Here is a 72089-nt window from a genome sequence, read left to right as displayed (position 1 = left end):
ACAGATAGGAGTTTTCAAATTGTAAGTGTTGAAAAAGAAGACAGATCATTTTTGGGAAAGGAGATTTAGACATAGAGCGGTTCACTGAATGATCCCATGGTTATCAGGATGGATATAGCATACTTCATGGTTCACAAAGTTCTAGTTGATAATGGGAGCACCATATATATCCTGTTTATCGATGTGTTGAGAAAGATGGAGATTGGGGTAGCTAGCTTGTAACCTGTAAATATCCTGTTACTAGGATTTGGAGGTAGCGAAGTAATACATTTAGGGACGATTGGTTTACCGGTTTCGATGGGAATGGAGCCTAAGAGAAAAACAATGGTGGTGACGTTCTTGGTGGTAGACACACCTTTTGTATAAAATGTAATTCTGGGACGCCCAGGTCTAAACTTTTTTAAAGCAGTAGTATCAACATTTCATGTAAAAATGAAATTCCCAACAACACATGGAATTGGCGAAGTAAAATGCAATAGATAGGAGGCCAGGAGATGCTGCAATATTTTGATATAGAAGCAAACTGAAAGTAAAGGGGACATTCATAAGAAACCTTGTATAATGCAGTAGAACAGGCAGAAGGAAAATAAAAATATGAGAATCGAATGCATAAAACTAGCAGAAGAACACAAGAAATAGATTTATTCCCAGGGAAGCCGAGTAAAACAACAAGAATAGGGTCACGTATGAGATCGTAGATAGAGACCATGACTACTGATTTGCTCAAAAAGAATATAGATATGTTCGCGTGGAGCCTCTCGGATTTCAAAGGAATAGACCTAGAGGTAATTGTACACAGGTTGAATGTAGACCCACAAGCTAAAACTGTGAAACAAAAGAAGATGTTTGGAGTTGAGAGCAATAAAATAATTGAGGAGGAAGTAAATAAGTTATTGGAAGTAGGCTATGTGTCCAAATTACAATATAAAGAATGGTTATTTAATGTTCTGGTGGTGCCAAAGGTAGCATGAAAATGGCAGATCTGCACGAATTTTACAAACTTAAACAAAGCATGCCCAATAGATCCTTACTCGCTACGTCAGATTATCTTATAAGTACACTCTACTGCTATTTGTGCTCTGTTCTGCATAATGGATGCATACCAGGGATATCACCCAATCTTCATGGTTGAAGAGGATAGAGATAAGACCTCTTTTATTATTGAAAAAAAATATATAGCGTTATAATGTAATGTCATATTGTTTAGAAAATGCAGGTGTCACATATTAAAGATTAGTCAACAGGATGTTTAAAGACCTCATTGAAAAATCCATGAAAGTGTATGTAGATGACATGCTCATAAAGAGCAAGAGGGAGGAGGAGCTCTTGTCGCACTTGCAAGCAGCATTGAGATCATGAGGAGATATGGCATGAAGTTAAACCAACTAAATGCACCTTCGGAGTCAGAGGAGGAAAATTTATTAGGTATATGGTCAGTGAAAAAGGAATCGAAGCCAATCTGGAAAAGATAAAAGCTATAATGCAATTGAACTCTCCAAAAACAATCAAGGGTATGAAGAAATTGCGAGGTGATGTCACATCTTTAGCTTGTTTCATATCCAAGTCGGCTGATACAAATCTACATTTCTCCAAAACACCAAGGTAACAGACTTCCAGTGGACAATAGAGTGTGAGCAAGCCCTCAGCAATCTGAAGCACCCACAACTGCTGGCAAATCCCAAGGTAGGGGATACTTTATATTTATACTTAACAGTATCTAATGGTGCAGTGTGTTCTGTCCTAGTGAGAGAAGAAGCGGGGCAGTAGAGCACAATTTATTACATTAGTAGGATGCTGCAGGGAGCTGAAAAGAAGTATATCCAAATTGAGAAGTTGGCCCTGGCATTAGTAACAAAAATAAGGAAACTTCGACCTTACTTCTAGTGGCATAAAATCGTGGTGTTGGCCAACCATCCGCTAATAAACAAATAAAATGAAATTTCTTATTCAGCCAATTAAATTATCACTAACTTATTGTCTAACCAAACTACCATTTCATACTTCACACACTAATGCATGTGAAAAGACTCCTTTATAAGTATAATTTTATTAGAAAATAATAATTCAAACTGGAATAATAAATTAATTGATATCATTTAATTATTTTTTTGCTAATATTGACAATTTCGTTCAATTTTTATTAATGAAGAAACTTATTACTATTAGATATCATTTCTCAAATCACATCAGAATTACATATACATTTTTACCAAAATTTAGGAGGATCATCCCTTATAAGATCATTTGAGTCATAGTAATACTTCCTTTAACCACAAATTATAATAAATAAACTTAAAAAATATTTTTTAAAAAATTATAATTATTTGTATTTAATTTGAAGTGATAGCAATAGCATAAAGCAATTTTTAAATATATTTTGTAAATTACATTTGAGATAAATTTATCACTTTTCAAAAATATTTTACATCAAATAAAATCAATTTTCTTAAACAAAACATCAGGAACTTTATTTATATATAAATAATATATTAAGTTCTAGGTTCTAGATTACTTATGTATTTCTAAACTACCCTCCCCAAGATTTGGTGTGATCAACCCCGATGGTTTGAAAAATTATATTTTCATCTAATAAATCCAGAGGTAAAATTCGTATTTACCCCAATTCACTTATTACTGATTTATTGCGAATCAAATAGATCAAACTACCCTTACTTTTCGCACGATATTAGATGGCACGGGTTATTGGTTAGAATAAACATTTGACCTACAACGAGTTAGTAATAAATCAATTAAGGTCATTTATTTATTTATTTACTAATATCAACAACTTCAATAAATTTTCATTAATAGAGAGATTCATTAGATAAAAACAAATGCAAAAGCCCTAAGCATAATTTTACTAAATGTTATTTTTTAAATCATAAGAGATCTACGTGTAATTAAACCAAATTTCAAGAAAGGAAATATTAATCAATTATTTAGATAAAGTTTCAGCCCATTAATTGAGAAAACAGTAGTATACATCCAAAATCAATTATTTTAACAATTTGTGGAACCATATAGTTATAAATAAATTAGTAACTAACCACACAATAATTATGAGTAACAAAATAAATCAATAAATATAATATAGTAGAGTAATAGTAATGTTCACACCTAAAGAGACCAAACTAGAGAGGTAAGAGGACCTAGGGTAGTCCAGCCCTTAACTCTGAATATACCCCTCAGCAGCCCAACGAATGTAATAGGCCAAGGAGGAGAGTGGCGGTCTAGAGCACACCAAGTTCAACCTATGGTCATGGCTCAACAAGGACATCAACCCGAAAGGTCCATAAACCTGACCTCCCTTTCCCAATTTGCATATGACTGGTCTACTAGTCAGCTGCCACCTCAAGCCACGTCAACCTTAAAATGACTGTCTGGGCAAGGAAGGTCCTCTAGGAGGCTAGCGTTCCTGGTTAAAGATTCCCAGCAAGCGAAGGGTCTCTCCAGATAAAAGGAGACTCCCGTTGAAGGCATCTAACTATAGATAAGTATAATTTACTACTAATCAAGCTACCCCAACCCATCTCCATGAAAATTGGGGAAGAGGAATAGAACCCTAGCTGGCAGGGGGACTCTCTCATATATATAGGTTTGGTCCCCTGAACGGGGACGACTCTCGAACTCTCTAAGCATATTTTCAAGCATTCCATCACGAACTATCGTGTTTTTCTTCCGATTAAACCGACATATTTAGATTCCTTATTGCATTTATTTTCTTTGTTATTTTATTTCAATTCAAATCCAATACTAATTTGGACGTTAGAGTGCTAACTGCTATTTATAGGTCCTTTTTCTTTAGGTTCATAAATGCTCTGGTCCAAGTCTTGAAAAACAGTCCAAATCCGTTGGATTCGTCCGATTTTTGCACTCATCAAATAGTAAATCGCTTAAATAATTAATTATAAGAAAATGAATATATGAAGTAATCATTACACATATATACGGAAAAATAGGGAATGATAATAATTTACAAAATCAATTAATAACGGCACTATAAATAAAATAATCTGATATGATTAATAAAAGATAAATAAGTAATTATGACAACTAATATTTTATAACAAATCAAATCTAATTTTTAAATAAAAATTAGACAAATTTTATTTTTATAAATAATGAATTATTTTTTTAAGTTATAACTTTAATTAGGGATAACTACATCGTGCAAAAAACGAGAATGATAATTTTAATTACAAGACATCCATATGTAATTTTCATAAATTTTGACCATAAATTATCATAAATAGTATTAATTACTTAAATACCATAGAATATCATCCATATGCAATTTTAATAAATTTTGACCATAAATTATCATAAATAGTGTTAATTATATAAATACCATAGAAAATCACTATTAAAATATAGAGAGAAACGGAGAGAGAGAGAGAGATTATAAAACTTGTGAGTGCTTTCAACCACTCACAGATGGTAAGTCACTAATGGTCATATAAATTAAAATGATATTATAAAATATCAATAATTTTAAACAATTTGTAGTACAATATAAGTTGGATTAATTATTAATAAAAAGGATAACTATAATATACATTGGCATAATACTAAAAGAAAATAGTTAAATGATCATTAAACCAATTAAATAATTAAGAATATAATTATAAGTGGCAAAATGAGGAACAACTAAAAGAAAATATATTTTCCACGTCTAAATAGTATAAGTTTATTTCAATCAAACCATACATTTAATAAATGCAGATGTATAGATAGCAAAATTTTTTATTTCTATTTGAAATTAACTATAAATAAATTTTCCTAATAGACCCGAATCCAACCTCTAATATTTTTTTTGATCCAAAATAAGACTTGTCACCCAACACGTTAATAGATTTAAAAGATTACATACAGATCAAAGCAAATTACTAGGAATAAAGAACATTTTTTTTGCTTTTGGTGTAAAATTATAAGCATGTATTAAGCTTCACAATTGTTCCTATCATCTAAATTAAATGCACACCTAATGCCAATCCACAACCTCATCCTAGTTAGATTAACATTTACTCACAACTTATCCCCTTAAGTTAAGTATGATATCCATAATTTAGTTTCTTAAGTAGATATGAAAATAAATGTTCAAGTACAACCTTATTCGCTTGAAATAGGCTTGTTGATGGGGAAATTGGACCAAGACAAGTCTTGTGCCGTCTAAACAAATGGAAGGACTATTAAAATTTGAACTGCGGGGAACATAGTATATTCATGGCAATAAATTAAAGAATGGATAAAATGAAAAACTATACTTTATTCATCTAAAACTCAAGTACTGAAGTTACAGAGATGTGAAGCTATATATGAAGAATATAGTTCTAGCTAAAGAAGAAAACTAACTCACTTTGAACTCTAGTTGGCAACAGACTCAACAAAAATTAAATAGTGGAAAAAAACAAACACTGAAAACAAAAGGATAAGTACGAGCAGAAGTTTCTACAAGGACTTCCTTGAGTTCGAAAAAATCCAAATTATTGTCATTCCCTAGAGTTTATTATATAGTGTTGTATCACATAGAATTTCGTCCAGCAAACTTAACAAATACCTTTCTTTCATCCCTTTAACTCATATGATTTTCGTAGTTGTCCGACTACCAGAGCATTTATATCCTCGATTGCAATTTTCTTAGTGAGAATGACACCTTGAAAGAAAATTTTGTGAAAAGTGGTACCTGCCAAAACAAGAGAAAAATTATCAAATTAGAATGTTCCAAGTAATATATGTATTTAATTTTAGTGGAAAACATTTTGAAACTTTTGGATGCTTGCAAAAGGGGGTAACATTACCCCCGATTTTTGACAAAATGATAGAACCTCATTGCTTTCCTAAAAAAAATCTAAATTGAAAAAGGTAAACACAAAAATGAGCAAACTGCCACAACAAGTACCTTGCGTGTATCATAATAGTTGCTTTCTTCTCTTTTTTTACCAGGAGCAAACATTTGATCTCCATACTCCTGTCGAAGTAGTGGATATTGATATTTTTTTTTTGCGGATCTTGCTTTTTTTATTGTTGTTTTTCTTTCTTTCTTATTTTTATATAATGCTTCTTTTTTTTTTTGTAGATCTCTCTTCTTTTGCTGTTGCTTTTCTTTTTCTTTTTTTTCCTGTGGATCTTGCTTTTTTTAATTTCTTCCTATTCATTTAAACTTGTCTCCCAACGCATTTTCAGAAATTCATTCTTGTAATCTAAAAAAATAGAAAAGAAGTCACCCGTGTAAGAAAACGTACTATTTATAAAATGGTTGCTGCAGGAAACAGAATTAGTAGGAAGAAGAATTTCTCATAATTTTAATGCAATAAGGCAATTCGACTGCACATTTTAGTGCTCATTCAGCTACTGAAAATTGAATTTCATTAGCAAAAGGAATCAATTTTGGAGTAAAACTAATTCAAACATCACGCATTCAAAACACAAAGATGTGATTTCCATGAATGCGAAAAAATTTCACTTGCTATAGCAGATTTTTTATATATGCAACAACAGAGAATGTTGACAAGCAACACAATGCAAACCAAAATGCAATTCAGTGAAAAATTTCAATAACACATATCACAAATACAAGAGAAAGTTAAGATTTACAAGATGCCTACTTAAATAAAACTTTTTCAAGGGGAATTCTTAATGCCTTCGCTAGCGCAATTAATGAAAATTTGGTCTCCTATGCTAACCCATTTATCTCACGGTCCATATACCACCTCTTTCTTAATTAGAAGACTAACAACCCACTGAATTAGTCGACTTCATTATATGATATCATGTTAGTCTATAGACAATGAGTTTCATAGAGAATCTAAGGAGTAAGGAAAATAAAACAAACATTTCCAATATATTCATTGCCTTTTGTCCTTAACTAACTTAATTTCTCTTACGCGAGTAGTGTTGTTCCCTCTTTCCAACCTCTTAACAAGTTTCCTGCACCCACGTGATGAAAATGTTCATTAAATTCTCCATGTACAAGAAACAATAGATATTGCACACACATAGAAAAATGTTCAAACAACTTTTTGATGACCAAATACTCCTTTAAGTTCAATATGCAGAGAGCGCTCATATACTTAGAGAACATCAATTCTGATGATTGAAGTATAGGTTGATTGAGGCAGGATCAACAACATTATACAACATATGTCTGTCAGATGCATAAAATATATTCTACATTACTGATATACGAAAAAGAATGCATGTCACATGATGTTGTGATAGTAGACATAACATGTGCATAACGATTATTAAAAACATGTACAAAGAAACATCAAATAATATTCAGTTTTATTTATATTGATTAAATAAAACTTGTTTTCTTACTTGAGAGAAGCTACTAGGAAAAACTTATATATATGAGTTTGGTTAAAAAACCAATATATTGTTTAATAAGAATTATGAAGAATTTCAAAAGCAATTAAACATGGAATTGGCATGGGTCTTTACAATTAGTCTTAGTAAACGCACACCTAATGCCTATCCCCAACCTCATCCTACTAAGATAAAAACAAAAGTTAATCTTTACTCATAGGCGCCAAATCTTTCTATGCATTGCTTCTTTCGCCTCTTTCGCCGTCAAAGTGCCTATGGTACCAGTTCATATTTGGTTACCTGGCCGTTCCTTATGCCATTTCCAAGTGCTTTTGATCTTTTTGCATCCTTTAGTCAGTACATTCACCTTCCGACAACCGGATTTTGGGTGCCACATGGATTCTAAACATTGTTGCAAATGCTCCAACTAATCTTTGGCATCAACCTCTTTTATGAGAATCCCCCTTTATCCTTCTTTATGTTCTTGCAACCAAAAGAAGTGATGTTGTTAGAATGAAGCTATCTTGTTATCGAGCATTATGTTGCTTATGAGGCTTATCCCAGAAACTGGAACCGTTCTAAAACTTTCTAGTGCATGGACAAGTAGAAGCAGAAGATTTTAGGGACAAGAAAAGGAGGAATGACCTGCGAAAACCAAAGATAGGTTGACCTCATCCTCATAGTTGTACGGAAGAATAAGCCCAACTTGCTGCTCCGTGCGCCAAAAGGGTTTTGTTCATGTGATCTGCCACATCGTTCTGTTCTTAAGTTAAGCATGGCATCCATAATTTAGTTCCTTAAGTAGATATGAAAATAAATGTTCATCTATAACCTTATTCTCTTAAGACAAGCCTATTCATTGAAAATTCGATTAGGACAAGTCCTGTGTCATCCCAACAAATGGAAAGACTTCTTTGAGTTCGTCAAAATTCGAATTATTGTCATTCTAGGAGTCTATTTCATTGTGTTGTATTATATAGAATTTCGTCCCATATAGAATTTCTTCCAAAAAAATTAGGAAATACCTTTGTTTCATCCTTTTGACTCTTATGATTTTCATAGTTGTGTGATGACCAAAGCATTTATATCCTCAAATTGTAATTTTCTTAGTAAGAACGACACCCTGAAAGGGAATTCTGTAATAAGTGCTACCTGCTGCAACAAGAGGAAAATTATCAGATTAGAAGGTTGCATGTAATGTATGTAACTAATTAAGTCCAAAAAACATATCAACAAGTAGAAGTAACAACAAGAGTGGATATTAAACAGAGTTGTCCCAACAATAAGAAACTTCAATAACCGCAGCTATAAAGTGTGAAGAGACAAGTTGCAGAATTTTTGAATTTGGCGCACCAGATTGTTGATGATGGAGATGCTATTTCTCTTGAGGTGCTGGAAACTCTAAAACAGAAGTGGGAAGCGTGGCTTGGCCCTCTCCATCCACTTTGTGTCTTCCCAACTAAAGAGAGTCCGCCGGTGCGAGTTTTTCGACGGGCGCGATGGAATTCCACCGTCTTCGAGAATTAGGCGGATTTGGGTTCTGAAATTTCGCCTGAACCCATTCTCGTGATTGCTGCACCGAAAGAGATGCCCTGGACGACTACTGCTGCTGTTGTTGGCTCGTCACCGACGAATATGGTTACAACAGCGAATATCGATCAGACGAGGAAGGCGGTGCCACCAGTACAAACCCTAGATGCGCAGCAATTTTTGGGCACGTCTGTTGCTGTATCAGCGCCACGATGATGGAGGCTGGGGTATTGGGGATGTCTCAACCGTCTAGAAAGTCGCCGGCTTTCCAGAAGGAGATGGAACACGCGACGTCGGTGATCTTGCTGGCGATGAACAGTGCTGCGATTTTTGCACAGCGTCGCAGTCGCAGCAAATTGACAAGTTTGGGCTGCCTCAAACATCTGGAAAATGGCCGGCTATGGAGGAGGGGATGGGTCATGTGCACACGGCGATAATGTCTTACTGGCCGTCGATGAACGGCGCTGGAATTTCTGCTGCAGAATCTCTGTTTCTGCAACCTGCCAGGCCGTCAACTATTTCTGCTCCGGTGACAGTTCCAGCTCCAGCGATTGAAATTGATGGGACTTTGGCTGTACATGTGCACAATCCGATAGTGGCTAATATCTCGTCCGGTAATACGGGTTTGTTTGTTGGAAATATTTCCCTACATACTACTTTTGAAATCCCAATATACGATGATAAAATTGCTTTTGCATTCAATAATACCTCCCAGAAAACTTTGTCATATGTTGCACCGATAATGCAAAATGGTGAAGTCATAGTACGGCCGACGTTGGAATCGATTCATGATGGGTCTCGTCGGTGGAAGGCAACACCAGTGGGGTATTTTTTGGGCAAATGCCCGTACTTCCATCACCTAAAAGAGTATGTGACTTCTATTTGGCCTTCATTGAGGGAGGTAACTGCCACAATGAATGGGTTCTTTTTCTTCCAGTTGAAAACGGTTATGGATATGGAAGATGTAATAGAAGGCGGGCCTGGCTATACTAGGAGCAACCGATCATGCTCTACAATGCAACCGGGAACGGTAATGCGTAAGCTCAAACACACACAAGTCCCAGTGTGGATCAAATTGAGACACCTATCGGTTGAGCTTTGGACAATGGAGGGATTAAGCACATTGGCTAGTGGAGTAGGGAAGCCACTGTATCACATGCTATTACGATTGCATGCACGTGACTAGATTCCGCTCATGTATGTGTTATGCTCGATATGAGTTCGAAATTCCCTAAACACATCATCATTAAGACAAAAGACGAGGATGGGGGGGAATCGACATGCAAAGTGGACATGGAGTATGAATGGCTCCCCCTAGATGTAATAGTTGTATGAGCTTGGGGCATTCGTCTAAGGAATGCTTGTTGAACAAAAGTGCAAAGTCATTAAAACCCCCTATAGCGGTCTATGTTCCTAAAGTCAGTGCCTCAATCCCCCAGGTTGATAAGGAGGTTAGCATTACACAAACGCCTCCGTAAGTTCAGATCCAATAATGGGTCCTTCTAGCACCCAACCCATTGGGGAACCGGTTGATGCTTCCTTGCAGCCGCCAGTTGCTCGTGAGCCTCTCTGCAAGCAAATCAGCGCGGAGGGAAGAAATAAGGGTAAGGAAGTAGTCATATTCAATTCCTTTGACACATTAAACTTCATTGATGATGCAGAAACATCAATGAGGGGTCTTAATATCAGCATCACCAATTAGGGTTACCCATGTTGAATGCTGCATTCTGGAATGTTTGTGGCCTGAACAAAAGGGACCACCAGCTAGCTTTGAAGGACCTAGTCGCTGAGTTCAAGTTGCATTTTGTTGGCCTCTTGAAAACCCGGATACATGCGAATAATGTATCTCGTATACAAGCTGTTATTTTTACCTCAGTGGAAATGGTTTGTTGACAATGGGACTACTGGAAATCGTATATGGATAGCATGGCATGATGATATCATTGATGCTAATGTGTTTGATCTGGGATCCCAGTTTATTTTTTTTCTTGTGATTATACGTGCATGCAATGAATCGATGCTTATTACAGTTATTTATGGTGCTAATGAAGTCATTGATCGACGTCAGTTATGAGAATCTTTAAATATGTTGGGTAATCAGTCGATGGATGAGCCATGGTTAGTGGGGGGTGACTTTAATGTGGTACGTGATCTCAGTAAGGTCTGTGGCACCTTCGGAGACATAAGGAAGCCATGGAGGAATTTAATGTATGTTTTCAGCAACTGCTTTGCATTCACCCGCCATGCAGGGTAAATGTTATACATGGCATAATTGCAGTACGACTTCGCAGAGTCTATGGAAGCGACTAGACCGGATGCTTATTATTGATACATGGCTCACACGATTCCCCATATCGTGCTACACTAGTCTGTTGCCCTGGACTTCGGACCACTCGCCGCTTCTATTGAATGGGGATAGACAGATGCAGCTTGGAGGTATGTTTAGATTTGATAACTACCTTACTCTCTCACTGGATTTTATCCCTAGTGTGCAGAATGTGTGGCAACATGCTATTGTAGGTGTGCCTATGTATGTTGTTGCACGGAAGCTTAAGGCTTTAAAGCCTGTCTTCAGGCAGCAGAGGAGAAATAAGGGTGACCATTCGCACAATGATCAGCTAGCAAAAGGTTTTCTTGAGATAGCCCAAACATTACTGAGTATGGATGGACAAGATGATCTATTACTCTTACTGGAACACTATTGTCGGATGGTATATGCCAAGGTAGTGAAGCTCGAGCAAATCATGCTACAACAACGGGCAAAGATGCAATGGATGAAGGGAGGAGACCAATGCTCAAAAGTGTTCTTTCGCAAAATAGCCTAAAGAATAACTACTCGGAGGATCTTCCAGATCAATGACGAGCAAGGGAACACCTATACAAAGCCAGGAGCGGTTATTCATAAGAATCTCCTTTTACCAGGCTCTATTAGGAGGGGTACGAAGACAACAGGCAATCAATATTGGGTACTTGAGACCATGGACGAGACATATGCTGACTGAGGAGGACACCCAACTTCTCCTCAAACCAGTTACGGCCGATGAAGTTAAGCAGGCCGTTGTAAAGGATATGGGTTTAATGCAGTCAAAGATCAAGAACACACCTCTCCCCATTGGTGTTAAACTTAGCTCACAGGACAGTGATCCATTGCCTGATCCATCTAGATATCGTAGGCTGGTTGGGATATTATTGTATTTGAATCTTACTAGGCCAGACCTATCATATAGTGTGCAACAACTGCCAATATCTGCAGACACCTTGCCAAATTCATAGGGAAGCAGCTGTGCACTTGGTGAAATACTTAAGGGGTTGTGCAGACACAGGTTTGTTCTTCCCACTTCATAATAAATTGAATAAGATAGCTTTTTTCTGATGCAGATTGGGGAGGGTGCCTACAAACAGGAAATCACTCACTAGTTTTTGTGTGTTTTTGGGAGAAACTCCAATTTCGTGGAAAACGAAGAAACAAGTGACTGTTTCCAGATCCACTACTGAAGCTGAATACCGCAGCCTTGCGTGTACTGTTTGTGAGCTGATGTGGATCAGTTACCTGTTACAAGAGTTCGAGATTGAAGCAAGACTGCCAATTCCTTTGTTTTGCGATAACAAAGAAGCTATACATATTACAGCCAACCCTATCTTCCACGATAGAACGAAACATTTTGACATAGATTGCCACATTGTGAGGGAGAAATTCAAACAAGGACTGATATTGCCCACACATGTTAAAGCAACTGATCAAGTTGCTGACATATTCACTAAGTCATTACCTGCGCCAGCTTTTCAAGTCATGAAGTCCAAACTGAACCTGATGTCTTTACCATCACCTCCAGCTTGAGGGGGGAAGTATTTATCACTTTGAAGGCTTGCTGTGGAGCTACAGTGAAGAGCTGCATCAAGAACTCTATTTGGAATTATTTTATGGTAGTTGGAAAGTTGTGTTTTAGATGGTGTGATAGATGTTTAGTATACATATTGTTGAATGTCATGAATGCTTAGAATTATTTAGATTTGTGTTGGGAACTAGTTTTAATTGGCTAGTGGTGTCACTCTAAGCTTTTAATGATTTAAAAATATAAATATAATTATGTAAAGATGTTTATAAAAATACAATATATGGAATGTATATATGTGTTGTACTATTGATTAGAAGTTTTTATAATATTTTTGAGGAAGAGGTTCTGAAAGGTGGAAAATGTTTGAAAAAATATAGGAAATGTTTGGTTTTATTTTGATTATTTCCAAAACCAATTAAAAATGAAAGTGTCTAGCTTGCAATTCCATAGAAATGATCTTTGGAGAAGTGCTCACATGTAGTCCACCGTAGAAATGATTTTTGCATATTATCCTATCATGTAAAGATTTTTATTGCATGAACATAATTGAAAATTGTTTTGGTCTTGGATTTTTGGTGAGAAAACTAATAATTTCCATTTACTTTCAAAACTAAGTTATGACGTAACAGATTTTTCTCCTACAAGATGTCATCATGGTCATGTTTTACTACTTTTCTCCAGTTTTCTTGTGGGACAACCTCGAACTCCTATTTAGCATGCTATTACAAGTGCAAAATAGTATTCAATTAAAAGTTTTGTCTAACATGTCAATTGTAACAACTTAGCGTCAGACATCTCCCTGTATGATTTTGACATTTTACTAGGTTGCCTCCTTGGTTTTAACATTGAATACTTATTGAGTGTGTTTCAACCTTGTCAAGTTTATGAAACAATTATATGCCATTATAATGGATTTAGTGTAAAAGGATTACTTGATGAAAAGGGTTTTGTTGGTTTTTCAAAATGAAGAAATTGATTTGAGTTTTATGAGTATAAATACGAAATGAAGAAAATATTGTCTGAATGAGAAATCCTTCCATTAGGCCATAAATTTGTGAGCGTTCAGCAAATTTAATACAAAATTATCAGATTAGAAGTCCTTGTTGGATTTTTAATGCAAAGTAATAAAGTAGAAACTGCTTTAAATCCTAATATTGTAAATATGAAGTTGCTTAAGTTGACGAACCTAGATGTGGCAAAAGGGTTACGAATAGGTTGGTTGTTATACACAAAATAAGTTGTCTTAATAGTTGAAGTAAGACCATTATCCTTCTTCATGATAAATTTAAGTTCTAGTTCGACTGGTTCCTACTAATAATTGTTCACTAAAGGATATTCTTACATGACTTATATTAAGGTTGATAGCATAACAAACAATTAGACACATGTTTTGTTAGATTCAGTTTTGAGAATCTACTGCACTCAACAATCACCTCGCCTATTAATTTGGTGTATCATACCTTTCTTTTAAATGCTGTATACGCATAAGGAAGAATTCCAAACGCAAAGATGAATGTGAATTCAGGAAATATTGTGCTACCAGTTATAGCCAGTGTAGGGCTGCAGATATGTTAGATGCTAAACGCTTAACAAGGAAATAAAGGTTGAAGCCCATTCTCTCCATCTGTCAATGGCATTTCTTTTAACGAATTGAGCATTAGTTGCATAATATTTATACGATTAGTGTTATATTTCATTGCTTGAACAGGTATGCAAACATCTTAATCGTGGCTTTCCACTATACTGGAAGGAGTATGATGAAAACTTCTTGCATAAAGAATCTCCCTCTAGTGGAGTTAAACTTCTTAAGAAGAGCAAGAAAGCCAAATTTTTACGTGATCCATTGCCCCAAAAATTTGATAGTGAAATTAGTGACTCTGTAGAGAATATAAATACGACCTGCATTGCCTCTAATCTTCTTCAAAAGGAATCTTATTCTGCTGGATGCATTGTTGAAGATCATATAGCTAGTGACATACCTCTGACTTGTGTGAAAAATACCATGCAATCAGTGACAGGCTCATTTTCCTGACAAAATGTTAAAATTTCAGCTGTTATAATAAGAATGATGATTCCCAATGTCCTGATAATGGAGAAATCATGTCTGGATGTCATTTTTACAATAGGAGCAGTAGCAAACCGACTGATAATCTGAAGGTGCACAGAAAAGACTCCACAAATGCCAATTTTGGCAAACGTATGAGCTTACCAGAGGAAATTCCAACTCATACTAAGGATAGAGTAACAACACCTTCAATAAGCAATTTGAAAATGAAAGAGAAGAATAATAAAGAATCAACTAGAATATCTGGAGATGAGAAGTTCAGTTTAAATTCTGTTTCATCCATGGGTTCTGAAAAAGTAGATCTAGCGTCTGGATATTGTGAACCAGGAGGCAGAAGTAGCTGTTATTCTGAGGTTAGTGGTTTCGAGGGGCATACAGATAAAGAAATTGGGTACGTTAGATGCTGGTTCTATGAAAGATGTGCTCGAGCAAATCTCTGAGACTTCAAGCTAAGATAAGGACCTGAGAGAGATTAAATCTAAAGGTAAGATACAGAAGGTAAAAAAGAAAGCAACAACTTCAGCGAGAATGCTTACTGCAGCAGATATCCAGAAGGATAATATACTCACTGAAAATAATCGTTTATCTGCAATGACCAACTCGTCAGGGATAAGGACCAGAAGAAAATTGGTATGGTAATCTTTTCATCAGTGCTATCTATTTTGTAACATCCCCTTTAATTACAGTGCTGACTATGTTCTAATTATTTATTCTGATTAATGACTTTTAGTCTATTCTATGCTTGAGTTTCCACCTACATTGAAATGGACACAAAGCGAATTATTGAAGAAAGAAAAGATGGTTTGATGTAGAGCCGCCACATTCTGTAGGAAACAATATTGGGGAGACCTATATAGTTATTCACATAGTACTTGATGGCATTGGGAAACCGTTTGTAATGTATGTAAAAACCAAACCACTATTCAGATACCACATCGCGGTGTCGCTTTCTGCCAATGTGGAGCTGTATTGGCCAAAAATCATTTAAGTAGTATATGAATCATTTGAATTCAACTTACAGTTAATTCAAATGATGCTAATCACTTTGTTCACCGACCAAGAGGGATGGGAGGAAAACATTATTTCAGGAACAAGTTCATATAATACTGATTTCAAGCTTCCACAGTTTTGCTGTTTTAAGTGGAAATGAGTTAGATTGTCATAATGACTGGAAATGTGTGGAGTCATAGGTTTCAGGTTTTAGAAATAGGGATAGTGGATATCATAATAAGGTGAAATTTAAGAAATAAGGTAGTGAAGTTTAAAATGATGAAAGAAATTTAGGCCTTGTGAAATCAAAAAATATCTTGAGTAATTCACTAGACAACATTGGTTCTATTGTTTCGTTGTCCAAATGGCTTGTACATGCATGAATCGTAACCCTTCTATTTTTGGATTTCCTATGAAAATAATAGAACTTAGTTCATCTTATGCTGCTGTAAAATCACTGTGTTCCTCTCTGTCTGATATAGAGAACTCCTGATAAAGAAAAGGAGAAGTTCCCAGTGCCTCTCCTCAATCTTTGAGTTGTAATAGATCTAGAAGTCATCACTTGCCTCTAGTTGTTTCCCCAATATCTTACCCTTTCTTTTTATCAATTTCTTTATAATACTTTGTTCGTGCTATCTCTAAGCACTCTAAAAACGTTGTTCAATCAACTAAAGGAACTCAATGGAATTCATAACATTCTTCAGTCTCTTTTTGCTGAAAATTTTTCAGGAAGATTGCTGATGCCTACCTCGACATTTTGGTGCAATGAAAGGGCAATCTGTGATGCGGTTTATCTTAAACTTGTAATATTATGCTAATTTACCCTCTTTTACAATAAAGTGGTTAAATTGATTGTTCATGCAAACATATTTAATATTTTTCTTATGCATCAGCTCTCAGATATCTAAGCAAAACGTTATTTCTGTATGTTTGTAGAAAGGGTAGTCTTAAAATATTATAATAGAGGCTTCCTAGCACAAATTGAATTTTGATTTTTTTCCCAAACTTTCAGGTATGCAGAGCAATTGGATGTTTAGGAAATTTACATGAATGATTCAAGTGTACCCAAACGACTATGATTACTTCAAATAAACAAAAGTTTGCATTACATTTTGTGAACAATTTTTTCATTATAGTAAATTTTTACATTGATGAACTTGGAAAACTTCGGACAACCAACATAGAACTGATAACTTTGCATCATCTTAACATTCAGCTCCTTTTTCTTTCTTCTTTCCCCCATTTGCTATTGTGCAATAGCTGTTTTGTGTTCTGCAAAGAATCATGTTGGTAGTTAGGATGTAGATATTGATATACCAGAGTTTCTTTCTTCTGCGGGCTTTATACAAAACACAACTTTGAAAGTGATAATTTAAAGTCATATATATTTCAGGATCAAACAATTACTCGAATTGTGGATGGCATAAACCTGGAGCAGCCAAGAAAAGGTATGTTAGGCAAAATCCATCTCATATTTATATTTTGATTACGTGTATTACGGGCATTTTGAGAAATAATATTACACTCGACTATTCAAATTGAATATACACTTTACTTCTTTGGACATAGTTCTACAAATACTTTTCATCCTTACATTCATATGACTTGAGAAACAAGTGTTGTGGTATCTCAAATTAACTTCTTTTCTCCAGATACATAATTAAAATGTGATTAGTTCTCTGCCACTACTATGTTTAAGTCCTCGAACCTGAGACAACTAATGGAATAGGACTCTGCCACTATTTTGTCGAAGTTTCACAGTCGGTGCATTTTGTGGAGTATCTGCTAAATGTCTAAGTTTAATTTGCAGTCTCATTCAGCAACAATTATATCTATTTCAGCTCTTGATTTGAACTTTTGATAGGAAGTAGATCTACGCCCAGACAGAGAAGGCAACCGCTTTGAATGGTTTACAACGATTTGCGGCCAAGCAGCAGTCATATGGTATGCAAAGTGCATGAACAGCTGTGAAAGGAACTCAGGATTGCCATTCCTTTAGAGTTTGGAAGTTAGAATATTTCTTGATGGCAGAAAGTTTTCGAGTAAAACCTGATACATCTTGGAAAAGAATAGTTAGTCATCTACTTTTGGAGATATTTTGACGTTCTCAGGCAATCTGCTCCAATGGGAATGCTTTTGTGGATACCATCTATAGTTTCTTACTGAATCCTAGTACTTTTGATTACCTAAAAAGCATCACATGCATCATATTCAATGCTAAATATATCACTTATGAGCTATAAAAATTGTTGTGTAGGTAATTTTATTATAAAATCTTTGGATCATTATTTTCTATAATTATATTTTTGAAAAGATTTATAAGAATTGATGAGGAAATAGTTGGATTTTGTCATTGTAATTCACTTCTTAGTTTAGTTGATACCATTTTCATTCCCAAATGTAATCCTTAAAATTGAAGTTTTACATATGTAAAAACACTAATGTGCAAAGTTTCTAGTTTTAACATAAATTTGATTAGTCAAGTTCTTAATTTTTCAAAAAACTAGGTGCATTAGTTGGCCTAATACTGATCAAAACAATAAGATTTTTTGGTAGTGTAATGTATGTATCATAATGTGAATGAATGTATTGTGGTTCACAAAACCCCTTTCTTCCATGACTATAAGCTTATTTCTAGCGTGACCAATTGCCCTTCAAGCCTCACATAACTAATCTGGTCCCTCGATAGCCTACTGCGGAATATTCGTCCATAGAGCTTAGTGAGAGCCCACACCACCCTTGTGAAAGTGTAGGTAAATAGCATATGCAAAGCATCCTGTTGTTCTCAACTAATGTCTCTTATAATCCTTCTGTGATGTAAATTTACCCCTATTAGCAGTGCTCTTTAGGCGCATTCTATGCAAACATCCTTATTTTAGGAAGCAGTCTACATTTCCATAAGAACGTTCAATTGTCCCCTTCCCTTGACCAAGAAGCTGTTACCGCTTGGCTAATAGCCAAGTCATACGCGCTATGAACCCTGAGTGACCCTTCCTCTCAAAGTGCCAAACCTTCTCATCACATGAGGGATTCTTGTTTAGGACTATTGATAAGATGCACTCTGCATCCTTTTAGTTGATCCACTCTGCTTGACTTACACTTGGTTTTGATGAAAAAAACCAAACTGGGACCATAGAGCTTAATTTGATCCAATAGAGTGTAGTCACCAAAGAGGTCCCAACCCTTGACAGTTGCCATAGCTAGGATTTTCATAGCGTCCAGGGGGAGTGCGTGGTAGTCTCTGCCAATATCAATTCTGATTTTTCTCGAATTAACTGTAGTCGTCGTTGTTTAGGGGCGTGTAATGCTTCCAGTTTTGGCTTAATGATTGAGACGCCTAGTCCCCTCTTCCTGTTTGTGGTGTCCAGATGAATTCTAGCCGGTCTCCCTCGCTTACCTCGGTATCATAGGTGTGCTCTTCTTTCTCGCAGTGGAATGTAATTCTCATATATTTTTCGCCTGTGCGGCGTCTAAGGTTACACCTAACCTTCGACCAGCCTTTGCACATATCAGAGTATAGCGACAGTCCGTCACGCATCCTCGACACTGAAACTCGCTAGCGCGATATCTGAACGCCTCGCAGCGCTACACCGCGTGCCCTTGCGCTCGCCTATCCAGAATGCGCGTACTCACTGAGGCTCTCGGCATTCGTGTCTTTGCGTCTCGCACACAATCTCGGAACCTGCTGATGCATTGCTCAATGTAAAGGAGCATCCTCGCTCCGCCTCGGCATTACGGCGTTACACATGCGCCCGCAACTCCCATCTCATGCCCAACACTCACTCGGTACATCCTAGGCGCTCGCCCTCGTCATGGCCGCCTTCCATGCCTCGTCCGAGTAGGACTGCATCATAAGTCCGAAGTCTATATCAATATGCCGACATCTTGCCTTTATCTCGCACGGCATGCCCGACATGCCTTCTTGCCTCTCGGCTTTGGTTTCACAATATGCCCACAGTGCGGCGTCGTCCCACGACCACTCATCATTAGCATACGGACCCCCATGGACGGCTAGAACTCAATAGTGCATTCCATGAGTTGGATCACGAGGTCTTGGAATGCTTGCCTCGATCACCCATTCCCACGAGAGGCATTGCCCCTGATATCTCGCAGCCCGTGGGGCAACCTTGCCATCACATGGAACCTCTCGGCAGTATCGACGCCCAACGTAGGCCATCCTGGCCCTATGCTGCCCGTCAGGTTTCCAAGCCCTTCGGGGACTCTAACGCTCCTCTTCTGAGTTACCTAGAGCTGGCTCTTGCAGGTTCCCATCATGCCTCCAAGAGATGCTCATTTAGTGCAGACGTCTTCTCATGCTACTGCCGTCGTGCACGGGGAGGGCTGGCTGGAGCTCACCAATGCATGCCCCCCTTATAATAGGCTTAAGAAAATAATCTCTTGTCCCAAGAGTAGAACACTCAAAGAGGCGAGGAGTGCACTTTTCTCGCATCTCCAAGGATAAAGCACTCTGCTTCGCACATTAAGCTCCTACTTACGCACAGGGTTGCGCTCCATCATCACTGTGTGGTGGCCGACATCCCCTAGTCGCCCGCACGTCGTCCACAGGTCACAGCCGACCTGTGAGACTCGGGCACGCCTTCCTCTCGTCCTCGTTGCTGCAAACGTGAAGTGGGATAGTGAAAAAAGCCATTTTGGATAGGGATTGGGCGGAGCCTCGGAGTGACGTTGAACTGCATCTCATCATCAGGCACCTCGAGGTCATGGGTTATGGGACCTGTTTCCTTTGTGAGTTGCCTTTGCTCAACTTCCTTTCTGTTGTCCTATCCTCGATTAGCCTGACTCCCTTGATGGCTACTGCTAGTTGAGCTAAATTCACCGAAGATAGCTGCTCCTTGTTTAGTAGTTGCCTCACATTACGGTCGGTTCCTGCAAGGCTTAAATTTGTATGCGACCTGGTTCGTGAACAGTTTCATGGAGATAGGTCGTATGACATATCTATTCTTGGATCAGTGAAGCCCTCGTCAAATCGTATCTCACAATACTTTGCTATGTGACCAAGCTTCCCGCATATGTGGCAAAATTTTGGGGAGCCGTTCGTACGTGAAGTGAACTATAAGCTCGTCCCCTGTCATAGTGAAAATTTTTGGCTCCCATTTTAGTGGATTGCTGATGTTGATTGCAACCTGAATATGTAGAGACAGCCCTATGCTCTTCCCATCCCATCCATCTCCATATCCTGTAAAATCTCCAGTCAATTTACCTATTTGCGTCGTAATACCTAGGCTCATTCGGTTGAGCAGTCATTTGGGAATGTGAACGTAGAAAGCGCACCAATTAAGATCAACACTAAAGGGGTTATCTTTTGGGCCTATTCCCTTTAAGATCATGATGTTCTTCTCGAAACTCCACGGGCAGCCCTCTAAGGTCCTCTATTTGTCTATCACATGGAAGAAGCGCATGAGGATCCTACCCTCCCACAACTGCTTGAACTCCGTGCCCCCCTCCCCCCCAAGAAGAATCATTGTGACGTTCGTAGAATTTTTCACGTAATTGGAAGACTATTTGGTAATTATTAGAAATTTAAATTTAATTACTAAACAAATTATAGACTGAATTTGGGATATGATAAAACTTGAATGGATTAAATTGGAATTCGTTATAATATTTGGGAGAAAATTATATTAATTAAGAAAATTAGAAAGAACGTAATGGGTATTTTGTGAAAAGTTTAATTAAATAAATAAAATAATAATACTATTATATATATAATAATGTGTATATATAAACATATATATATATATAATGATAAGAGAAGAGAGAGTGGATGAGAGTGGCGGCGCCGGCCACCTCTCCTCTCTCTCCTTTCTCTCCTCTCTCTCATTACACCTATATATAACATATACATATAGATACTTCAGAAATTTGAAGTAGAAATTTGCAATTCCTCGCGGGCGAAAGAAGAAACAGGTAATTTATGTTTTAATTTTTATTAATTAATATAATTATATTACTTAATTTGTCTTTTTATTAAATATAGTTTATATCGAACGGTGTACTATTTTACCAGAGTATTTTATGATTTTGGCTATTTAAATTAGTGTCATATTAAATATCATATTTGCTATAAAAATAATATAGTTGGGTAATTAAAATAGTAAATTTGTTAGATTTAATTATTATTATAGCTAATTTACACAATTCTGTCGGAACGATTAACCAAATACGTAATTCTATGTATTGTTACTTAATTAAATTATATAGTAGCGATAAATTGATAGAAAATTCATTAAAATTTCTCGGAAAATTTATATTTAAAAAATATTATGATATTAAAGAGGAAAAATGAGATTTTAACGATAATATAATTTACGGATGTTATTAAAAATGATAGTTATTAATATATAAGGGGTTTGATTAAATGAATTCTTATGAATTAATTGATAAATTATATATATGTTTGAGAAGCTTAAAAAAGGTAGTTATTTGAAAGAAATGGAACAGGGGTTGGACTTTAATATTGAATACTAAAAGATTGGTAGAAAATATACGAATATTATATATTATTTTATTTAGAATTTATGATATTCTATATATATTGATCATACGTATAATATTCTGTTATAGGGTGTGACGACAAAATAGAGGGTTGAGCAGTCCCTCGTGAAATCGAAGCATTTTGGGATTTAAGGTAAGTATAGCTAATTGGATTTATATATATATATCTATATGTGTAGTATTGTATATATTATATATATTGGTTTCTTGGATGCGATCATGGACTTGGCTTTATATTATTATACGTGACTTTTGTATATTGATTGTTTATAAAATTAGTCGTGGATTATTTGAATGAAATTGTTATTATGTGTCACATGTGTTTATAATTGTTGGACGTGAGACTGGTATGATTACGTGATCATATAATTGATTGTCGTATGAAATCAAATTGGGAGCTATTACTGAGGAAGTAATTATTATAAAGAAAAGAATGATGATTGTGAATTGAAATAAAGGATGATGCTTACCTAGTTCAGAGCACGGTCAATGGTTTATGATAATGTGATTGATGATGACGTGATTGATAATGAGATATGAAAAATATACGAATTAAGCTAAGTACCATGGCGCGTATGGTACCGGGGTATTCCGGACAACGGGGAATATCTTGTGTTGTTAGCTACACACTGGGGTGGTGTGGGGATACCATGTTTGTTGTGATGTCCTGTGCTGATATTGCTACACAACTGAAGTAAAAGAGTGTGGGGATATCACACAACGGGTATCTTGTGCTGTATAAGATATGATGATGGCCGGCGAAACCATTGACTGATATACTCCAATGAGAGTAAGTGGGGCCCTTAACTAATAAACGATAATGTCGAATATTATGTCGTGGATTGATTTAAAGTTGTAAGTTTATATTACTGCTTATATCCGATGTTGCTTTATGACTATCAACTGTTAGTCGATATGACTGCTTGTACATGAATTGCTGCCTGTGTATATATATAGGCTGATTGGCTATACTTATTGAGTAGGCAACTCATTCCTTGCCACGTACTTTTCAGGAGATAGGCACATTGACTAGCCACATCGGACTTCGAGCCGTAACGTGGTCTTTATTAGGTGGGTCAGCCGGAACATCTGAAGTCGGAGTTTTTGGTTGCTGGGTTGTTAAATATTCTGGTCTTTTCTCAGAATTTGTATTTTAAATTGTGGTATGATTTTTCTTGAGGTTATCTACATGAGGACATCTAGTGAGGGTAAATATAAACTTTTGGTGGTATCTATTACCTTTTGTGGTATACATATTATATTGATAAATTAAAATTTATTTTACGGGTTGAAAGTGAATTACTTATAGAATGAGTTCTGATTAAAGAGAGGATGAAATAATAATGATTAGATATAGCGAATAGGGGGTGTTACAATCATACTTTTGATTAACGCTCAGAGACCTTCGTTTTGAGTTCTCGAAGAGAGCATACATCCACTAAAACCAGTTTAATGGTTTCATCATCTGCCTGCCATAGTCCAGCCGAAATAATCCATCATCATCTTCGTCTCCCGTTAGGCGAAGGGCCCCCTTCATCCTTTCAGATACCAGATCGCAATTATTTACAAAAAAAATACTAAAATTTACTAATTGTTAATTAAGCTTGTTTTTGTATATTGATTAAATATATATATATAGCACCATAATTTATTTTTATCTAAAATTAAAATATAAGGACAAATGCATGTGATCCACCTGTGATATACGAAATCTGCAAAATACCCCTGTGGAAAAAAATATCAAATTATCCCCTGTGTTTTTAAAAATAAAGTAATTTACCCTCCTGGTCCTGAAACTAATCTACACGCGCTTTAAGTACGATTTTAATTGATTTTTAAGAATAAAAAATTACTTTATATTTGAATGTAATATATAATAATATTATTATATATAATATTTATAATATATATACTTTATATTTGAATGTAATATATAATAATATTATTATATATAAAATTTATAATAATATATATTTTTATTTTAAAAATATAAAACAAAATGAAAAACACAAAAGCCCCTTCCCCGCCCTTTCTTCCCCATCGGCCCCCTCCCCCCCACCAATCGCCTGCCTAGCCCACCCCTCCCTTCCCCGTCGCTGGCGCCAGTGCCCCCAACCTTCTCCCCTTCTCCTCGATCGCCTTCCCTGTTGCTACTTCCCCCTTTCCCCATCGCCGCCCTCCCCCTACCTTCGCCCCCTTCTCGTCGCCAGCCCTACCTTCTCTCTTCTAGTCATAGACCTTCCCACTCCCCCGTCGCTGGCCCCGCCATCTTCCGTCCAGCTTCGCCTCTCTATCTCTCTCTCTCTATATATATATATACATATATATAATTTTGATTAATAAAAATATATCATAATTATATTTTTAACAAAATTTTATGTAAATATATATACGAAATATATGCTTTTAATCTAGACCGTTGATCAAATTTAGTACAATCTGGACCATTCATCTTATTAATTAAGTTTAAGCCTTACATTTAGTCAGATCCAACTGCTATTAATAAGGATGTAAATGTAATTTTGTAATTAAAAATAAAAAAATAAAATATCTAATAATAGCGTGTGTATAGGGGATAATTTGCTCATTTCGTGTAACATAGGGAGGTAATTTGCATTTAACTCTTAAAATATATGATATTGATTAATAATTATAATATATGGTTAACTTTGAATATAAAGTCGATATAGTATTGAATATGGAGTTAAATATATAAAAATTTTGAAAATATAAAATATAAAAAAATAAAAATAAAAATAAATCCCTAATACCATGATTGTTTTTTTTCACAAATTTCTTTTTTCTCTTTATTACACATCACAATTATTTTTTATATGCTTGCGAGTATAATGTTTGGCGTCTGCTGGTTTATATAAAAATGCATATACTTTCTCTCTTGGCACAGAATATGTTAAAAAGAATTGGGTCCAACTCCAACTAACATAATTTTTCCACAAGCCATTGACTTGGAAGGTTGCAGGAAACAACCACCGACGCGGAGAAGTTTGAAATTTGTTCACGTTTCCACGTTTCTATCATCCAGAAAAACACACACACACAGAGATCTTCAACAAAGCGTTCATGAAGTAGAATTTGTGAAATTATCAAACCACGACAAGTTGATGCAGAAAGCAATTGAAGCAGAGGATGATGTTTATTATCTTCCAAGTAATGAAGCGCTCTCTCTCTCTCTCTCTCTCTCATTTTGATAGTTTTAAGTTTTAATAAGAAAAATAATCACTCAATGATCATTTCATTGCTGATTTTAGCATCAAATTAGTTGCTGATTTTGCTAGAAATTTTGCTAAAGACAATATTTGTTAATACAATTTTGGGGTGAACTTTTCAATTTCTTAAATTGCCAAAGCCAACTATAAAGTTGGGCAACATCAAAATTCCTTTCTAATTATTTCGTTTCTAATGTTAAGTTTGGAATCACAAGAACTTAACATTTTTATTCTTTGTTAAATGCATTTATAAATTACCAATAAAATTTACTCTCCTTTCTAATTTTTTTAGCTATTGGTATAATTTATTGTAGTATTAGTAACAAAAATATAACATTAATTGATGATATTAAGACCATAAATTGTAAATTTTCGTAATTTTAGTAGTTGCAATATTTATGTAACAATTAGTACTAAGAATAATTAGTAATAGAAAAACTCTGAATCTTGGGGAATTCTTCAACAACAATATTTGTCTCAGATAACAAATTTTGGGCTGATTAACTTGTTGCATAGTTACCCAAATAGCTATGTAGCCTATGCTTAACGCAAGCCATCGAAATGTTTTCTAGTTTTTCTTACTCTCAAATAACTTGCTAGTTTCAGTCCTAATGACTCATTCAAGAGTCGGAGACTGTACGATGGATATATGAATGATATTAAACTATTTATACTATATATAAATATACATCTTACCATACTTTAATACTTTTAACTCCACTACAAATGCCTCAAATATTATTTTTTAAGGAAAAAATATAATTTATCTCCATATGATATGAGAAATAAGCAAAAAAACTCCAGTAACAAATAAAATAGCAAATTACCCCCTATCCAAATCACTGATAGGGAGGTAATTTGTTTCATTTTTTAAGACACAAGGGGATAATTTGTTAATCTTTTTTTTCAGATGGAGTATTTGTTCATTTCATAGATTATAGAGGAATGAATTACATTTAACCCTATTTTTTAAACCAAATTATTATTCATTAATAAGACCACCAAAATTTCTCTCTTTACAAAAATACAATTTGAAAATTGTCAATCGTGTAGAGGATAATTTTTCGTCCCATACATCAATACACAAATGATATTACTTATAATTTGTTCTTCTTGGAGTATCACAAAAATAAAAAAGAAGAATGATTCTTTGTCAACAATGCTATGAAAATTTATCATACCAATGCAAGGATTTAGACCTACTTTTGGTTCGAGTTTCGTGGAACTCTGAGATATTTCAAATTTTAGATGTTTTACGCAGTTTTATTAAAGAAAGTTTGTTTTCCATTCATACTAACTTGTAGTCATTATTATGCTTTGAAAATTTACCATTCAGGGCCAACTTTTGGTTCAAGTTTCGTAGAATTCTGAGATAGTTCAAATTTTAGTTGTTTTACGCGGTTTTACTAAAGAAAATTTGTTTCCCTTTCATACTAACTTGTAGTTTTTGTTATGTTTAGAAAATTTACCATACAAATGAAAGGATTTAGACCTACTTTTGGTTCAAGTTTCATGGAATTATGAGATAGTTCAAATTATAGCTGTTTTACGTTGTTTAATTAAAGGAAGGTTGTTGTCCTTTCATACTAACATGTAGTTATTATTATGCTTTCAAAATTTACCATACAAATGCAAGGGTTTAGGCTTACGTTTTGTTCAAATTTCATGGAACTCTTAGATAATTCAAATTTTAGCTCTTTTACGCGCGCGGTTTATCGAAGGAAGTTTGCTTTCCTTTCATACTAACTTGTAGTTATTATTATACTTTGATAATTTACCATACAAATGCAAGGGTTTAGGCCTACTTTTGATTCATGTTTTGTGGAATTCTGATATAGTTAAACTTTTTGCTTTTTTACGTGGTTTTATTAAAGAAAATTTGTTCCCTTTCATACTAACTTGTAGTTATTATTATGTTATGGAAATTTACCATCCAAATGCAAGGTTTTAGGCCTACATATTGTTCAAGTTTCGTGAAATTCTGAGATAGTTCAAGTTTTAATTTTTTTACGTGGTTTTATTAAAAAAGTTTGTTTTTCTTTCATGCTAACTTGTAGTTATTATTGTGCTTATAAAATTTACAATACAAATGCAAGGGTTTAGGCCTACTTTTGGTTTAAGCTTCGTGAAATTTTGAGATAGCTCGAAATTTTGCTATTTTATTCAATTTTTTATTAAAGTTTATTTTTCTTTCATACTAACTCGTAGTTGTTATGCTTTAAAAATTTACCATGCAAATTGCAAGGGTATATGCTAACTTTTGGTTCAAGTTTCGTGAAATCTGAGATAATTCAAATTTTAGCTGTTTTACGTTGTTCTATTAAAGAAAGTTTGTTTCCCACTCATACTTACTTGTAGTTATTATTACACTTATAAAATTTACCATACAACTGCAAGGGTTCCAGCCTACGTTTGGTCCAAGTTTCGTGGAATTATGATATAGTTCAAATTTTAGTTGTTTTATGTGGCTTTATTAAAAAAAATTTGTTTCCCTTTCATACTATCTTGTAGTGTTTATTATGATTTGAAAAGCTACCGTACTTATGTGAGGGTTTAGGTCTACATTTTGTTTTAGTTTTGTGGAATTATGATATAGTTCAAATTTTAGCTGTTTTATTAAAGAAAGTTTGTTTTTCTTTCATACTAACTTGTAGTTATTATTACATTTATAACATTTACCATACAAATACAAGGATTTAGACCTACTTTTGGTTCAAGTTTCATGGAATTCTGAGATAGTTCAAATTTTAGTTGTTTTACTAAAGAAAATTTGTTTCCCTTTCATACTAACTTGTAGTTTTTGTTATGTTTAAAAAATTTACAATACAAATGAAAGGATTTAGACCTACTTTTGGTTCAAGTTTCATGGAATTCTGAGATAGTTCAAATTATAGCTGTTTTACGTTGTTTAATTAAAGGAAGTTTGTTGTCCTTCCATACTAACATGTAGTTATTATTATGCTTTGAAAATTTACCATACAAATGCAAGGGTTTAGGCTTACGTTTTGTTCAAATTTCATGGAACTCTTAGATAATTCAAATTTTAGCTCTTTTACGCGCGCGGTTTATCAAAGGTAGTTTGCTTTCCTTTCATACTAACTTGTAGTTATTATTATACTTTGATAATTTACCATACAAATGCAAGGGTTTAGGCCTACTTTTGATTCATGTTTTGTGGAATTCTGATATAGTTAAAATTTTAGCTTTTTTACGATGTTTTATTAAAGAAAATTTGTTCCCTTTCATACTAACTTGTAGTTATTATTATGTTATGGAAATTTACCATACAAAAATCAAGGCTTTAGGCCTACATATTGTTCAAGTTTCGTGAAATTCTGAGATAGTTTAAGTTTTAATTTTTTTACGTGATTTTATTAAAAAAGTTTGTTTTTCTTTCATGCTAACTTGTAGTTATTATTGTGCTTATAAAATTTACCATACAAATGCAAGGGTTTAGGCCTACTTTTGGTTTAAGTTTCATGAAATTTTGAGATAGTTCGAAATTTAGCTGTTTTATTCAATTTTATTAAAGTTTATTTTTCTTTCATACTAACTCGTAGTTGTTATGCTTTAAAAATTTACCATGCAAATTGCAAGGGTATATGCCAACTTTTGGTTCAAGTTTCGTGAAATCTGAGATAATTCAAATTTTAGCTGTTTTACGTTGTTCTATTAAAGAAAGTTTGTTTCCCTCTCATACTTACTTGTAGTTATTATTACACTTATAAAATTTACCATACAACTGCAAGGGTTCCAGCCTACATTTGGTTCAAGTTTCGTGGAATTATGATATAGTTCAAATTTTAGCTGTTTTATGTGGCTTTATTAAAAAAAAATTGTTTCTCTTTCATACTATCTTGTAGTGTTTATTATGATTTGAAAATCTACCGTACTTATGTGAGAGTTTAGGTCTACATTTTGTTTTAGTTTTGTGGAATTATGATATAGTTCAAATTTTAGCTGTTTTATTAAAGAAAGTTTGTTTTCCTTTCATACTAACTTGTAGTTATTATTACATTTATAACATTTACCATACAAATACAAGGATTTAGACCTACTTTTTGTTCAAGTTTTGTGGAATTCTGAGATAGTTCAAATTTTAGCTGTTTTACGCGATTTAATTAAAGGAAGTTTGTTTCCCATTCATACTAACTTGGAGTTAATATTGTGCTTTGAAAATTTATCACATAAATGCAAGGGTTTAGGCCTTCTTTTGGTTCAAGTTTTGTTGAACTCTGAAATATTTTAGATTTTAGCTGTTTTACGCAATTTTATTAAAGAAAGTTTGTTTCCCTCTCATTCTAACTTGTAGTTATTATTATGTTTTGAAATTTACCACGCAAGGATTTGGTTCGTGGAATTCTGCGTCGCCGCCGTCAACATCACTTAGATCATTGGGATTGGGGTTGTCGTCGCAGGTCAGTTCAATAATTGAAAACCTTTATTTATTTAATTTATTTAATTTTTGAATAATTTTATAGTTTACATCTGTATTGACAATTAATGAGTAAAAAGATTGAATACTAAAGAATCAAAACCACACAATCATAACATCTTACTTGACAATTTTTATTTGGCCATACATAGCCTCATGAATAGACGCGTCAAAAGATATTCGCTTTTCAAGAATAATTCAATTTTTTAATAGTATAAAATTATTTAACTTCATGAAATTTTGCAGGAGGAAGAACAAATAAATGTGAGAGTCAAGCTAGCACCTCAGAGCAATGTTGAAGGTACATAATTGTTCAGGCAAAAATAAAAATAAAAAGAAGGGAAAAATATTAATTTGGTCCAATAAGTTTCCTTGCGTTCAATTTTTGTCCATTATGTTTACGCATTTCCCAATAAAGTACAGTAACTTGCAGAATCGCTTAAATTAGGACCACAGACAGTATTATGGACACTTTTACCCCTGTACAAGATTTTAAAAGAGTTGTTTTAGTCCATTTACACCGAAATTCTAATTTTCATCCATGCTCACCAAAATGGTATCAGAGCCTAGCTTTATTGGAAAAATGTATGTTTATATTACATTTTGATATTATTTATCCACTAATGGAGGAGACTCTTTAAGAGAAAATGGAACGAAATGAAAGTTCGAGTTACTCTGAAAACAGGGAATATTTCCAGATTCTGAAAATACAAAAAAGAGAATTTCTCAAGAAAATTCTTGACAAGTGTTACAACAGTCCCAAGAGGATTGATCTAAAACTTCTCTCGTCAGAAGAAGAACAAGAGTTGCTGAGAAATTTTGAGGTTCGACAAGTACTGCCAGGAAAGGCAGTGAGGCGTCTACCCTCCAGTGAAGTCCATGGTAGAATCCCAGCCAGGAGAAGCGGAACGGGTAAATTACTACATAATTTTAGTTCTAAAAATTATGACTGAATTGAAGAAACTCGAGCCGGATACATCAAAGATCTCTCAAGATCTGAGGGAGATCCAAAAGACGGTTCAAGACTATGGACATAGGTTAATCCATATATCTAGGAAAATAGAATCTTTGAGCTAAAAGGTGGACGAGGTCCTTAAGATCCTTCCCGATCTACATAAGGGCCTTACAAATCTGAAGGCAGAAATTACAGATATGAAGAGAAATCAAAGGGAGAACCCTAAGACATCAAAATTCAAACAGGAGCGAATCAGGGACGCCCTTGGAACAATACCTCTTCTACACCAGAAGGGGAAGGCCACGGAGATTCCAAAGCCAAAGTCTAGAGAAGATCTGATTATCGCATCTATCAGATTTATAAAATAATGGAGGTAACAAGAGCAGATCTATCATATTTACAAGAATTGGCAGAATCCTTTTCCCAACTCGGGATTGTGGATTTAGTCAATATCCAAACTAATGAAATCACTCCACACTACCACAGCTGGAGGGAAGTACATGTTCTAATGATCCTCCACAGGATCAACCGATGAGAGAAGGTGCTGATTTCCACACTAATGCCACTCCGACGTTTGTGGGAACACGGCTAAAGGAAAATCCAGGAAGAAATCTAAAAAGAGTGCCTGAAAATACACCTTGGGCGAGGACCATTCTCCAGCCTTTACATCCATATGGCGCTATTCTGAACCTGGATATTCTCGATTTCCAAACTACCAGAAATCGATAGATGAATGGGTTGTAGCCATCAAGATAGCAACAACTGCCCTGGAGCTTGACAAGGAAAATTTCATAAAGATTGTGGAGTTGAGCTTGGAGGGATCTGTGAAGATCGGATGGGATAATACCCAGAAGATACCAAAGTCAGTATCCTAGCCGGAGATTCGAAAGGCACGATAGTAGACCGGCTAGGAAGGCTTATCAAGATACACTTCAGCAGAAAAGGGTAGAGAATATGCACAGGTTCTCTTCGGTCTTGAATTAAGAAGTATTTGCGCAGTAGATGAATATATCTATTGGTTCGCAAGTATTGTTTCCAAATTGGAGTAGCAACAGAGGTAGCAGCTCCAATGTTCTTCGTAAAAATATGGAGTTCATGGAAGGAAATGTTGATCCAGTCATACAAAGTACCTGTAGGACAACTAGATTAGTGGCGCAAAGAATGTCTTTCCTTAAAGACAAACTGAGGGATTGGTGTATCAAGCATCCATCCAGAAGAACATGAAAAGACTGAGAGGTAAAATCAAACGAACTCCTCTCTATTGTGGTAACAATGAGTTTCCAACTATTATAGGAGAATCAAGCAAGCCAAGGAAAAGGAGGAAGCAAAATAGTGACTCCTATCCTAAGGGTTCCAGGAGAACCTTTTCCTAGCGAAGATCATGGTGGTCCAAGTCCGAAGCCAGAAAGCAAATCTGGACAGAGAATAGGAATAACAAGGGCTTCATCCCAATGATCTAGATAAATAGATGTAAGATCCACCGGAAGAACCCCTACAAGAAGAACTTTCAGACGATCCCATACTTGATCCAATGAAAGTTTCAAAGACTGCAATTGTTGGACTTGTGGAGCAAAAGGTCATATATCTCCTGACTGCCCGTAGAAACATGGTGAATTTTGAAAATTTGAATCCACGGATGACATCTTGGATGCAGTCTACTGTGGCGATTTGGTACCCATTTACCTGTTCGAAGACCTTCCGTAATACGAAAGCGTCTATGAGGAAGAAATAGAGATTGATTCGGATGGATCTTCAACCGAGTCAGAATAACTACAATGAGGGTGATAGGCTTCAAACCACCGAAAGCCTGTCAGGATTCTTTTCTAGAATGACGGTGTCCAGCAAAACTATGGAAATAATCATGCGACAAGATTCAAACCTCAACCCATACGATGGATTTAGGAATTAAGGAATCGGGAGAGTCCTAAACCAGATAGGACTAAACTAAAGAAAGCATCACATAATCTACAAAGTAAGTTCAGGTGAGTTTGCTATACCTATGAAACTTGTTGGTAATGTGATGGAGATGCAATTAATTCCTAAAGAAGAGATTCTTGAAGAATTAAGTGAGCTTAGAGAATAAGTTGTTGTTACTATGAAATGGATCCACATAGGAACTATTAAAGTAGTAATAAAAGCAACTTTTAAGGAAGGAATTAATTTAGAAATACATTTATCGGTAATATATAGAAGATCAATAACTTAAAAGATGGTTATCTTGGAACAATGATAGGCAATCTGTACGCAGGAAAATTGATGTTTGATATTCATCCTAGGACTGCATACAACCTAGCAGACCAACATTTTACTAGAGTCTTAACTCTTCATCAATATTTTAAAAGAAAAGATCTAATGAAAGAAGGCAACAGACCATATTCTATAACTTATAGAACAGTTTATGCCCTTTCCAATACGCATCATTCACATTTGTTCCTTAGGAAAGAGTATATTGAGATTTCTAGAATTTTCAAGGAATTCGTCAAGGTTATGACACCAGATCCTATTAGGATACCTAGAATAGGTGGTGTTGATATCATCATAAAAGATCACCCAGTTTTAGATAGAACACTTAGCTCTAAAATTGAGTTTAGTAGTCGGACGTCCTTTTCGGAAGATTGGATCACAGGCTACAAATGAACAGAAAAGGAGTTATTAAAAGCTTTAACTCCTTAAGAGATTAGGGTAGATAAGGTAAAACTTAGATGCCCTGAAGGATGGAAAGAAATACAAGTAATATTTGACATTACTACAAAAGAGAATTTTTTCCCTTGTGATGACTTATATCATTTGCAGCAACCTGTTGTTGGAAAATATGAACGCATGGTAGAAGTAGCAGGCTATGAAATTCTAGTTGGAGGTGTTGCGGGACGAGAAAATGGTTGCATGACTTTGGGATTAAGTTTCCCCAAAAATCATAAACCATGGGGAAGAAAAGGTTACGGAATGGAGTTTAGTCTTGTCGGTGTTACCATAAGGATTGAATGACGAGTCATTTTTCTATATACATATCTGTAGGTATGTTGTATGATCAATATAAGACAGAGTATTTTGCAGCTTATATTGATTCAAGATCAGAAATTTGCATGGCAAAACCTGGAGTTTTCCCTAAAGAAGCAATGGAAACCTTACCCGTTATTGCAGGAAGAGATTTTTCACAAAAAATCCTAATACTCCATAAGGGAATACGAGAAGCCAAGATCATGATCGGAGGAGCATCCGGATCACCCTGGTTCACATAGCAAAGTAAAAACACCTATTCACTTTCATGATATATGTGCTGATATCTTGCTAGGTAACAATTTCGTTCAAACATTTGCAAGATATATTCAAGATAACCAGAGGAATCTGTTAATCTTTACTAGTAACTGTGGTAGTGAGATACAGGTGTTGCGAAGAGAGAAGGCATTTAACAGGATAATGCCAATAAATTTTTTCAGCAAACATGGTGATTTTGAGGCCAGATTAACTCATCCAAAAATACAGGATATTTGGAAATTTGTTAAGGTCCTTTTGTCTTTCAGGCAAAAGGGATTCATAGACAGCGATAACTTTTATAAAGAATCCGTGGAGGAGATTGTGAACCGTAAACAAGCATTACTGGAAATGAAATCACTAGATATTAACGAGGAAAGCAGGCTTTCTCTTGAGAATGTCAAGAGGCTCATCCAGAGGAACTTCAGTGGAAACCCTCTGGCATGGTGGGATAGGAACAAGATCGAAGCTACTCTAAAGCTCAAGGAAGAGTGCAAGTACGAGTACGTTCGACATACAAACCTATCCCAATGAACTTGGAAGACAAGAAAGATATGCAGATGCTTATCAAAGAGCATATCGGTCTTGGACTCATCGAGCTTGGAATCTCTACCTACAGCAGGCCTGGTTTTCTGGTAAGGAACAATGGCGAGATTAAGAGAGGTAAACCTAGGTTTGTAATTAACTATCAAGGCATTAATAAGATATTAGAGTTTGATGGTTATTACATTGCTAGTAGAGAACACTTAATTGATTGCATTAAAGGGGCAAAAGTGTTTTCTAAATTCGATTGCAAATCTGGGTCTTATCAAATTAAGATGGAGAGTTAATCAAATAAATTTACTGCATTTTCCATACCACAGGAACAATATATCTGGAATGTGCTTCCAATGGGTTTAGCTAATGCACCCCAGATATTTAAAAAAAAAATGGATAATCTTTCTAAAGACTATTTTGAGTTCATGTTTGTCTATATTGACGACATACTAATTGCATCCAAAAATATTAAAGAACATATTAAACATATTGAAATATTTTTCGATGCATGCCATAAAGAAGGCTAAGTACTTGATCAAAAGAAATCCACTATAGCTGTCAATAAAATTGAATTTCTAGGAATTCTTATTGACGAAATAGGGATTGAGTTACAGGAGCATATTGTGGAGAAAATTCGCAATTTTCCAAATGAGCTCAAAGACAAGAAGCATTTGTAGAGCTTCTTGGGAGTTATTAATTTTGCAGGTATCTTCATTAAGGATCTTGCAAGATACAGAAAGGATTTCCCACCACTCTTGAAAGAAACGAAGAGTTCAAAGTGGAAATGGGAAGAAATCCACACAAAAAGGGTTTGAGAGCTAAAATAGGTTTACAGTAACCTGCCAAAGCTTGCGATACCGCAGGACGAGGATGAATTGGTCGTCTATACAGACGCCAATGATTACAAATGGGCAACAGTGCTCATGAAGTAGACAACTACAGGAGAAGAACCTTGTAGATATACATGAGGGTTTTTCTCAAAACAATAAGCCAAAGTTTGGCACATCAACGAGAAAGAATTCTTTGCGGTTTGGAAGCCTTTTAAAAATGACCTTTATTTTTACTTCCTAAAGGATTTACTTTAAAAGTTGATAATACTAATGTCAAAACTTTCTTAAAGTATAAATTAGCATATAAAATAGAGAAAGCTCGTAGATGGCAAGTTGAATGCCAATATTATTGTTGCAATATTGTCATTATAAAATCTCATGAAAGCGTTCTTGCAGATTTCCTGATGAGAGATGGAGGCATCTGAAGTAAACTCCAGCATGTTGAGACTCAAGTACCTCCAAGAAAACCTCGAGGAGCTTGATAGAAAGATCGACAACTAGTGGTTAATGCCCAAGTTGCCGGAAAAAATCTAAAGAGCTGATCTAGACATTGTCCAGGTCGCAATAAGGAGTTCCTTATTAGCATCTACATCGCTATGGAACGACCTACAAGAACCAATTTGAAAAGCATTACCTTCAGGGATGACTCACGAGTTGAGGGAGCATGAACCCAAACATGTCTTTAGAGTACAAAGCTTTAGACCTGTAGTGTCGAATTGAAGTACCGATTGCACAAGGCCATCACCGACTCTGGTGAAACAACAACAATTGAGTCACAGGAAGTGCAAACTCCTATTGTTTCAAGTCAACCCAGCACCTCCGAGGTTAAGGATTGAGAGATTAGCCTTAGGCCAATGACAGGCACTTCTAAGGTTAATACTAACGAGTTTATATATTCTTCTGCTTGACAGGATTACCAGCGTATGTGGAAAATATTAATTTCCCGCAAAGGAGTAAATCGATTCAAAACCATTATCGAAACATCCAAAAAATATAATAGGGTCTGAATGTTAGAAGGGTCAAAACCAGAAGATGTTTGAGAATGGTATGATTGTGGAGCTCTTACTTCAGTTCATACTATTTCACCAAGTTTTTCGAAAATCTCAAAACTTCCAGAGTAGATTAGTAAGACGGTTTTTTATTCTGGAGATAAAGTTCATGTCAGTTGCTCCAAAAAGGGCAGGAAAGGGGTCTCATCCAACATTTCATTTGATGAAATTGCAGAGGCCAGACATGGTAGCTTTCAACAAGAACAAAGCCGCCTCAGGCGAAGCTTCCTTGGTATCGGCCATCACTGAAGAAAATATCTCTACCAGAAGAGCTTGGGGATTATGGTTCTGTCTCACAGAGATGGACAAAGTCAAGTATCCATTCAGAATCTTCTAAAACAAAGTGAATGGATCGTTCGTATTAAATTCCATGATAGGAAAAAGCACTGAGTTCGCAGAAAGCTTATTCGAGAAAAAGAGGATGTTAATCTGGAAAAATAAGCTACCAGCGACCGAAGTAACAAGAATGGAGACGTGCAACATGTTGCATGTTGGGTAATGACATAACCATTTGTGCCATTGCTGCGAAAAACAAGAAAAGCCCCTGTTCGGGACAAAGATTCGGGTCACGAAAAATAAACCCGAACCGGACCAAGAAAAGGAAAATAGAATTTTTTTTACCAAAAGAAGTAAAAACTAAACGATGTAAAAAATTGAGAATATAAGACTGTCGGTAGAAAACGACAAAAGCTAACAGTCAGCAAAGTAGGAACGACAACTGGAAGTCACATGGCCGACAAACCATTATGATCAATAGCTAGAAAGGACGAGGCAATGACAAACGCAATGACATCATTCGAAAAAGACAAGATAATGACAGAAGCAATGGCGTTATCAAAAAATAAGTTGGAGTCCTAATATGAAGTCCGCGGAAGCCTATAAATAAAGATGCAGTGAAGTAGAGGGGGATCAGGAAACTTCTCCTACTCTTCAAAATATTGGAATTCTAAGTCTTTTTCATTCTTCTGTAGTATTTTAATTTTTTAGTTTATGGGGGTTTCCCCAACAAGTCAAGTCCTCTACACTATGAGAGGCTAAATAGTTGTCTCCTCCAATGGAAAAATAATATCTATGTAATATTCTCTATATTTTACCAATAAAAGTTTGGCTTTCGTTCAACCTGTTTGTCCAAAATTCTATTAAGTTCCTGTATTGGAGTACTTTTTACGCCCTAAGGTGGGAAACGAAATAGGGCTGTACTGTTTTGTTACTGAAGGAGCCAAGTTTCTGCCAACCATCTGCTGCCGTACTGTGGTTGAAAGAAGTCCAAAAATCAAGAACTTGGAATACCTGAAAATAGAGCGCCAAAACAACATATGAATTTACGGGGTCTTAAGAGCATGAAAATGGATTATCTAGCTATTTCCTTTGAAAGGATAAAAAGGTCATAAAATACGCTGATGGACCTGATTTACACGAATTTGAAAGATAGTGTACTAAAATTGAAATTGCCAAAGTTAGTGTACCAAAATTGAACTGAGACAAAGTTAATGTACTAAAGTTTTCTTTTTCCCTAAAAAGAATTACAATTTTGGTCATATAAGTAGGAGATTACAAATTTTAGTTTCGTATTAATCTATCTTCGTGATTTTGTTGGACCAAAATTGAACTAAGACAATGTTAATGTACTAAAATTTTCTTTTTCCCTAAAAAGAATTACAATTTTGGTCCTACAAATAGGAGATTAACAATTTTAGTTTTGTATGAATCTATTTTCGTGATTTTGTTCTATTATTTAAAAATTTTGCACATGGAGTACATAAATGATGGAAATTTACTAAAATGGCCAAAACGAGGCAAATAAGTATAACTATCTTAATATGCGATGCTTTTTGACTAAGTTTTCTACATGATTCAAAAATAAATAATAATCGAATAAATTAGTTTTTACCATCCGAACTATATTCGTTTTATTTTTATCAATTTTTTTTATTAACGTACCAGCTCAACTTTGCAAATTCTACACTGTTCCATACAAGACTCATTTTTGGTTGATTTTTTGCTCAAAAAATATTGCATAAGTGCATATGTGATATTTAAGGACAATGTGACGTGATATTTTTCACATGATATTTCTTCTAGAAGTAAAAAAAATTATATATGAAAAAGTCAAATTTTATAAAATTAAAATGGTAAACTTACGAAAAAAATTATATGATACTATATAGAAACGGGCATGGTTGTGAATTGCTAGATGTAATTTACTTTTAAAATTTTCATGCGTGTTTCATATATCAGGAGAACAGGTCGGGAAGATCCATAAAGAGGAAGCAGTGTGCAGATTCTGTTTTAATAACATATTTCAATATGAAAATATTTTTATGACAAAATGCAACTGCAAAATCATCGCCTTGACCCATGAAAACTGCACAATGGAGCGCCAGCGGTCCAGAGAAGAAGGGAACTTCAAATGCAAATACTGTGAACAAGATATCCAAAATGTACCCGTGACATTATCAAGGGCAGATAAAGGAAAGCCAGAGAAACCGAGCTCGACTTCAAAAAGGTAATCTATGGAAAATTCTGGCTCAAATCAGATTTGGTCAAATCAAATTAATCACAGAGCATAAACATGTTCTATGATTGGCCAGTTCTCCTAAACTGTACACCAATCACACAAAAACTATATTCCCCTTATCATATAATTGATTTAGATTTCGTCGAGTCGAGTCCGGTCTAGAATTTTCGCATATACCGGTGACTTTAATGTATTTCAAATGGAGTAAATTGTATCTACTTACCTCTAATCTAAGAAATAAACATATAGCTTCCTTATAAAAATAAAATAACAATTTACCCTTTTCAATGTTTACAAAAGATACAAAATATCCCCTTCACCCGAGTAATGTTGTGCAATCGTAGATTTTCCTCTTTTTTCTTTTTTATATCTTTATTTTGTAACCATTGGATCTTAATACAATTCAATAGTTCATATTTTATCTTTAGTAATTTAAGGTCCAGATCTTATATTACTTAATCTATGGCCAATACCTTATCTTTTCAAACCAATTATTGAAATACAAATAATTTTAAAAAAAGAGAAATTGGTCATATTAAAATTGAACCATTGTTATTTATATAAAACAAGATCTAACAACTTATGAGTAAGGGTATAACAATGATTCTATAGCTAAAATCGAAGCAAAAGCGCACCCAAGACCCTTGATGCTAACCACTTGCCTGCAGGGGGTGTTTTGCACATTTTTTTAATTTTTGAAAAGAGATAAATTGATGATTATTTTGGCACAAATGGGTGGTCTGCCTATTTTCTATATCACATGTCGGTAAATTGCAATTCGCCCATTTCGAAAGACATCCCATATGTAGTTTGTAGGTACTTTTGATTTTGGCGTACATGATGATCTTTCCATGAATGTAGGCGTACGTGGAATTGCTTTGGGTTTTGCTGTAAGGCATAAACAACAGCTATGGTGGAATTTTTCATGTAGTAGCTCTTAGAGGTGATTTGGTGGTTCCTTCAAAGTCTATTTACTTGGCGCTTTGTTTCTGGCTTGTAATCTAAATGATTTCTTTCTCTCGTTTCTTTTTGGTCTAATTCTATACTAAATGTGCAATAAGCTTGTGTGTCATGTGCTCGTTGAGTTGCTGTAGTTGGTGATATTGCAAGCAAATTACATTTTGCATATCTTAAAATTGTGATTTTGTTTAGTTATATAGAGTGGCGCAACCAATGCTGAGGTCTTAAGTTCTACCCTTGAAACATATAATCTGTGATGCACTGACATGGATATGGCGATACAAACATAACGATACAAAAAATTTAAAAATATTAGGACACAAAATGGCACGGACACTGATGGGATTAAGAGAATTACTATTAAAAATGGCGAAATTGCCCTCAAAGCAGGCATTATTTATAGGTATAACCCAAAGATACTTGACGCTTCATGCTAGGTCGATCCGCGACCCAACCTAAAAGACCCACTACTAGAGGCTGTTAATTTACGTGACGTCACATGAGCTAGGATGACGACATTTATCACAGGAAAGTGAACCCACCCAAACATTATTACATACCCCGTGTTCAGTACATTTATGGGAAGACATTTTGACACTAAAAATCCAAATTAGATTGCTTTGAGTTAGGTTACGTTCGCATTAAGATCATTTCCTCTATCTCGAATATCTTCACTAACTTAGGCATCTAAGAGTCTTAGTTGGGGACCTCTCAATAAGCCTAACGATCTACTCTCTTTTCTCAAGTTCCAAACCTTTTCGAGGATGCGCAGGAGCTGATGACCTGCGACGCGAATCAGTTATCGCCATTTATGGGAAATTGAGAAAATAATTCACTTGTATCTGAGATGGAAGGAACTTCCAGATGGGAACACACTCCTATGGAAAAACCAGCACAGTGGGAGCAAGCGGAGCAAATCTGAATGAGGTAGGAGGAAAAGGTAGTACACTTAACTTGCAAGGAATTACAACTATGACTGAGGCAACCAGTAGAAATGCCATAGTAGTATATGAGAGAAGAACGACTTCACTTACTGTTCGAGAAACCATAAGAAGGCAGTTGTTTAAAGGTAAAGGGAAAACGATAGCACACGATCCCAAGGAGATGACAAGTCAAGCGGAGGACCTAAGAAAACCATGAGAAGGAAGTATGAGATACGAGATCTAGCAAGAGAGGAAAATGGAGAGAGCCAGCCATCTTGCGAGCAGTGGTGGAATACGTTGGAAGACAAATAGAGAGACTGGGTCAATAGATAGATGAATTAAATAGGCGAGGAGAATTGGTGGCGTATAATGTGTTGGCTAACAAAATTCTCACTGAAGTAGTGGATCCAAGCTACAGGTTACAAAACCTGCCTAAGTGCGACGGAACCAAGGACCCTCAAGAGCATGTGTCTACATTGAACTGGTAATGAATTTGTATGGTCAAACTGACTTTGTAAATGCCAAATTATTTTTAACAACTTTGACAAGAAAAGCACAAGAATGGTTCACTAGTTTGCCGACAAAGGGAGGATGGATCCCTAAAGAGCTTTATAGGGTGGTTTAATAGACTTTAGAGTTTCATGATTTAAGAATCGATATGATGGTGAGTATATTAATACATGGCTTGAAAAAACGATCTTTCGCATTAGCTTTAGCTCGAGATCCTCCAGAGGATGTGGGATAATTAATGAAATTAGCTCAAAAATACATAGACGAAGAGGAGATGAATGCGATGAAGGACGGGTAGGGGTAAAGAGAGGCCGAATCAATCTAAGAGAGAAAGGGAAGCGCCTTATCAACCAAAATATCACAAATATACGCCATTGAGTACTACCAGAGCAAGAGCTATGATGATGGTAGAAAAGGAAACTTGTTGCAGTGGCCAAAAAATACAAGAGAAACACCAATAAAAAGTCGAACAAGTATTGCAGGTTCCACAGGAACAAAGGGCATGATGCAGACGATTGTTATCAGTTGAAAGATGACATAGAGAGGCTAGTAAGATAAGGATGTTCTAGGGAGTATGTTTTGAAGGAATAAAAGGAAGGAGAGAGAGAAAGAAGAAAGGAATGCAAGGATGAGGTGAGGAGTTGGTCCCGAAGTAAAGAGAGGTTTAGGAGGGGAAAAGAGGGAAGGGAGGAGTAGTATGATAATGCCCCTGTAAAAGGGGTAATTCATACAATAGCAGGTGGGCCTGCGGATGGAGACTCGAGAAGAGCGAGGAAAAGGTATGCTAGATACGTAGAGATAGATAGGAGGATTTTTCAAATTCTAAGTGTAGAAAAAGAAGAGGAGATCATTTTTGGGAAAGGAGTTTAGTCACAGGGGGGGGGGTTCACAGAACGATCCCATGATTATCAGGATGGATATAGCAAACTTTGTGGTTCACAAAGTTCTAGTTGATAATGGGAGCTCCGTAGATTTCTTGTTTATAGATGTGCTGCTAAAGATAGAGACTAGGGTAGCTAGCTTGCGACCTACATATACGTTGTTAATAAGATTTGAAAGTAGCGAAGTAATACCTTTGCCGGTTTCGAAGGGAATGGAGCCTAAGAGAAAAACAATGGTGGTGAAGTTCTTGGTGGTAGACACACCTTTTGCATACAATGTAATTCTAGGACGCCCAGGTATAAACTTGTTTAGAGTAGTGTCGATATTTGATTTAAAATGAAATTCTCAACAGCATATGGAATGTGGAAGTAATATACGATAAGAAGGAGGCAAGGAGATGCTACAATCTTTCGATAAAGAAGGGAACCAAAAGTAAAGGGGACACTCATAAGCAGCCTGGTACAATGCATCAAAAACAGGTCGGAGGATAATAGAAAGATGATAATGGAATGCACAGAACTAGAAGAAGAACACAAGAAATACATTTGTTCCTGGGGCAGCCGAGTAAAACAACAAGAATAGGGTCACGAATGAGTTCGCAGATAGAGACCATGACGATTGATTTTTTGAGAAAGAATGCAGATACGTTCGCGTGGAGTCCCTCGAATTTCAAAGGAATAGACCTAGAGGTAATTGTGCATAGGTCGAATGTAGACCCTCAAGCCAAGCCTGTGAAACAAAAGAAGAGGCCGTTTGGAGTAGAGAGCAATAAAATAATTCAGGAAGTAAATAAGTTGTTGGAAGCAGGCTATGTGGCTGAATTACAATATACAGAATGGTTATGTATTGTGGTTGTGGTGCCAAAGACACCGGGAAAATGGCGGACGTGCACGAATTTTACAAACTAAAACAAAGCATGCCTAATGGATATTTACCCACTACCTCCGATTGACTTATCAGTAGACTCTACTGCTTGTTGTGCTCCGTTCAGCATAATGGATGCGTATCAGGAATATCACCAAATCTTCATGGTTGAAGAGGATAGAAATAAGACCTCTTTTATTACTGAAAAAAGCATATATGATTATAATGTGTTGCCATTTGATTTAAAAAATGCAGGTGCCACATATTAGAGATTAGTGAACAGGATGTTTAAAGACCTTATTGGAAAATCCATGGAAGTGTATGTAGATGGCTTGTTGATAATGAGCAAGAAGGAGGAGGAGCACTTGACGCACTTGCAAGCAGCATTTGAGATCAAGAGGAGATATGACATGAAGTTAAACCAACTAAATGCACATTTGGAGTTAGAGGAGGAACATTATTGGGTATATAGTGAGCGAAAAAGGAATCAAAGCCAATCCGGAAAAGATAGAAGCTATAATGCAAATGATCTCACCAAAAATAATCAAGAATGTGCAGAAATTGACAGGTAAAGTCGCATATTTAGCTCATTTCATATCCAGGTATGCAGATAGAAATCTGCTTTTCTTCAAAACGCTAAGGAAGGTAAAGGACTTCCAGTAGACAATAGAGTGTGGTCAAGCCCTCAGATATCTGAAGCAATACCCGACTACCCCACAGCTGCTAGCAAATCACAAGGTAGGGGATACTTTTACTTATACTTGGTAGTATCTAATGATGTAGTGAGTTCTATCTTAGTGAGAAAAGAAGCAGGACAGTAGAGCCCAGCTTATTACATTAGCAGGATGCTACAGGGCGTTGAGAAGAAGTATATCCAAATCGAGAAGTTGGCCCTAGCATTAGTAACAACAACAAGGAAACTCCGACCTTACATCCAGTAGCATAAAATCGTGGTGTTGACCAACCATCCACTAAGGCAGATCATACTGAGACCTGATGGGCGGTACAGTTGGGAAAATATGATATTGAATACCAATCCAAAATGGCTGTGAAAGCCAAAGCCTTTGCTGACTTTGTTGTTGAATTAGCAAGTGAACAGGAGCAACAAAGAATGGAGGAAGGATGGATGCTATATGTAGATGGATCCTCCACCTCAAGTGTTGGCGGAGCATGAATTTTACTATATGGACCAACTGGTTTGGAGATCGAGGTCACTGCTAAGCTCGATTTTCCCACTACTAATGATGAGGCACAATATGAGGTCCTTGTTATTGGTATGAGAATGGCGTTGCACACAAGAGTAAAGCAGTTAGATGTGTACACTGATTCTCAACTGGTTACAATACAGATAGATGGGTCATATGCAAGGTCAATGACCTAATACCTAAAATGGTAAGAGACTTGGTAGTGAGATTCAATAAGTGTGTAATTCAAGAAAACCCAAAGGAAGAAAATTCAATGGGAGATGCACTATCCAAATTTGTAGCTATAGTTACAGGAGTATGAAATAGGAAGATTGCAGTGCTAATCAAAGATAAAGCATCGATGGTGGAAGGAGAGTTCGTGCAATGTGTGGCAGAAAAATAATCATGGAAGAATGAGATAGTAGAATATCTGTTAAAAGGAATCGAGCCAAAAAACCCGATTGCAACTAGAAGATTGAAATATAAGGCGAACAAATTTAAAATGATGAATGGGAAGTTGTATAGGAGAATTGCAGAGGGCCCTTTGCTAAAATGCCCAAGTCCGTAAAAGGCATGTTACCCTTAGAGAAATTGATGAAGGAAGTTGCAGCAATTACTCTGGAGGTAGATCAATAGTACAAAAGGTAACCAGACAAGGACATTTTTTGCCAGCCATAGTAAAAGACTCTATGGACTTTGCAAAAAAATGTGAAAGTTGTCAGAAGTATGCGACTATGAGACATTCACCTGCAGCACCGATTGAACCCATCAGGATCGCATGCCCTTTTGACCAATAGGGGATAGATATTTTGGGACCTTTCCCACCAGGCCCCGTATAGAAGAAGTTCATCGTAGTGGGAGTGGAGTATTTCTCCAAGTGGGTAGAGGCAGAAGCTCTAGCAAAATCTCTGAAAAAGAGGTAATCAATTTTATTTGGAAAAATATCATCTGTAGATTTGGAATACCTACAATGGAACTTAATTCCAAGGCAAAAAATTAATGGAATGGTGCAAGGAATTGAGGATCCAAGAAAAATTCATGGCAGTGGGAAAACCGCAAGCGAATGGGCAGACAGAGATCATGAATAGAATTTTATTGCAACATCTTAAAACAACTTAGAGGTTGCTAAAGGCTCATGGGTAGAAGAGTTACTTGGGTGTTATAGGCATACAGGACTACGCTAAGGACTGCGACTAGAGAAACCCCATTTTGCCTATTCTGTGGAATAGATGTAGTGATGACTGCATAAATTGGAGAAGAAATGGCGAGGGTCGCACAATATGAACTTGAAGGCAATCGTCAGACAAGAGATTTCGACCTCACAATAATTGAAGAAATGAGGGATAGAGCATTTGCAAAAATTTTACACTACAAAAGCCTCATAATGTAAACCTACAAAAACAAAGTCAGACCAAGGAACTTCCAAGTAGGGTACCTGGTGCTAAAGAAGGTCGAGGTCTCCAAGCATGTGGGAAAGTTAGATCCCAATTAGAAAGGTCCATATAAAGTAGTCAAATTGAAAATGAAGCCGAAGATTTACCAAGGCCATGGAATATATATAATTTGAGGAAATTCCATACTTAGTAGTTTTTGTTCAATACAAGCATTCTTTAGTAGGAGCCTGTATTTTGCAATGAGTAATTTTGTATTGATCTGCAAAAGATGACTTTTATATTAATCGAAACAAACTCAATCTTATATAGATTTGAAAAAGATCACGCTCTCTTTGCAATTCATAGTTCACGCATCATGGGAAGTCAAATTCAAGAATTTCTCCCAAGTATAAAATGACCCATGAGGTCGCTTGTTATCAATTTTGCAAAACAATTTTCAAATTCTAGAAAAGAATTTGATCAAAAAGACCCCATGAGGTCGCATGTCATCAATTCTGAGACTTTAAATTCTAGAAAACAATCTGACCAAGTATAAAATAACCCTATGAGGTTGCATGTCATCAATTTTGAGAATAAATTCTGAAAAAGAATCTGAACAAGTATAAAAAGACCCCGTGAGATCACATGCTATCAATTCTGCAAAAAGATTTTCAAATTCTGGAAAAGAATTTGATCAAGTACAAACGATTCCATGAGGTCGCACGTTATCACAGATTTTCAAATTCTAACAAAAAATGACCCTATGAGGTCTTAGCCAATAAAAATTAGTCAAGACAACTCGCCTAGAGAGGTCGCTGACAATTCACATGAAACTAATGTGAAGAACTTTCAAAGCTGACAATTCGGCTAAGGAGGCAGTCACAATGAATTTGTCTCCTTTTATCATAACCTACTAAGAGGAGAAAGGAGACGTAGCTTTATTGATATTTGGTCTCAGACCATGGGCCAGACATTTACTAACAGAAGATGAAATCACTGTTATCCTTCGGCCTTTCACCCCCTCGGAGGTTAAACAGGCAGTGTTTGATATAGTTGAAGATTAGGCACCGAGTCTAGATGGGTATTCATCTGCTTTCTTTAAGGCAGCATGGCCGATTGTGCGTGGGGAAGTGACGAGGCTAGTTTTGGATTTCTTCACAACTGGGAGGCTATTGAAACAAATCAACACCACATTACTGGCGTTTATTCCGAAGGTACATTCCCCAATGACAATTAGTGATTTTCGGCCTATTTCTTGTTGCGATGTTCTTTATAAGATTATTGCTAAACTTCTTGTCCATAGATTAAGTGTGGTGCTGGACAAGATCATTAGTCCTTGCCAAGAAGCCTTTGTTCCTGATAGAAGCATTGGTGATAATATCATGCTAGCACAGGAGCTCTACTCGGGATATAAACAGGCCAGACTCCCTCCCAGGTGCGCGCTTAAAGTGCATATTAGGAAGGCCTACAATACAGTCGAATGAGACTTTCTACTAGCAGTTCTGGAGTTATTTGGATTCCCTCCCATATTCATCAGATGGATTGAGGAATGCGTTACCACCCCTTCGTTTTCAGTTGGCCTGAATGGGAAACCGCATGCGTTCTTTCCAGGCACAAGAGGATTGAGACGGGGAGATCCTCTATCACCATACTTATTTGTCCTCGTGATGGAGATCTTACATTTGGGTTTCTTGCAGATGATTGAGCAAGATGGACACTTTACTTTCCATTGAAAATGTGAGGCAGCGCGCATTTTCCAACTTGGTTTCGCGAATGATCTCTTGCTGTTTTGTAGGGCTAAATGGACTCGATTGGTGTGCTGAAAAAGGGCTTGGATTGCTTTTTTGGCTGGTCGGGGCTGAATCTTATCATCCAAAAGAGTCATATTATTATTTCCTGGTCAGCACAAGGGTTGTGGGAGGACATAATGACTTTTCTTAGGTTTCAGGAGGGACATCTTCGGATGAGGTACCTTGGCCTTCCTCTCTTGTCTTGTAGATATCTATTAGGGATTGTCAGCCTTTATTGTTGAAGATTGATCAACGTATAGCTGGTTGGGAGGGGCTATCACTGTCACATGCGGGTAGGGTGTAAACTATTAAATCTGTGCTCACCTCACTTAGTGTTTACTGGGCATATGCATTCATATTGCCTAAGAAAATTACAAAAGAAATCGAGAAGAGACTTCGGGTAATAGTGGATATGCCAAAGTGGCTTGGACAGAGGTGTGCTGACTGATGGAGGAAGGGGGTCAAGGACTAAGAGATATTGCTACCTTGAATCGGGCACTCATGACCAACAAACTATGCGAAGTGATAAAGTGTGAGAGGACATCGATATGGGTGGACTGGATTTATTATGGCCGGATACTTAACACCTCCATCTGGACAGTTCGTGATGATAGAGGGTCATGTGGATGGAGGAAACTTTTACGCCTCCGACCTTTTCTTCGACCGATGGTTGAGTACCACATTAGGGACGAACATGGATTTTATTTATGGCAAGACCCATGGCATCCTCTCGGACCACTCATTGACAGATTCCCCCGCGCGCCGTTATTATTGGGAGTGGATTTTTCGACCAAGCTCAGCGCTGTCATAGATGAGGGTGTTTGGCAATGGCCTCCTTACACTGATTCTGAATGCTTAGAGATCTTACACACATTGCCTCACATCCATGGAGGTGAGGATCGTATCATTTGGCCATTTCAGAGCGGGCAACGTTCGACACAGACCCTTATCCGATTGTTTGATCCACCAGGGTTGAAAGTAAGATGGACTTCACTACATTCGGGCTCTTGTAAGATCCCACATCACACGTTTATCTTATGGATGGAAATTTTGGGCAAACTGCCAACAATGGATAAAGCATGGCTTTCTCACCACAGCGATTGTGTTTTGTGTGATGTGGGTGCGACGGAGACCTATAGTTACCTTTTCTTTCAATATCGATTTAGCAGATGATGTCCTTCTGAGGTTCGCAGATTGGTGCTTTTTCAATGGCCCAATAGAGATTAGACAACTGATATCAAATGGGCAACACGAAAATGGAAGGGAAAAACACATTGTTAACTTTGCTTAAAGCCTCATGTGTTTATCACATTTGCAGAGCAAGGAACTTGAGGAGATTTGAGCATGAAGAGAGGACTCCCGTCACGTTGGCCTTCTTGATTGTGGAAGATGTCAGACAGCGCATCCTTAGTATTAACCTAGCCACGTTTGTTAGTACATGTGACTTATTTAGATTATGGCGTATCCCTTGGCCTGTCGAGGGAGAAACTAACTAAAGAACTTTGTTGTAGTATTATGTTTTTTATTAATGAAAATTACATTTACCCCAGAAAGAAACTTTGAAAGCAAAAGTAAACCATAAAGGTGCATCTTAAAAAGTAAAACCTCAGATTCTGAAAAAAATCATTCAAAGTATGAATAACAAAGGGAGATCGCAAGCAAGTAATATAGAAGGATATATGTAAAACTAAGCAAAAGAGGGCAGTTTCATTGCAAAAGAGTGTTACAAATAGAGCTCGGGAAGCCAGTCTTGTCAAACAACTACAAAAAGCAGGATGGCATCTAGTATCACGATTTAGCAAAAATCACAGAAATTTTCAAGGGTTGTCCATTCTTTCTAATCATTGGGAATGTAATACTTCTTCCTAATCTCATTGGGGGACATGTTTAAAGAACTTACAGTACCTGCCCATGGATCCATAGACATTATAGTTACATATTGTTCTAAGGTATTGTCAGTCGGTTCTATAATCTCTAAGTTGTTTTCTACCCTAGTTGGAGGAACAATAGAAGGACATTTATGAGTGATGGGCGGGGGGCAGGTCATGGTCGACACAGAAAAATTGAAGTTGGAGCTAGACCCCGAGCTAAAATTAGAATTAGAAGACATAATAAAATAGAGGAAGAAGATCACAGAAGATACTTGGAGATAGGTGAGCAAGATATCAGTAGGTCGCACCTAGGAAGCTGATCGCAAGAAAGGGGTAAGGAACAAGTCAAATGAAGAGTGTATTTATAGGCGGTGGAATATGGAAAGGCCCGCCAAAACAGATGGTTGGATGAGAAGGATAGTAGATAGATCCAAGGGCTTAGGTTGAATGACTCTTCAACGTTTCTCAGTAGTTTTCACGCATAAAGAAGAAGTGGGGGAGTAATGATGGGGATTAAGAGAATTATTATTAAAAATAAAGAAAATGCCCTAAAAGCAGGCATTATTTACAGGTATAACCCGAAGATCAGCGCCCCTTCATGGGTTGCGGCCTTCAATTCGACCTAAAAGACCCGCTACTGGAAGCCGTTGATTTACATGACGTCATGTGAGGAAGGATGACGACACGTGGAATAACACGAATGGACCTTCAGATAGGGAAATTGACCCACCGAGATATTATAAATACCCCGTGTTCAGTACATTTATGACACTAAAATTCCAGATTAGATTGCTTTGAGTTCGCTTAAGTTCGCATTAAGATTGTTTCCTCTTTCCCAAATATCTTCATTGACTTAGAAATCGGAGGGTCGTAGCTGGGGACCTCCTAGTAAACCTAACGATCTGCTCTATTTTGTCAGGTCCCAAACCTTTATGAGCACGCGAGGTAGCTAACAACCTATGACACAGATAAGACACGGTTGTACATAATACGTATATATTTAATATATATTTTTAATTTCTCATAAAATTTAAATATACAACATGAAAATTATCAAGATAAAACGTAAAATAAGCATGTTTTACATTTGAATTCTTAACCAAATTTAACTTGAAAAATATACATAATTATTTATTTTAAAAGGTATGCAATATAAATTTCCATTCATCCAAAAGTAGTTAAATTATTATGACCATCTATCCCATTTTTAGTAATTTCATCCTAAAATTTTAGTTAAAGGGTTGTTTGCAATAACTTATGTTTTACTATATTATCAAGAAAACTGTAAGTTTGTTAGAGTGTTTGAAAAAATAATTTAATACATACAATTTTACAAATAATCTGCACAAGTTGGTACTGAATTGTTTATCATTTTTGGCTTAAATCAATTTAGTTTAAGCAATTCAAAATTTTAAACTGTAAAAACAAATATATTCTTTTAAATAATAAGCCGGTGAATACTTAAAATAAGTGTCTGCAATCACCCCTTTTGTAGATTATATGCTATGTACAACAGCGGACACTGACACTACTCGAAAGCAGCATCCGCATGTTCGAAAATAAAAGATAAAATAAAAGAACATGATGTCGAACACACTCTAGACACATTTAGGTTTTTTTATACTTAGACTTCCTTTGAAAATGTAATATTACACTTTTCCTAATAAATATTTTGAAATTACACTCATACCTCCTCTGAAAATTCTTCCTTTTCATCTGACATCCTTCTGTTAGAGTTAGCACGAAAAGTACTAATACTAACAAAAGAAATTACATAAATTTTTAATTTGGCCCGTTATTTAACATTTTTATATATTTTTATACTTATAAAAAGATAAAGGTAATATACATAAAAATATGTAGAGTGGTGTTAATATCATTATATTATTTTCTTATAAGCATAAGGGAAAAATACTTTTTTAGTCCGTTAAGTATGCCAAATTTTAGTTTTAGTCCTATAAGTATGCCCATTTTTTATTAACTCCAGTAACTTACAAAATTGATTAGTTTTAGTCCTCCGGTCGATTGGATTTATAATTTGCGCCGGAAAAGTGACATGGCATGACACTTAGATGCGTTTTTGTTGATTTATAATCCTATGTGGCTAAAATTATGATTTGGAAGACAAGTTGGCCATCTTTTGGAGGGAAGAAAGGTAACTTTTCTTCTCTCCAAACTTGCACAAAAGATGGCCAACTTGTCTTCCACATCATAATTTTAGCTACATAGGATTATAAATCAATAAAAACGCATCTAGGTGCAATGCAATGTCACTTTTCCGGTGCAAATTATAAATCCAATCGACCGGAGGACTAAAACTAATCAATTTTGCAAGTTATTGGAGTTAATAAAAAATGGACATACTTATAGGACTAAAACTAAAATTGGACATACTTAACGGACTAAAAAAATATTTTTCCCTAAGTATAAAATTATTACAAGGGAATCTTAAATGAGGGGTAAAGTTAAAAATTTTTATATAATTCTTTTTGCTAACATCAGTATTTTTCGTTCAAATTCTATCAAAAGTGGATTAGACATAAACAATAAATTTTCAGAGGAGTGTAAATGTAATTTGGAACTCTTTTGAGAGAAAGTGTAATTTTGTATTTTCAAAGGAGGTCTAAATGTAATTAACCGTAAAAATTATAGTGACTAGAAACTATTTATCATGATCAACCAAAAATCGCTGTGAAAAATAAAGTGTTGATTATGGTTAATTAGCTTTTGACATGGTTTTTAGTTATAACTAATATTTTGACCTCGTTTTCAAAAATAACGACTAGTAGCTCTCAACTATTGTTCAACTCGTTACTATGTTTTACTTTTAACCATTGTAATTAAACATAACAAAAAGTCATACAATGTTTTAAAGAGTTTCATTTTATATTATAATGGTATAGTTGAGTGGTACTAATGTGAAATAAAAAATTTATATAGAATTTTAAATTCTAAAAATAGAATTGTGTTTTTAACATTCCAAAAGAATATTTATGTTAGATTTGATGAAATAATATTCATAAATTGTACTTAATTAATAAGAAACATTAGGAGACCCAAATTTAAAACGACCGATTCGATCAGCAGTCGGTACTTGAATGAGTCGGGGTTCATATTAAAATCATTACAGTCAAAATTGGGATTTGCCAATCAAAATCAGATTGGCATGTGTATTAGTGAAAATTGGTCAACTTAATTATTTTTTTTTAGGGAAATGCAAAACTCAAACTAAAGAAAAGATGCCAAAACCAGAAAAAGTTTTAGTTCAGACTCGGTTTTGCTAAATTAGAAACAATCATATTATAAGTGCAGTGCACTTATCATATGAGTGGTGTATAGTTCAAGAAAAGTAATCAATCACGCTTGTTCTGCAATTAATTTGGTACAGCTAAACCTGATCCAAATAATAATTTTTTTTATAACAGGTAGGATTTTTTAATTCTCATTCTTTTCCCTTTTTCCCCAAACTTTTTCCCCCGACATTCTTGTACTTGTATTTATTTTATATTTAGTCAATGATTGCTATCTTTGTTAGTTCAAAAAAGAGCCGGCTACCGCTGCCTCTCTAAAGCAACAAAGGCAGCAGTCACTTTGATTTGTATAGTATGATTCGAGTTCGTCATTATTAATACGGTCTAACTGATCAGATCTAATTTTCAAAACAATGATAATGAAAGAGAACATAAAAATTAAAGCTTCCAACAATTCTTCAAGAGTAGAGCTCTAGGTGAGTCCTCTACCTACTATATATGTAACATGATTTTCATTTTGTTAAAGACTGTCAATTGCAGTTTATTAATAGTAATTGTTAATTAACGTGAGTTTATTTCTTGAGATTATAGTAGGGATGTGCTTACTATTTTTTTTAGAACAAATACATAATTATTGTTTTTTATTACACACTAATCATGTTTGTACAGATTGCTAGTTTATTTATTATGATTATCATTTATTGTATGATTTCTAGGTTAAATACAATTTTCTCCCATAAAAATATAACGGGCAGAAACCCCACCTAAACAAAATGAGAGAGCAATCCGTCTTCCTGAACTTTTAAATTAAAATGAGCCAATTTGCCTCTCTTTGCATCTCTAATGCTGAAACCAAAATGTAATGAGCAATTGATTTTCGACATATATAATGTTTCTTTTACTCCTACTTACTAATATAAAAACATAAATGCTGAATTATGTACTTTTCCTATTTACTATCAAATAAGCAATTTTTAGACATATATATACATAAAATGATTTTGTTCTAACAAAAAGTCATTAGACTAAAAATGAATAGGGAGACTGTTGCTTGTTTGTTTAAGTTTTCTTTTAAATAGGTTTTCTTGTTAAATGACAATATGCCTAGATTAATTAATGAAATTGTATTTTATATTTTTTGGGTAAATGTAAATTTCATTAATATAAGTAATGGTACAGTACAATATGTGTTCTTCAATTGGTTTCTCCCTCAACCCAAGGGATACGCCATAATCTATACAATGCTCGTGTACTGATTGTTGAAGGTAAATTGACACTAAGAATCCTGTGTTTGACATCATCAGTGATCAGGATGCTCAAAGTGGCTGGTGTCCTCTCAGTGTGTTCAAATCTCCTCAAATTCCTTTCCCTCCATATGTGGTAGACACATGCTGCAAGTAGTGTACGGTAAGCGATATTGACAATGTGCTTACCTCTCCATTTCCGCGTCGCCCACTCAATATCCATTGCCCAATCCCTGTTGGGCCAGTGAAATTGAATCCGTCTGCGAATCTCAAGCAGGCACTGACGACTATATCTGCATCGGAAGAATAAGTGTGAATGAGATTCCGTAGCTCCCTCCTCGCACAAGATGCACGCTCCAAGATGAGATAGCCATGGTTTATCCGTGGATGGTAGTTTGCCAAGTATTGCGAGCCATAAAATGAACGAATGACGAGGTATCTTCAGCGAGCCCGAAAGTAGCAAAGACCACTCTACTTTCGGCTCAGGGGGGTCAAATAATCGGTAGAGGGCCTGGGTAGTAGGCTGCCCTCCGTCAAATCTCCATACCACTCGGTCCTCTCCTCCAAAGTTAAATGGCAGGTTATGTGTGATCTCCAAACATTCGAAGTCCGTGATGGGGGGCCAATGCCACTCTCCTGCTGAAATCACCGAACTGAGTTTTGCTGATTTTTCAATACCAAGATGATTTGGACCACGAGAGAATTGCTCGATAAGTGGTCCCAAGTGATGCCATGGGTCCTGCCAAATATAGAATCTCCCTCGATTTCCAATTTGGTAGTTCACGATAGATCGAAGGAAAGGATGGAGCCTGAGCATTTTCCGCCATCCCCAAGAACCTCCATGTTCACGAACAGTCCAAATCGATGTGTCACGTAACCGGTCTTAGTATAGCCACTGAACCCATATGGATGTTCTGTCACACCGGATTACATCACATAATTTCTTGCTCATTAATGCGCGATTCAAGGTAGAGATGTCCTTGAACCCAAGTCCTCCCTCATCCATTGGCCGACACACATCTTTCCAGGCAACCTTGGCGTAACCATTAGACATCGTACCCTTCCAAAGGAAGGTCCTCAACCTCTTCTCAATTTCATTGATGACTTTCTTAGGTAATATGAATGCAGATGCCCAATATAAACTGAATGCTGAAAGCACAGGTTTGATGATTTGTACCCGACCAGCATATGATAACGAAATCCCTTCCCATCCATTAATACATGCATCAATTTTTGAAATAAGCAGTTGGCAATCAGAGATAGATAGTCTACAGGATATTAAAGGAAGACCCAGATACCTCATTGGAAGATGTCCCTCTTGAAAGCTTAAAATCTCCAACATCATGTCTTTCAATTCTTGAGCCGAACGTGAAATGATTAAGTGGCTTTTATGAACATTCAGCCGAAGGCCCGATAATTCCGCAAACCAGTCCAATCTTTCTTTGAAGACTCTGATGGATTCAAGGTCAGCTCTGCAGAAGAGGAGAAGGTCATCTGCAAATCCCAACTGGAACACCTTGGAACTCTCACACTTCCAATGATAAGTGAATTGCATGTCCTGTTCAATTCGTTGCAAGAATCCCAGATGTAAAGCTTCCATAACAAGAACAAACAAATAAGGAGAAAGTGGGTCTCCCTGTCGTAATCCTCTCGCTCCAGAAAAAAATCCATGTAGTTTTCCATTGAGCCCAATCGAGAATGATGTCGTGGATACACACTCCTCAATCCACCTTGTGAACGTAGGTAGAAATCCGAACAACTGCAATACTGCTAAAAGGAAGTCCCACTCCACTGTATCATAGGCCTTCCTAATATCCACTTTGAGTGCGCATCTGGGAGGTAGGCGCATCTGGTTATATCTCGAGAATAGTTCCTATGCTAACACAATGTTGTCCCCAATGCTTCTTCCCGAAATAAAAGCTGTCTGACAGGGGCTAACTATCTTGTCCAACAACACGCTAATTCTTTGGACAAGTAGTTTCGCAATGATCTTGTATAAAACATTGCAGCATGAAATTGGTCTAAAGTCATTAACCGACATTGGAGTATGTACCTTTGGGATCAGAGCCAAGATCGTCGAGTTGGTCTACTTCAGAAGTTTTCCAGTAGAAAAGAAATCTAGTACCACTTTCGTAACTTCTTCCCCCACCACTGGCCAAGCCGCTTTGAAGAACCCTAACGAGTAACCATCTGGTCCCGGTGCCTTGTCTTCAGCAATAGCAAACACTGCTTGCTTCACATCGTCCGGTGAGAAAGGTAGGAGTAAATGGTTGGCTTCCTCATCAGTAATATAGTGTCTTGCCCATGGTCTAAGGTAACGAATATCCACGTCCATCGTCGTCTAGTACCTCCTAAGAGGTTCTGATAATATGAGACAAACTCATGTGCGACCTCTTCTTGGTCCGAGTGTGTGTTACCATTCTCATCATTGATCTGTAAGATTCTTCTCATTGCTCGTCTCTGTGCAATCTTACAGAAGAAAACACGGGAACATTGGTCTCCGTCTTTCATCCACTGCATCTTGGCTCTCTGTTGCAACATGATTTGTTCGAGTTTTGCCGCTTTGGCATAAAACGAGTCGGCAGCATTGTTCCAGCAGTAAATAGAGCTCATTCTGTCTATCGGAGCTCACCAAATGTTGTGCCTCATCAAGAAAACCTTTGGCTAGTTGGACATTCAGTGTCAAATCCCCCTTATTTCTCCTCTGCAGTCTGAAAACTGGTTTAAGTGCCTTCAGTTTACGTGTTACGGCATACGTTGGTACACCAACAATCTCATGATGCCAAATATTTTGTACAATGGGGATAAAGTCAGGTGAACGGGCGAGATAATTATCAAAGCCAAACATACCTCCATTATGCTGCTGTGTATCCCCATGTAACACCAGTGGCGAGTGGTCAGATATCCGTGGTGTGAGACTATGATAGGATGATGTAGGGAACCGTGCCAGCCAACGATCATTAATAAGAATTCGGTCCAACCGCTTCCATAAACTCCGCGTGGATGAACTACAATTATGCCATGTCAACCATTCACCTTGCAAAGGAAGTGGAATCAGCCCCGCGTCCAGTATGCCGGCATTAAATTCTTCAGTTGCCATCCTAATATCTCCTGAAATGCCACATACCTCGTTAAGTTCACGTACAGCATTAAAGTCCCCTCCTGCCATCCAAGGGATGTCAGAGCACTGCTGAGCGAGTGTCTCCAGTGCAATCCACAAGCTCCGTCGGTCAATTACCTCAGATGCACCATAAACAACAGTAATGATAACAGGTTCATTGATAGTCGTATTAGTAACCCGACAGTGGATAAACTGATCCCCCAATTCTAGTATATGGACATCAACAACAGTATCATCCCAAGTTAGCCAGATACGATTTCCAACAGAAGAATAATCGACAAACCATTTCCATTGCGGAAGTAAGAAAGATTGAATACGTACAACATTACTCAATCGAACCCGAGTTTCAAGAATTCCAAGGAAGTGTAATCTGTACTCAGAGACAAGATCCTTTAAAGCGAGCTGATGGTCTCGTTTTTTCAGCCCACGGACATTCCACACAGCGATGTTCAACATGGATTATGATATAAGGGGCTGCTTGTGTTAGGACCCCCTGGATGTTTATCTATGTCATCAATTAAGTGCAATGCATCATAGGTATTATAGATAACAATTGCCTTACCCCTCTCATCTTGCTTGGAGTAATTCCGTTCAATATTAATCGCATCGGCTTTGGGTATGTTTACAGCCACTGGTTTTGTCGTCATTTTTTCCTTAACCGGTGGTTTTGGCGGTGGCACCGTGACTTTTGGCACATACACATTTATTGGTGGCTTCGTCGGTTTATGGGTCTTGTTCATTATACAGTCCTTACTCATGCATGTAGTGCACTTTGGTGGGAGCCATTCGTACTCAATATCAATTTTGCAAGGTGTTTCTCCTCCATCTTCATTTGGTACCATGACAATAATATGTTTGGTAAACTTATGTGTGATATCAATCATCACGCATACACGAGCAAAGTCCAGTCTCGTGTATGCTCTCGTAATCGCGTCTGGGTATAGAGGCTTACCCACACCACTAGCCACCATGCTCAAGCCTTCTGTTGTCCAGAATTCCATTGGAAGATGCCTCAATTTAATCCAAATTTGTGTATGCTGCAATTTTCTCATAGCCATACCCGGTTCCCATTTCTGTAGTACTATTGGTTGTCCTTGGAACAGCCATGGTCCCCCTTCTATCACCTCCTCCATATCAATGAAAACTTTAAATTGAAAGTAGAAAAAGCCATTAACAGTCGCTGTTACCTCACGTAATGCGGGCCAAATGATGATAATAAGGTCTTTTTCCCAGAAAGTATCCAACTAGTTTTCCACCGTTTAGACCCTTCACGCACAGTATCCAAGGATGGACGAACAATAGTCTCCTCATTTTGTATGGTAGGGGCAATGAATGATAGTGTTTTCCGTGTTGAGTTATTAAATGCATTGGCAATTTTGTCATCAACGTAAGCATTCAAATTTGATTGCAACGGAATGTTTCCGATATATAATCCCGTAGTAATAGGACACAAATGTGTGGCAAGAGGGATGTTTTTTTCCACATCATTGCTGATGTCACGGCTGCATCATCAACCATGACATCAACATTTGCATCATCGCTTGTGTCAGCGCTAGCATCATTGCTTACCTTACCATCTGCAGCATTCACGTCAACCTGCTCCGGAATCTCGCCGGAATCGTGTCAGAATTTCCCGCCGCCGTTATCCTGCTGCTGTTCACCGGTGGACTGTTATTTTTCGCCGGAATCTGCATAGGGATCGCCGGAATCTGCAGATTCGCTGGGGAAGAAGACGAACCAGCAGCAGCAACCCTATTCTCCGTCTGTTTTCCATCTAAACCGGTCCCCTTTGCCGGCAGAACATAGCGCCATACCTTTCTCATGCCAGCAGTCATCGTCGCCGGTCGCTGCAAAACGCTGCGACCGAATTTTTCTTCCCATCGATTTTTTAGTCTTTGAGAGCCAACAAGGATGCTTCATCTCCATCCAACACACGATTAGCCAGTCCCAAGAATTCCTCCAAGTTGAAGTCTGCCGGCGAAATTTTGTGTCCACCATTGTCATTCGTCAAGTTCATGTCGTCGCGAAACCCTAGTTTCGGCTTTTCTAGTGCAGCTGCGAAATTTGTTTCTTTTCCCATGGGTAATCCTCCCCTAGTCCCCACGATGTTGTTGCAACCCTCAGATATCGGAAAATAGCCGTCCTTCATCGTCGTTTTGGATCGCGACCTTTCGTCTTCCTCCAACCCTAGCAATGGCGACGCCCTAGTTGTAGGCTCTTTCCGCCTGAAAATTTCATCTTTCTCCAAGGGATCCGTTGCTCTATCCTCTACCATGCTTGGGGTGCCATCAGTCTGTGGAAAATCAGCGAAAAACGCCGGTGAAATTGAATCTGATCGTTCATCTTCATCGCGCAGCAGATTTTTTGGCGAATCTCCTCCGACGTTCTCATACCGTCGGCCACCACTGTCCTCGTTCTGTCCATCGTCGTCATCCTCTCCGATGTCAGACTCGTCGTCGCTGGCGTCCTCAGCCTCGCCGGCCGGCGGGAGTGAGATTAGGGTATTGGAAGTACATGTGTGTGATTTTGTTGGTGTGCTAGTGTGTGAGAGAGAAGAGAGAGAAAATTGAGAGTCCATTTTTGCGCTGCCTCAGATTTTCGCCATAATTGTATTTTATATTGGATTGTGGTGTCAAATTAATATAGTTTCGATGAGAATATCTATAAACAATCATATTTTTAGGCTGTCAAACTTCTTATTAAAAGGCAGGGGGATCAATTGCCCTTTTTATCATTTTAAAAGGGGTATTAGTGACCACGATTATTTTTTTCTGAGTTAAGTAGGTCTAGGGCTGAAAAATATATCAAACTATTCGATACTCGATTGAAATCAATAGTATAACCATTTGTTTTATTGTTAAACTTAACATGCTAAACTTGGACAAAAACTTTTGTTTGATAGACTTTCAAACTGGACTTGAACTTGTTTCGATTAGTTCAAAAATAATATCAGATACTTAAGAATATTGAATTTATTTGAACTTGACTCATATTTGATTCATCAACTAATGCTCATTTCAACTTATTTATTAGATCATCAATCAAACCAAATAATCACACAATTTTTTAAGCTCAATAATAATTCAAACAAACTTGGATAACCATCTGCTGCAGTAGCTGCAAACCAAGCAATTTGGTTGAAGAAACTGTTGATAGATTTTGGGCAAAGTCCAGAAGATGCTACTCTGATTTGGGATGACGACAAGTCAGCCATTGCTATTGCAAAGAACCCTAGGCAGCGTGGAAGAACACATCATTTATGAAGTTTCATGCAATTAGAGAAGAAAAAAAGAATAGAGAAGTCCATATGGTGTATTGTCGCTTTGAAGATCAGATGGTTAACATAGGGAAAAAATCATTTCGGTCCTTTAAGTTTCCATGTGATTAATTTTAGTCATTTAAATTGGCTCATTTTCGATTTAATCTAGTAACTTTCAAGATCGCTTAAATTAGGTCCCCAGATGGAATTTTGGACAATTTTACCCTTTCCAAGCTTTAACATGATCAGTTTAGTCCTTTTTCAATTATTGTGCATCCTACCGCATAATTTTGCACATGCTCACCTAGAATGGTATCAGAGCCTTAGTTTTATTGAAGAAATGTATGTTTATATTACATTTAGATATTATTTATCCACTAATGGAGCAGACTCTTTGAGAGAAATTGGAATCGAATGAAAGTTCAAGTTACAATGAAAATAAGGAATATTTCTAGATACTGAAAATACAAAGATGGGAATTTCTAATGGAAATTCTTGACAAATGTTACAATGGTCCTTAGAGTATTTACCCAAAACTTCTCATGCCAGTAGAAGAACAAGAATGGCTGAGGAATTTTGAACTTCGATAGATACTACCAGAAAACACAGTGAGGCGTTTGCACTCACACTGAAGTCCAAGATAGAATCCCAGCCAAAAGAAGCGAAACGGGTAAATTCATGCATAATTACAGTTCTAAAAATTATAATTAAAGGAACTGATTGGAAGGAACTCGAGCCGGATACATCGAATATCTCCCAAGATCTGAGGGAGATACAAAAGACATTTCAAGACTATGGATATAGGTTAAAGCATATACCTATGAAAATAGAAACCTTGAGCCGAAAGATGGATGAGACCCTTAAGATCCTTCTCGATCTATAGAAAGATATTACAGATCTGAAGGCAGAAATTGCAGATCTGAAGAGAAACCAAAGGGAGAAACCTGAGAAATCTAAATCCAAACGAGAGCGAATCAGGAACACCCTTGGAATAGTACCTCTTTTACATTAGAAGGGGAAGGCCATGGAGATTCCAAAGCAAAAGACCAAAGAAGATTTGATAATAGTGTGCATTAGATCTATAAAATAATGGAGGTGACGAGAGTAGATCTATCATATTTACAAGAATTGGTGGAATCCTTTTCCCACCTCGGGATTTTGGATTTAGTCAACATCCAAAATAATGAAATCACTCCAGCACTATCACCACTAGAGGGAAGTACATGTTTCAATGATCCTCCACAGGATGATCCGATGAGAGAGACTGTGGATTACCACATTAATGCCACTCCAACATTTGTGGGAACTAGGCTAAAAGAAAATCCAGGAAAAAATCAAAGAAGATTGCCTGAAAATACACCTTGGGTGAGAATTATGCTTTAGCCCTTGCATCCATACGGCGCTATACTGAACCTGGTTATCGATTTTTGGAATACTAAGAAATTGATAGATGAATGGGTTGCAGCCATCAAGATAGCAACAACTACCCTAGAACTCAATAAGGAAAACTTCATAAAATTTGTGGAGTTGAGTTGGAGGGATGTGAAGAGATGAGATAAATACTCCAAAAGATACCAAAGCCAGTCATCCTTTTCGGAGACTCGTAAGTTGGGATAGCAGATCGGCTAGGAAGACTTATCAAGATACACTTCATTGGAGATGGTTACTTCGAAGGGAGTAGAGTAGAAAAGGCTAGAGAATTTGCACAAGCCCTCTTTAGCCTTGAATTGAGAAACATTTGTGTAGTAGACGAATATATCTATTGGTTTTGCAAGTATTTCTTCCAGAGTGGAGTAGCAACAGAATTAGCAGCTCTAATGTTCTTTGCAAAGATAAGTAGTACATAGTGGAAAATGCTGATCCAACCATACAAAGTACCTGAAGGACAGCTGGCCTCAGTTGCAAGGAGAATGTCTTTCCTTAAAGACAAACTGAACAATTGGTGTTATGAAGCATCTATCCAGAAAAAGATGAAAAGGATGAGAGGTAAGATGAAACGAACTCTTCTTTGTTGTGATAACAATGATTTTCCAACTATTATAGGAGAATCAAACGAGCCAAAGAAGTTGAGGAAGCAAAATAGTGTCTCATATCCTAGGAGTTTCAAAAGAACATCTTTCAGACGAAGATCATGGTGGTCCAAGTCAGAAGCCAGAACATATAAATCTGGACAGAAAATAGGACCAACAAGGGCTTCATCTCAAGGATCTAAATGAATAGATACAAGATCCACAGGTAGAACCCCTACGAGGAGAAATTTCTAACAGGCTCATACCCGAGCCAATGAAAGTTTCAGAGACTGCAATTGTTGGACTTGCGGAGCAAGAGGACATATATTTCCCGACTGCCAGCAGAAATGTGGTGAATTGAGAAAAGTGGAAGCTACAAATAACATTTTAGACGTAGGCTACTATGGCAATTTGGTACTCATTTACCCATTCGAAGATATACAGACGAAAGTGTCTATGAGGAGGAAATAGAGACTGATTTGGATGGATCTTCAATTGTGTTAGCATAATTATAACGAGGGAGATAGGCTTCAAACCTCTAAAAGCCTGTCAGGATTCTTTTTAATGATGACAGTGTCAAACAAAACTATGGAAATGATCAATATGACAAGACTCCAACCTTAGCCCATATGACGGATCTAGGATTGGAGGAATTGGAAAAGTCCTGAAAGATAGGACTAACCCAAAGGAAGCATCATATAATCTACAAAGTAAGTTCAGGTGAATTTGCTATACATATGGAACTCACTGGTAATATGATGGAAATGCAACTAATTCCTAAAGAGGAGATACTTGAAGAATTAAGTAAGTTTAGAGAAGAAGTAGTTGTTACTATGAAATGGATCCACATAGAAACTATTGAAATAGTAATAAAAGCAATATTTGAAGAATGAATTGATTCAGAAATACATTTACCTATAATGGATAGAAGAATGAATAACCTAAGAGATGGTTGTCTTGGAACAATGATAGGTAATCTATATGCAGGAAAATTGATGTTTGACATTCATCCTAAAATTGCATACAACCTAGCTGACCAAGATTTTAGTAGAGTCTTAACCCTTCATCAAGATTTTAAAAGGAAAGATCTAATGAAAGAAGGAAATAAACCATATTTTATAACTTACAGAATTGCATATGCCCTTTTCAATACGCATCATTCAAATTTGTTTCTTAGGAAAGAGTATATTGAGATTCGTAGAATTTTCAAGGAATTTGCCAAGGTAATGACACCATATCCAATAAGGATACCTAGAATAGGTGGTGTTGATATCATCATAAAAGATCACCCAGTTTTGAATAGAACACTTAGCTCTAGAACTGAGTTTAGTAGCAGGATGTCCTTTTCGGAAGATAGGATTACAGGCTACAAAGGAAAGGAGAAAGAGTTATTATAAATCTTTAACTCTTCAAGAAAATAGGGTGGATAAATAAAACTTAGATGCCCTGAAGGATGGAAAGAAATACCAGTTATATTTGACATCACTAAGAAATATAACTTTTTCCCTTATGATGACTTATATCATTTGCAGCAACCTGTTGTGGGTAGATATGAAGGCTGTTAGAAATAGTATGCCATGAAATTCTAGTTGCAGGACTAGAAAATGAGATTATGATTTTGGGGTGAAGTTTCCTCGAAGGTCATAAATGATGGGAAAGAAAAGGTAATGGCATGGAATTTAGTTTTGATGGTGTTACCATCAAGATTGAATGACGAGCCCTTTCTCCATATGTATATTTGTTTGGTAAGTTGTATGACCAATATAAACAGAGTACGGAAATATCTGGAGTTTTCCCAAAACAAGCAAGGGAAACCTTACCCGTTATTGTCAAGAAGGAATTTTTCACAAAAAATCCTAATACTCAATAAGGGAATAAGGGAATAAGAGAAGCCAAGATCATGATTGGAGGAGCATCTGGATCACCCTAGTTTAGGGTTAAAACACCTATTTACTTTCATGGTACAGGTGACGGTATCTTGCTCGACAACAATTTCTTCCAAATATATGCAAGATATATGCAGGATAATAAAAGGAATTTGTTAATCTTTACTACTAACTTGGGTAGTGAGATATAGGTGTTGCGAAGAGACATTTAACAGGATAATGCCTATAAATATTCGCAGCAAACGTGGTGATTCCGATTCTAGATTAACTTATCCAAAAATGTAGGATAAGAGGAAATTTGGTAAAGTTCTTTTGCCTTTCAGGCAACAGGGACTCATCAATAGCAAAGTTTCTACAAGGAATCCGAGGAAGAAATTAGTAACCTTAAGGAAACACTACTGGAAATGAAATTGCTAGATATTAGAAAGGAAAGCAAGCTTTCTCTTGAGAATGTCAAGATACTTATTTGGAGGAAGTTCAGTGAGAACCCTCTGGCAAGCTAGGATAGGAACAAGATTGAAGCTAATCTGAAAGTCAAGGAAGAATACAAGTACGAGTTCGTTTGGTACATACCTATCCAGATGAACATAGAAGATAAGAAAGATACGCAGATGATTAAACAATGAACATATTAGTGTTGAACTCATCGAGGCTGCAATCTTTATCTATACAGAAAGGATTTTTGACCACTTTTGAAGAAAATGGAAAGTCCAAAGTGTAAATGGGAAGAAATCCACACGAAAATGGTTGCTGAGCTAAAACAGGTTTGCAGTAACCTGCCACAGCTTGCTATACCACAGGACGAGGATGAATTGGTAGTCTACACGGACTCCAATGACTATAGATGGACAACAATGCTCATAAAAAAGACAATTGTAGTGGAAGAATCTTGTAGATATACAGGTTGTTATCAAAACAACAAGACAATGTTCGGCACATTTAACGAGAAAGAATTTTTTGCGGTTTGGAAGGCTTTTAAGAAATTGCCTTTATATTTACTTGCTAAAGAATTTACTTTAACGGTTGATAATACTAATGTTAAGGATTTCTTAAAAAATAAATTAGAATCAAAGATAGAGAAAGCTCGTATTATTAGATGGTAAGCTGAATGCCAATATTATTATTATAATATTATCGTTATAAAATCTCATGAAAATATTTTTGCAAATTTCCTGATGAGAAAGGGAGGCATTTGAAGCAAACTCCGCCATGCTGAGACTCAGGCACCTCCTGAAAAATCTGTAGGAGCTTGACAAGAAGTTCGGGTAGCTAGCGGTGAATGCGCAAGTTGTCAAACAAATCCAACGAGCTGATCTAGACACAATCCAGGTTGCCATAAACAGTTCCTTATTAGCATCCACCGCGCTATGGAATGATTTACGAGAACCAATTCAAAAGGCATCACCTTCGGGGATACCTCACGAGTTCAGGGAGTATGACCCTGAACATGCCCTCAGACTGCAGGGCTCTAAACCTGTAGTGTCGGATTCAAGTATTGATTGCACAAGGCCGTCACTGGACTCTAGTGAAATGATAACAATTGAGTTGAAGGAAGTGCAAACTCCTGCAGATTCAAGTCAACCCAGTACCTCTAGTTTTAAAGAGGGAGATATTAGCCTTAGACTGATGACAGACACTTCTAAGATTAAAACTAACGAATTGATATCTTCTTTTGCTTGGCAGGGCTATCACCGCATGTGGAAAAAACTAAGGAGTGAATCCTTGCAAGACCATTATCGAAACATCCAGAAAATACAATAGGGTCTGGATGTTAGAAGGATCCAAACCAAAGGATGTCAGAGAATGGTATGACTTTGGAGCTCTTGCTTCAATTCATACTATGTCACTAAGTTTTCTGGAAATTTAAAAACTTTTAGAATGGATTAGTGGGGTAGTCTTTGGTTCGTGGCAAAATAAACCCTACCTAATGAGAGGCGATATTTCGGAGATAAAATTCGTATAACTCCATAAATTGTAGGAAAAGGGTCTCAGCCAATATTTCATTTTATGAAGTTGCAGAGGACTGACATGGTGGCTGTCAATAAAATCAAAGCTGCCTCAGAAGAAGCTCCCCTAGTATCAGTCGTTAGTGAATACAATATCTCTATCAAAAGAGCTTGGGGATTATGGATCTGTCTCACAGAGATGGACAAAGTAAAGTAGCCATTGAAAATTTCCTCCAACAAAGTGAATGGATCATTCCTATTGAATTCCATGACAAGAAAAAGCACTAAGTTCGCAGAGAGCTTATTTGAAAAGAAGAGGATGTTAATTTGAGAAAATAAGCTACAGGCGACTGAAGCTACAAAGATGAAGACATGCAATATGTTGGATGTTGGGAAATGGCATAACCATTTATGCCCTGCATTGAAAGAGAAGCGCCTATTCGGGACAAACAATTGGGTCACACAAAATAAATTCGAACCAAACCAGGACAAGCGAAAAAGAAAAATTTTTAGAAAAAGAAGTAAAAATTAAAGAATGTAAAAAATCAAGGATAATGTTGTTGGCAGAAAATGACAACGACCAACAGTTAACAAAGTAAGAAAGTCAACTTGCAACAAGCCATTATAACCAACAGCTGGAAAGGACACGGTAATGACGAATGCAGTGACGTCATCTGAAAGAGAAAAGATGATGACGAATTCAATGACGTCATAAAAAATAAGTTTGAAATCTGGATTTGAAGTCCGCGGATGCCTATAAATAAGGGTACAATGAAGTAGATGGGGATAATTAGAAAACTTCTCCTCCTCTTCAGAGCATTAGAATTCTGAGTCTTTTCAATCTTTGTAGTTTTTAATTTTTCAGTTTGTAGAGGTTTCCCCTAAGAGTCGAATCATCTACTATCTGAGAGGCTAAACAGTTGTCTCCTCCAACAGAGGATATAATATCTATGTAATATTTCCTATATCTCTTCAATAAAAGTAAGGCTTCTATTCAATTTGTTATCCAAAATTCTATTAAGTCCCTTTATTGGAGTGTCTTCTACGTCCTAAGGTAGGAAACAAAATAGGGTTGTGCTGTTTTGTTGCTAAAGGAGTCAAGTGCCTGCGAACCATCTGATGCGGTAATGTAGTTGGAGGAAGTCCATAAAATCCAGGACTTAAAATACCCAAAAATAAGACTGTAGAAAGAAGTTACAAATTTATGGAGACTTAATTTATTTCGGAAACATGTTAGGCCTAACTTGGAGCATGTAGTGGACTAAGACTAATTTTTCATTAGAAGGGCAATATGGTTATAAATTAGGCTAAAGGACCAGATTTACACAAAATTGAAAGATAAAGGACTAAAACTAATATTGTCAAAGTTAGAGGACAAAAATTAATCCATGAAAAAGTTAGGGTACTAAAGTTTTCTCTAACCTGGTTGACATATTAACTAAAGCTCTTTCTAAAGCCAAGTTCAAAGAGCTAAGGTCTAAGCTTAGAGTCTCCAAGAAAATTCTCCAGGAGGAGTGTTGGAGTTTGAGAATTTTTAGGTACTTTAAAAATCATTTGTCATGATAGTGCACACAATGTTTAGCTGTAAAGGTGTAGAGATCCTTATTTTCTTATACTATTCTTTTTTTCAAAAGAACTAGGTGTGTTATTGGCCTAGCATTGATCAAACAATAAGATTTTTTGCTAATTCAATATATGTATGAAAAATGGGAATGAATGTATTATGGTTCAAATAAACCCCTTTCCTTCATGGCTGCAAGCTTATTTCTGAGGTGGCCAGTCAATCCGTATGCCCACGTCTCAACCTTCATGTGGAGCTTTCTCTGGAAAGCAAGTGTCCAGAGCAAACTCCAATTGTTTGATTGGAAAGCTTGTCATAACGTTCTCCCCACTGGTGGCATTTAGCGTGTAGAATTCCAAATTTTTCATCCACCTACCGATGGTGCATAGTCCTTTGGAGGATATAGCGAATGCTCTGGGGTATTAATGCTCGTTTGCTTGTAAAGTTTGGCCCTCTCCAATGAGGGCGATATCTCATGCCACAAGCATATTGAAACCATGTTTTACAGAGGGTTTTTAGAAAAATTGATGAACATGAGTTCCATATTACTCTTAATAATTTGCAGCATGGAGAATTTGGTATTATCGCAACATCCTGGTAGCAGAAGGCTCATAGACTAAACCACACAAAACAGTAGCATGTGCACTATTCTTTCTCAATGCCAACCTGAACACACAAAGTCAGCATAGAGCCGTAGGCCTCAAGCAAATTCACCATCATACTGGAGAAAAACGACCCAAACTGTATTTAAGTGAATTATTTCAATAAAGGACAAGAGGCGGGAATTGGAGTCATTGCTCATGACGGAACGACCAGTTATGTTGCTTGGGTCTCACACAGTGTCCTGAAGATGGTCGCCCTTGAACTCGCTGAAGTTTTGGCGGGTCGAGAAGGAAGGTACCAAGTTGGTAGAGCATCACTTTAGAAGGTGACTGCTCAACCGAATCCGAGAACCTCTCTGACTGATGGTTCCGCATTTGGTCCTTTAATTACTGAAATTTGGTCACTTAGTTTGCTTCCTCTTTGTGCTTGGTTGTTGGTAGAACAAGTAATGTAGTGGCTCATTCTGTAACAACATTTGTTTTTAATTAATATTATAATGATACTTTCCCTCAAAAGAAAAAATAATAATTTTGTTGAATTGATTGGTTTGTAACTTAATATTAGTTGGAACTGATCATAATATGATTAGATGTCTAGTTGAAAATAGAAGTCCTAGAAAGTTTATTTTGTTTAGTTGAACAATTAGAATATATTTTTCGTAATTCTGTATTTTATTAAGGGAAAAAGATTAATTTGGTCCAATAAGTTTCCTCGCGTTCAATTTTAGTCCATTATGTTTACGCATTTTCCAGATAAGTATAGTAACTTACAAAATTGCTGAAATTAGGTCCACAGAAGGGTTTTTGACAATTTTAGTACAATTTTACCCCTGTGCAAATTTAAAAGAGTTGTTTTAGACCATTTATATTAAAATTCAAAATTTTTCACCCATGCTCGCAAAAATGGTGTCAGAGTTTATAAAAAACCCCAATCCTCTACTATGTGACAACGGCGACCTTGCCTAGTCCCGAAGCTCCGTAAGGGGTGACCTCTAAGGGCCTGGCCAAGAAGCCACCGGTTCCGAGTTAGCAAACTAATAGGTGCCTTCTATTGGGACACCCCAGTTACCAAGGTTTGGCAGATAGAATGATATCAAAGCCTAGGTTTATTGAAGAAATATATGATTATATTGCATTTTTATATTATTTATCCACTAATAGAGGAGACTCTCCGAGAAGAAGATGGAACCGAACGAAAGTTCGAGTTACTCTGGAAATAGGGAATATTTCCTGATTCTGGAAATACAAAGGAGAGAATTTTTCATGGAAATTCTTGACAAGTGTTACAATGGTCCCAAGAGAATTGATCTAAGACTTCTCACGCCGGAAGAAGAAAAAGAATGGCTGAGAAATTTTGAAGTTCGACCAGTGATACCAGGGAATGCAGTGAGGCGTCTACATTCCACTGAAGTCCGTGGTAGAATTCGAGCCAGGAGAAGCGGAACGGGTAAATTTGTTCATAATTTCAGTTCTAAAAATTATGACTAATTGGAAAGAACACGAGCCGGATACTTCAAAGATCTCCTAAGGTCTGAGGGAGATACAAAAGACGATTCAAGACTATCGACCTAGGTTAATCCATATACCTATGAAAATAGAATCCTTGAGTCAAAAGTTGGACGAGGTTCTTAAGATCCTTCTCGACCTACACAAGGGCCTTACAGATCTGAAGGCAGAAATTATAGATTTGAAGAGAAACCAAAGGGAGAGCCCTGAGACATCTAGATCTAAACAGGAGCGAATCAGGGACGCCCTTGGAACAGTACCTTTTCTACACCAGAAGGGGAAGGCCATGGAGATTCCGAAGCCGGAGTCTAGAGAAGATCTTATTATCACATCTATCAGATCTATAAAATGATGGAGATAACAAGAGTGGATCTATCATATCTACAAGAGTTAGCAGAGTGCTTTTCCCAACTTGTGATTGTAGATTTAGTCAATATCCAGAAAAATGAAATTACTCCAGCACTACCATCGCCGGAGGGAAGTAGATGTTCCAATGATCCTCCACAGGATCAACCAATGAGAGAAAGTGCTCATTTCCACACTAATGTCACTCCAACGTTTGTGGGAACCAGGCTAAAAGAAAATCGAAATCCAAAGAGAGTGCCTGAAAATACACCTTGGGCAAGGACCATGCTCCAGCCCTTCCATCCATATGGCGCTATACATGACCTGGATATTATCGATTTTCGAATGGGTTGCAGCCATCAAGATAGCAGCAACCACCCTGGAGCTCGACAAGGAAAGCTTCATAAAGCTTGTGGAGTTATGCTTGGAGGGATCTGTGAAGATCGGATGGGATAATACCCCAGAAGATACTAAAGCCAGTATCCTTGCCGGAGACTCGAAGGGTGCGACAGCAGACTGGCTAGGAAGGCTTATCAAGATACACTTCATCAGAGATGGAGACTTTGAAGGAACTAGAGCAAAAAAGGCTAGAGAATATGCACAACCCTCTTTAGCCTTAAATCAAGAAGTATTTGCACAGTAGATGAATATATCTATTGGTTCCACAAGTATTTCTTCCAGAGTGGAGTAGCAACAGAAGTAGCAGTCCTTGGAGGGAAATATATGCAGTCCATGGAGGGAAATGTTGATCCAGTCATACAAAGTACCTGAAGGACAACTAGATTCAGTGGCGCGAAAAATGTCTTTCCTCAAAGACAAATTGAAGGATTTGTGTTATCAAGCATCCATCCAGAAGAACATGAAAAGACAGAGAGGTAAAATCAAACGAACTCCTGTATTTTGTGATAAGCATGACTTTCTGACTATTATAGGAGAATCAAGCGAGCCGAGGAAAAGGAGGAAGCAAAATAGTGACTCCTACCCTAGGAGTTCCAGAAGAAACTTTTTCCAATGGAGATCATGGTGGTCCAACTCCAAAGCCAGAACATACAAATCAGGACAAAGAACAAGACCAACAAGGGCTTCATCCCAAGGATCTAGACGAATAGATGCAAGATCCACCAGAAGAACCCCTACAAGAAGACCTTTCAGACAGGCCCATACCCGAACCAATGAAAGTTTCAAAGACTGTAATTACTGGACTTGTGGAGCAAAAGGACATATATCTCCCGACTGCCTGCAGAAACGGGGTGGATTGAGAAAATTTGAAGCCATGGATGATATCTTAAATGCAGTTTACTATAGCGATTTGGTACCTATCTACCAATTTGAAGATCTTCCTTCAGACGAAAGTGTCTATGAGGAGGAAATAGAGACGGATTCAAATGGATCATCAACCGAGTCAGAATAATTACAACGAGGGAGATAGGCTTTGTGACGCCCCAAAGATTATAATTATCTAATTGGGGGATTAATTGATAATTTTTATAAAACTTAATTAATTAGTAAATAAATTATGTTCCCTAATTGGAATATAATAAAATTTGAACGGGTTAAATTGGAACTCGTTATAATATTTTAGAACAACTTATATTAACTAAGGAAATTCAGGAGGGACGTAATGGGTATTTTGAGAAAAGTTTAATAAAAAAAAATATATTATATATATAATAATATAGTATATATATATATATATATATATATAAAGTGAAGAGAGAGAGTTGAAATGGAGGCGGTGGGGCCTCTTCACCCAATTTCATTTTAATACTCACACACACATACACATAATACACAATTCACACACACACCAACGCACACACACATCGTCGAAGACAGAGGTACGGATTTTATTATTTTAATTTATATTAATTTATATAATTATATTATTTAATTAGTTCTTTTAGTAAATATAATTTATATTGAGCGGTGAACTATTTAATTGGAGTATTTTATA

General features: G+C 36.6%; 1 long non-coding RNA gene across 2 annotated transcripts; it reads left to right on the top strand.

Annotated features, from left to right (window-relative positions):
- Positions 1-25165: 25165 nt before the first annotated feature.
- LOC105164471 (uncharacterized) lies at positions 25166-40120 on the top strand. 2 transcript variants are annotated; one of them, XR_848028.3, is made up of 5 exons: positions 25170-25413; positions 29817-29890; positions 30154-30208; positions 38769-39036; positions 39910-40120. It is a non-coding gene; the product is annotated as an uncharacterized LOC105164471 (long non-coding RNA). The 2 variants fall into 2 exon arrangements; XR_002287252.2 differs by lacking the exon at positions 38769-39036 and having other exon boundaries at positions 25166-25413.
- Positions 40121-72089: the final 31969 nt, after the last annotated feature.

This window comes from Sesamum indicum, linkage group LG6 (genome assembly GCF_026168435.1).
Source record: "Sesamum indicum cultivar Baizhima isolate 11 linkage group LG6, ASM2616843v1, whole genome shotgun sequence".
NCBI classification, from domain to species: Eukaryota; Viridiplantae; Streptophyta; class Magnoliopsida; order Lamiales; family Pedaliaceae; genus Sesamum; species Sesamum indicum.
The sequence above is the reverse complement of the archived record's forward strand: the minus strand, read 5'-3'. Positions and strand labels throughout refer to the sequence as shown.